The sequence below is a fragment of the Protopterus annectens genome, chromosome 4.part0, assembly GCF_019279795.1.
Source record: "Protopterus annectens isolate FY-2018-M chromosome 4.part0, PAN1.0, whole genome shotgun sequence".
NCBI lineage: Eukaryota > Metazoa > Chordata > Ceratodontiformes > Protopteridae > Protopterus > Protopterus annectens.
The window spans coordinates 1,518,056,168-1,518,128,256 of record NC_056733.1 but is presented as its reverse complement, the minus strand read 5'-3'; positions in this window follow the sequence as shown (position 1 = coordinate 1,518,128,256).

Genomic DNA, 72,089 nt, shown 5'->3' with positions numbered 1-72,089 from the left:
GTGCGCAGTCACGCAGTCTGTTACCATCCCAAGGTCGCCATACACTAACACGTTAGTGCTGCAGTCCAGAATAACAAGTAACTACTGATCAGTACATCACTGCATACTGGGCATGCTCAGACACTTAGACTCGGCACAGGGCAGACATGCATACACATGTTGCGACGGCATGGGTGGCGAATGTGGACCGTCGGGTGTGTCCAGCCCCACAACAGAAACCGGGCCCTGCCACAGACGTGGCCGCTGCGAGGGGATAGAGGCATGCACCCGGGGTATTACTGCAGACGGCTGCGGTGTGCACTGTGCTGTGTGTCTATCTACACAGCTGCCTACTGGGCATGCTCAGACACTTAGAGTCGGCACAGATCAGACATGCATACACATGGTGCGACGGCATGGGTGGCGGAATGCGGACCATCCTGTGTTTCCGGCCACACAACAGTAACCCGGTCATGCCACAGACGTTGTTGTTGCTGCGGGAATATGTAGGTACAATTAACCATGTGTAGGACTGGTCTACAGTTTGTTGCATGCTACAGACAACCCTCACATACACAGGATACCTTCACAGATGTCCTGAGGACACTGGTGAGTGGGCATGCTCTCACAACAGCACCGTTTGTGTGACATGAACCACCCATGCATAGCCTGGGAACATTACCCATGGCGCAACACAGTACGCCAGCAGTCCCAGGTGTTCACACACCTGGCCACTGTTAAACAGCCATGCACCATACATACCAGGGGGGGGGATGTCTGACAGTTCTGCCCATCACGCATGGTGAGGATAGGCCCCACACAGGATGTACAGCCCTCAATGGTGATGCAAGAACGATAGTGGATCCACTGGTCATCCACTCACTGTAACCAACACCAGCATGGGGACCCCAGTGATGACCACTCCACAGAAAACCACACACATGATATGAGCCGTGTGGTACCCTACATGTCCTCCATGCCAATGTTGAACAGAGGCCAGACCGGAAAACACCTACCGAATGCCTTCCCCGACCACCCACATGCATGTCTGCAACAGGCAAACATGATGACATCAGGACCTTGTCCACCACAGGTAGGCACATGGTGTGGTGGACCGCAGCCACTGACTACCTGTACATCAACAGTTGGAGCTACTACATGGCAGGGCAATGACAGTACCAGGGAAACCATCACCCATTCATACCGCCGTCACCATACGGCCCCACATACCAACATCCAGGTCCGCTCGTGGGAGTGGTACTGCAGAGGGCACATGAGACAACCACAGGGCCTTCCCTAACTGTGGTAAGGACATGGTTGGGGCACACTGACATGGCTGGAAATGGTCCAGAATGGTACAACAGTCACTGCACCCACAGACATTGTCTGCATACCACAGGACATGTTCCATGCATACATCCCCCCCCCCCAACAGGGAACATATCCATCCCACCAAAGTGTATCCTCCAAAACATGTCATATGGCCTGGGGTGATCCCATATCTCTATGGCGCTTGACACGTCAGCAATGGGCACCGATGGTTTCCCTGGCTGTGTGCTACCCATCCTCTTTGAGGCCCTCGGCCCACACATGCGGCCACTGTGTCATGTTAGCCTTACTATGGGCTATGTCCCCAATGGATGCCATATGGCATCTGTGGTCCCACTATGCCAGGGTAGTGCTCCTATGGACTGTCAACAGCCACACCCTATACGCTTGACAAATGTTGTCTGCAAAGCTGTGTGGAGGTCCATACAGGTGGTCATGGTTACAGATAGCAGTGTACAGCCAATACCGAACATACCCACAACTACATAGTCAAAGACGGATCCTGCCGACCCAACCTGCTCGTCCAGTCTGGAGTGTTCACCAAGGCCATTGATGGGGATATGTGGGTTTGCACACAGTACCATGACCTGGTGGGAGCGTTCAGAGCACACTACACATGGGACCCATGTAAAGGCTCGCCAGCATACATGTGGGGACATATGTCACCCGATGCTTCTCACACAGGTTGGAGGTCACACCACACAGGGTTGGTGCTGAAGGTGCTTTGTCACACTCATATCTGGACCCAGTGGAGGCGCACAGGGCTCACTCCTGTGCACCCTGCCAGATAGCATCCGATGTTCCAATGTCCATGCAATCATAGGGGATTGTAGCAGACAAGGTATGCAGATGACTACGCACCAGCCGACATACCCAGCACCCCATGTTACACGTACATCCACCTAGGGCGTCATAGACATGGCTGACTGGTGCCAGAGCCATGGCCTGCTAACAAATGCCAGAGAAGGTGCAGCCCTACCCAGTGTGAAGAACATGTTCGTCCCAATTTCACATGTAGGTGGTACGCCATTAAAGATGGTGGACATGTTCAGGGTAATGGCTACCACACCTGTTGGCAACCTCTGTCAACACACACAATGGCAATGTGGGTGTGAAGACATTCCATTGTGGCCTCCTGGTCTGGATGGAATGGCAACCACATCAGGGGTGTTCATTGTACCCCTGTACACATCACACACCAGTGCAATGACTGCGTACAATGGCACATGTGGCCTGTAGCTAACCTGATGCCTGCAGCACTCGGAAGGACCGCAAACGTTCCACAAGACGGGGATGACGCTGCTAGGACATGTGTCACAAGGTGCACGCCCAAGGGGACACTGGCTGTGGATCTCCACAGCACAGCTGCACCGTGGTGATCTGTGCCCGACATACACGGCCATGTCTGACCTGGGTGACATGGGCACATTCCACCTCCCAGGCCCCATGCGAACACGGGCACAGAAGCGACTGTCAGACACCTCAACCCAACGATGAGTGGGACGTGCTGGGGGAACAGGTAACGGCCAGACACACACTACAACACGGGAGGGTGCCAGGCGATGTGAGGGAAAGGCCCTGACTGCCTTTGTGCAGGACTGCTACTGACGTGTGGATGTGTGACTATAGTTGGCGCCAGTCAACCTCTGTGTGTCACTGCTAGACCAGGGACTGGGGACTGATGGATATGGCATCACCATCCTGAGGGGTGTTAGATGCCACACACAGTCATGCTAGGTCCACACATGTCGTAGGGCACATATCCTGTCACGCTCATGTGTGCCTATGTACCTATGTAGGGGTCCATGCCAGATGTGGGTAACTGTGCTATGCTGATTTTGCCAGACATGCCTGTCGGTACACCACCACTACGTGGGGAACTAATTACAGTGCTCTCGGTAGGCACGCAAGTACACCATCAGTATCATACGGGTTAACTGCACCGACATGGTGCTACACATGTAACCGCCACACATACTGTGTACACATATCAATGAATGCTGCACCTGTCCTGCATGGTATGTCTGCTGCATGATGTCCGCAGAACACACATCACATACACACCTGTCACCAGCCATACACACACACCACAACATACACAGCACGCACTATACGGACACAGGTATCACATACACCTCTCACTATCGTGTCCACCCTGTGCATCATAATATGTCAGCTTAACCGCACATTTATGGTGTGGCTCACAGTTATGCGGCAGAGAATTAATCATTTGCACAGGGTGATATAAAAGCCACAGGCATGGGCTGTACCAATGGATGACATCATGTGTGTGTGTAAGGGCCAGTGCATTGAGTGGGCATGACTATGTAGATTGCATGTGAGTGTGGTGGAGCCCTACAGTTGTGTCTGCTGTGTGTGGGTGTGTGTGTACACAGTTCAGTCATCTGTGATGCCTACACGGGTATGTGGCAGCCCCTGACTGTACAGTGCAGGTGTTATGGCTCACTGTGTCTGCCGGCGGCGAAGTGACCGGGGCCTGCCTGGGGTGGCAGGGGCACGACCGGGTGGAGGTACAGACTGTCCACTCTCCGATGTCACATGTCCGCTGGAAACGTGCCCACGACGGGCCGTCCAGGGCCACGCCCACGTGGCCTGCTCTGTCCAGGTGTGGATGGTGTGGTAGCAGCTGCGGTGCTACTGCTACCATCACTGTCTGTGTGGGCATGGGGTAACGCGCACACGCTGACCTGCAGCAGGTGGTGTTGCTGGCACACGCCACGTGCCCTATGCCTCACCCCTACCTGGTGTTCCTGCAGAGTGCGCTCAAGGATGGCCAAGCCTCGGTCGATGAGACCAGCCATATCGCCCAATCTCTATCCAGAACATCGGCAAGATGCTGTTGTGCATTCGCCAATGCCTGGATGCTGTCATTTAAGTGCGGATTGCAGACCTCTGCAGCCTCTGCCCCTCCTGGTTCTGCCGTTCGCACGTGCCTGCCCGCCATTACAGTCTGGAACATGCGTCTGGTTATACCAGCTGCTGCACCCTGGGCGGCAGGTGTATGTCTAGCGGTGCTCCCCACGGGCAGCACCTGCCACATGCACCTGCGTGGCACTGCACCAGTCCTTACACTGGCAACATCGTGTGTCCCACACCTTCTGCAGCCACCACACATTCCTGCTTCGGGGACAACAGGCGCTGACTGACCATCATCTATGGGCAATGGTGTTGGGGTATGTGTTGGCATCTGAACTGTGTGCAGGGATGAAAGGACGTATGTGTGATGTTCTCCAGTGGCACAGTCTCTGCCTGTGGCGACTCCTGCCTGTGCCTCATGCACATGCTCATCACCACCAGTATCTGTGGGGACACTAGCATCAGATTGACCGCAGGAGGGTAAGGCACCAACAGCACCTGTCAATACAAAGACATACCATCGGTTACAATACAGACACACACACACACACACACACACACACACACACACACACACACACACACACACACACACACACACACACACACACACACACACACAGACACACAGACACACACACACACACAGCATGCATGTGATTATGCAGGTGGCATGCAGCATTCACACAACACAGACCAGTGAATGCAGACCAGACATTCTTAGTGGCAGTATGTACACTGCCCTGGTGGGGACAGTACAACAGGCAGGTGTCATTTAGTAGGCATGCAGTACATTCATGGTAGTTTGCATGCCATCAGCGTCGATACGCGAGGTGTGGCCATGGGCAAGTTGGGAGTACACATGGCTGGCAACAGTATGTAATGTACAGCGCAAACATGTGCGTATCATGTGGACGTGTGAAGATGGTGTCCCACGCATGCACCACATCATGATGGCTGTCATGGTGCAGTGTTATGTGTACAGTGTACAGATACAATGTATGTGTAACAGTGATGTCTGTGTAGGCACGTTTGCTGTGAGCTGTGTGCATAGCTGTCACGGTGTGTGGTGCGGGCTCTGTGCCACTGCACAGTAGCAGGACACAGCTATGTGTCTGTGCGATCGCGTGACCTGGACGCGTACATTGCCATGTCTGTAAAGCCAGTTCAGCTGCTCAGCAGCACATATATGGTGAACATTGGAGCACCTGTAGTAGCTGTGGAGAGATGTCATGTCACTGGTGTACTACATCAGATGTCCAGGGTCCACTACATTGATGAACCCACTATGTGTGTACAGGGTGCAATGGTGAGTACCCACTGTGGATGTGCTGTGTCGCAACATGCCTGTAGGTAGCAACCATGGCCTTGTCTGTCTGACTCATTGACAATTGTGTGGTAGACATTGTGCACCGGCCCTGTGGTGGCCATGTGACATACACCCATACTAGTGTGGCGTGTCACATTTCACATTGGTAAAATGTGTCTGGGAGGTTTTAAGGTCATTTGGTTTTGCCCAATGCCCGGGAACCAAGCATCCACTGCAGGGGATTTTGGCATCCCATTTTACAACTGTGCACCCACCAAGGGGTGGGTCAACCCCTTGGTAACCCTGTTCTCTGGCCCGGGGGGGTTATTTTGGGGGGTACTGTTCCTACGGGCCCCCTGGCATTACCCAATGGGGTACTACACAGCAGCCTTGTGGAAAAAACCTAAAAACCCTTGGTTGCAAGCCGAAGCACCGTAAACAACCAAAGGTTTTCCCTTTCCATTACTAACGGGTGTATCACTTCATGGGTGGTTGATGTGGGGGGTTTCCAAGCTTAAAAAACCGGTTTTACGGGGCCAAATGGCATGTATTTCCCAACATGGGGTACAAAACACCCCCAAACCCCCGCCTTTAAAAATGGGAACAGACTTACCGGCCCGCCCGGCCTTGGGAGCCCCCCACCTTAAAAATTACCAAAAGGGGTTTTCCTTGCCTTTTTCCCGGGGGCCCCGACTGGCCCGGGGCCCTCCTGCTGTGGTGGGGCTGTGTTTGGCCCCCCATGTCCCGCTTTCCCATTAGCCAAAAATGGGTTTTCATCCTTGGGGTTTTGGCCCTTCCTGGGATTTTTTGGGGTTTTTCCCCCCGTGTTTACCCCCCTTTACAACCCCCCCACCCCGCCGCCTTTCCTCCAAAAATGGGGAACACCTTTTATTACCGGAGGTAGGTATGTGGGGCCCCCCTTTCCAAAAATGGAACCCCAAGGGGGTTTCTGGGGGTGGGGGGTTTTCCCTGGTGTCCCCAACTTTTTGGGGCCAGGAGCTCCCCCGTACTGTGGGGGTGGGGGGCCGTGTTGGGGGCCCACCAACCTTTTCCCAATTTGTTGCCCCCCCCATTGCACGGGACCGTGTTTGCCTGCCGGACAGGTCCCGGTGCAATTTTCCTATCGTTGGTAGCCCTTTCGGTTTTTTCCCCCCCTGTTCACCCTTCCTTTTAAATTTTCCCCATCCCGCCGTTCCTTGTGGGCCGCGGGCACTGGCCTAACAGGGCCCTTTTAATGGAGGTTGGATGTACCTTTCCCCCCTGTCCGGGCTAAATTGGAAAACCCCCGGAAAGTGGATTTTCTGGGAAGGAACCCTAAATTTGGGGAAAAGGTCAATTCACACCTTTTGCGGCATAAAAGTTTTAAATACATTTCATGAAAATTACACATTTGAAGTGGGGTCCTTTTTTTGAAGGGGACCTGGTGCCCCAGCCTTGTGGCTTCCAATTGGCAGGGTTTTCCCCATCATAAAGGGGGTGACCCCTCACACTTTGGGACGCCCCCATGTGTGTGAAAAGGAAAAATGTTTTACCTGGGTTTACCTTTTCCTTCCCGGGATTGTCCCCTTTTTGAGGGGGTTGGGGCTCGGGTTCCCCCCTGTACACTGTGTATTTTGTCAGTTACACACAGTCTTTTATTTTGAAAACCCCCACCCTTCCCATCACATGGAACCCGCCTGAATGTGTTGGGGGCCAATTTTTACTTCCCCCCACCCCCTGTCCGGTGCTGGACAACCCCCATCCCTCCCCCTTTTGAAAATTGGGGTTCCTCACAGAGGTTCCCTGATGGGAAAATTGTTCCCAAACACCCACAGGCCCCTTAACCCTAAAAAGGGGGGGATCCCAACCCCCCTTATATTGTTGGGTTAAAAAGGGGAAGGCCCTTTTGCCATTTCCACCATTGGGGCTTAAAGGGCCCTGCAGCCCTTCTGGTCATTCCGGATATTGGGGGTTTGGCCCCCTAATGGGAATGGGTGGGGACCCCACCCAGGGGCCCGACGGTAAATTTTGGAGGGTGGCCCCCCTTCCATTTTCTTTTGTCCCCTTAAGGCCTGGGGGGAATAAGGGGGTTTCAACAAAGTTTAAACACCCTGGTTTTGGGCCTGTCCTCCAGGCGGGATGCACCCCTCCCCTTGGGTTTTGGGGTTTTGTGGGTTTCATCATTCCCCCACATCCTTTTAAATGTAGCCCCGGGAGGGCTATGTGGGGTTTTTGATCAAAAAAGTGCCTTTTTAAGTTTTACACAAAACCGCACCCCTCACATGGATTTTGCCTGAAAATGTGGGGAACACCTAACAAAATTCCCGCTGGACCCACATGTCCGTGTGCAAAACACACCCCCATCCCTTCCTGTTTTGAATTTGTTTCCCAAACAAGAGGAAACCATGGTTTTGGGGAATGGTGTTCACCCTGCAGGCCCCCTGATGGTAAACTTAAATTTAACCCTACCCATTTGATGGGACCCTTTTAACATTTTTTCCCTTTTCATATTGTTGTTCAAATGGTGACAAGGTTATTGCTATTCCGGACCATTCACCCGCATTTTCATTTTTTTCAGACATTCCCCGCCCCTCTGTGCATTGGGGACATTGGGGGTGTTTGGCACCTAATGTTTTCCGGTGGGGAAAATACTTTACACACATTGGGGGCCCGGGGTTTTACGGTGGATTGTGAGGGGTTGACAACCATACCCGCACCCTTTTGGTTTTTTCCATTGGGTTTCCAAAAAACCCCCCTTACATACAGGGGGGTTTTTTAACAAAATTTTACATTCCGCCCCGAAAACTGTGGAGGTTTTTGCCCTCAATTCATGGTGGACCGTGGCCCACAACACATGTGGGTTTGGGCCGGGCCCATAAACCCATTCCACCCCCGTGGGGTTTCATCATTCCCCCCATCCTTTTAAAAGTATTTCAGGCCCTATTTTCAGCATGTGGGGCTTGTTCCCTACAAAAGAAAAACCTTAATGTTTCCTTTTCCCCCCATTTCCCCCCAGACATTGTCCCCCCAGGGTACAGGAGGGCCAATTAAAACCCCCCAGGTTGTTTTCAGCCCTGTCCAGTGGCCACCCCCTTTTCCTGCGGGACATTTGGTACTCTGTATGGGCTGTTATAGGCATACCCGGTTTTCCCCCATGGCGGTTTGCCCGGAAGTCTGTTTTAACCCCCTACCGGGAAAATATACACGGGAATTTCCCCCACCGACATTTTTCCCTGGTACTCCTGTGGAGGGTTTTTGTCTGCCTCCTGGGAGGGGGCCCCAAAATGGGGCAATTTTCATTATTGTGCAACAACCCCCCATGGGGGTTTTCATAGCACTGCCCAGTGCCCCAAAGCATTTTTGGGGCCCGGGACATTTTTTCCCTGGTTTTCAGGCCCCGCCCTAGTTTTACCGGTCTATTCCCCGGGACTTCCTTTGGGCAAAACCCCCATTGGTTAAAAATTTTACAACCAAAATTTTTCCCGCCCATCATGGGAGCCAGTTAGATACCCCGTTTTTGGGAAATTTTTCCGCCAAGTGCAAATGTCACCCCGGTTTTCCCCGGGGTTTCTGCCAAAATTGCCCCGGGGCGGGGTTCTACTGCTTGGATTGGGAAAAGGTTTTTTGGGCCCCAGACTCCCCCAGTTTGGTGCTTCGGATGTGGGGGAAAATTCACAACAAAACCCAATTCCCTAGCAGCACCAAAAATCCAGGTTTGAATTCCCGGGCCCAACACCTTTTTTGTTTGTAAACCATGCTTTTAAACCCTGGTGGCCCACCCAAAAAACCCCCTGGCTGCCTACAACACAGGGTATTCCCGTCCCCAAAAAAGGGGTTAACCCCGGCACCCCACCTGGCCCGCTTTTGGGCCCTTTTAAAATGGGGGGGCAGTGCATTCCTTCACATTTAACAGGGAACCCTCATCCCCCAGAAAGGGGGTTTCGGCATTTAAACGGCCCCTGGTACCTTTTAACATTTTGGGCCCCATGGCACTTTTACCTGGTTCACCGTGTTTGTTGCCCCCTTTCTATTGTGCCCCCTGGGGATGACATTCCCCGGCCCCACATGGGCTGGACATTGGGGTGGGCCCCCAATTTGGGGGTTAAGTCCGGTGTTTGTCTACCAAGGTGGGCCAGGTTAGCCAACTGGTCCCGCCTGCCAAGGGGTATCCAAAAATTCCACTCTTCACTGGGAACCTTGGTTGGGCATTGGGATTAACCCCGTTTTTAACCCCATGTCTGTTTGCCAGTTATGTCTGGGAACCCCATCCCTGGCACCTAACCCTGTTTTTGGACCCCCCCTGGCTTTTAAGGTTTGCAGCCCACCCCTGACTCTTCCCTTTATGTAAAGCGTTTTGCACCCTGCCCCCAACCCCCCTCTTCAACCCCACAGGTGGACGCATTTCAGTATGGGGTGCAAACTTACACCCTACTGGGCCTTGTATGGGACTGGGGACACACATACAGCCCCACATTTAATTTTTTTTCCTGGGGATGCCTTTCCCCCCGGCACCCTTTTTGGGGGCCGTTTTACCCCAGCAACCCCCATCCCATCCCGGACCCGCAAACAAAGGGGGGGGGGTGGGGGTTTCCCCCAACCCCAACCGTTTTTTTACACCATTACTTTATTTTCCCCTGACACATTGCATCAATATCCATGTTTCCCGTTTCCCATGTTTTGACCCGTTCACACATTGGGGCAGGGGAACATGCGACACTTTCAACGGGTTACATTCCCAGCGGGGGGCCCCTGCTGTACATTCCACCTGGGAAAAGTTGTACTGCCCCAAAATTAATTCACAACCGGACCTTCCCTATATTTTTGGGCCCCATTTCAATGCTTGGCCAAAAACAGTAGATACTTGCACATTACACCAAAAACATACCATACCTTTTCAAAACCCCCAGCATGCACCAAACCTTCCCATGGTTCCTTTTAAAGGTTAGGTACACACCTCCCCTTCTGTTTGCCTAACACCATGCTTTCCATTGCAGGCCACACCCTAAGCACCAAACCTTGGGGCCCCGCCTGGCCCTACACACTTTCAGCCGGTTTACTGAAAATTTTTTTCCCCTGGAAAAAGAAGGTTAGTTGAGGGCTGGCACCCACCAGGGCAGTTCTATGTGCCTATGCCAACGTGTCACCGTGCCCCTTCCTGTAATTTACCTGGGAGGGCCATGTTTCCACAAATGAGCATGGTTTCTGGCCTTTTCAAGACGCCCAGTGGAACCTGCCCATTTTCCCCCCGGGCCCGTAAAAAGGGCACAACCCCGGGTGTTGGGGGGTAGGGTTTTTTTCCCCGGGGTGTGTCACTTAAATCATGGTGTGCCTTTCTGGGGGGCAAACCCCTTTCCCCACAGGGGTAGTATAACATGACTTTCCCCCATTTGCCGTGTGGGCCCTACCATGGGGTGGTATGTTCTTTCCTGTTTTACACACCCCTTCTGGCACATTTCCCCACATTTCAGGGATTTGGGAAAAGTTTGGCTGGCATTCCCGCCTCCAATTTTTGGGACCTACCCTACACATTTCCCATACAGGGTTCCCAAACCCTTGGTGGAATTTTATTAAAACCCTGTCCCCATCATGTACCCGTATACTGTTATGTTTGGGAACAATCCCAAAGCCCCCTTTTAACCTAATTGGTTTTTCCCCCAACCCGGTGGGAAGGGGCCGCCGGGGGCACACCCATGACTGCTTTTGCCCATTCCCTGTGTGCCCTTTACCCCCAACTAAATTCCCATCCCCCTTCACTTGGTTTGGTATCCCCTTTCCAAAATGGGGGGTGGGATTTTTTTTCAAACCCCCCATGGGCCTTGGGGAGGGCCCCCTGGGCCCTTTGAAACAGTTTCCCCCTTCAATTGGTTCCTGCAAAGTTTCCTGGCAAATTTTTGGGTTTGGGACCCCACAACCCATTTTTATGTGGGCCCCCTTCATATTATTTATGGGTTTTTGTTTCAAGGGAACACAAAAAGAAAATGAATCCGCTTTTCCCTTTCAAAAAAATTCCAACCTTTTATGCCATTGGGAAGTGTCCACCGTAAAATCAATGTTTCCCGGGATTTCCCATTTGGGCCCTTTTTTAAAGGGGGGCAACCGGTGGGGGGCGGGGCATTTTCCCCCTGCTTTAACTTTCCAAAATTTTGGGAGTGGGCTTTGCAAAATTCCCAACCTTGGCCCCCTATGGCCCGGGATTTTCCTACACACACCGCTTCCCCATACTGTACAAACCTACATTTTAAACCAAAATTCTTACATACCTTTGGCCGCATTCGCCCCATTTCCCTTGTTTTCCTTTTTCCCCCTTCGTTTGGGATTATTGTAGAACATTACGGTTTAATACCAAGTCTTCCAATTTCCCTTTTTTCCCGAAGCATGGGGTTAAACACCCAAAACTGTTTCCCTTTACAGGCATATCACGGTTTTCCCCCCTTTTGTACCCCACACCCTGGCCCCTGGGGGTTGGTTTTTCCCAATTTCCCTAGGTGGGTAACATGTTTTTGGGACTACCCATTTTTCGGGACCGTTGGGGTTTTGCCTGGGTTTGGGTTTTTGGGATTTTGCCATTTCCCCTGTCCGGGGGGCCCGTGTTCTTTTACAAATGTGTTTTGGTGTTTTTTCCTTACAACAAATGGATCAACCCCTTCATGTTTTTCCCCGGATTGTTGTGGGTTGGGTGTCTTACCCAGGTTTGACGTTTTTCTTTTTCCCTTTTAAGTCAAAGGGGAACCATTGGTTTCCACCTGGTTGGCCATTTTTAAAAACCCGGGGTGTTGTCCTCCTGCCAGGGAGCCCCGGGGACCCGTGTGTTGTTCCAAATTTTTTTTTGTTTTGGGCGGGGGGCGCCTGCATGTGTGCCCTGCCCCATTCCCCCCCCGGGGTTTAATCCCAAGCTGGCCACCACCATTGGGTTTTTGGGAATTTGGTTTGTGGCCATACGGGGCCAAATGTTCACCTAGTCCTATTGTGCCCTTGCTTGGGGGTGGAAAACACCCGGTAAACCGGACCCTATTTTTAGACTGCCGGTTGGACATTCCCGTTTTTTGCCGCCAGTGGAACCCCCACCTGGGGGTGTAAGTATGGGCCCCTTCCACTGTGGTTTTACAACCCCCCTTTTTTCCCCGGCATCCCTTTTGGCACACATTTTCCCTTTTCTATTTAAAGCCCCCACCCTGGCCCCTTGGGGGTTACCCCCTTTTGGGTACCTTTTTTTTACTACCCCTTGGTTTCCCTTTTGTTTCCAGGGCCATTTTTAAATCTTTTGAAAGTATTATAACATTTTCCCCTGGGCCCACATTCACAACCCGGAAACCGCAATATTTTAAAATACCATATTTCCGCCTTTTTTTAAAACCTTTAAATTTCCAAATGGGCCACCGTGAATGTGAAAAACCTGGGCAAATTGGAAACATGAAGGATATGCCCATGACATGGTTTTTTGTTTTGAACTTACATAAAGCCTTTTTCCCCCCTTGGCAATTTCCCGGTGTTTTATATCCCCTTCCAACAAAGGTTTTTTGGGGCATTTTCTGTGGAACCCCTTTGGAGGGCCCGGGGTAGGGTTTTTCCCCCGTGGGTCTTTCAAAGGGGGTTCCCTTTCCTTGGGAGTTTGCCGACCAAAGGGTTACAAATCCAAAAGTCCTGGGGTGGGACTCCCCCTATTCCCAAAATTCCCCATGTAGGGTTGCCCCCTTTAAACCAATACTTTTTAGTAGACCCAATTTTCAAGCCAAAACAAAAACCCCCCGGCCGTACAAAAACACATTTTATTTTTTCAAAGGAGTTTAAATTCTTTTTCCCTTTTATTACCCTTTTAAAGTTTCCACCTGTTTTTAAAATCTTTGGGGAAGGTTTTTTCCCAAATTTTAAAATTTGGGCCTTTTGAAAGGGGCAAACCGCCCGGGGTTTCCCGGGACATGGTTTTCCCACCTTCCCGTTGTACCGTTGGTTTGGGGAAACCCCCCCGCTGGTTTAGGGATTAAAATTTCCAACCCCGCCTTCTGCCCCGATCCCGGTATCTTTCCTCACCAAGTTTTTAAAATGTTGGGGTTTTGCCTTTCATCGTAAAACCTTCATTCCCCCGGGGTTTAATTTCCCCTTTGCCTTTTTTCTGGTTGCCTTATTTTTCCCCGTTTCTTTGTTTTCTTTCTGTTTGGAAAAATTTTGTTTGGTAGGGCCCCTAGGTTTTTAATATCCAGGGGTCTTTTAACCCGGGGGCCGGCTGGGGTTTCGGGCCCCCGCTTTTTGGTGTATTTGGCATTTTGGCCCGGGGCCCCCTTTTTGGGGCCCTACGCCCGGGACTAGGCCATTGGGGCTTTTGTGTGGGCCCTTTTATTTGTCCTTTGGAGGTGGGAGTATTGGGTACATGTTTGTGTATGCCTCCGCCAGGGGGGGTTTGGGTACCCCCTTTCCCTGGGGGGTGTTGCCGTGGGGGGTTTTGTGTGTTGGGTTTGGATTGTGGCGGCTTGGGGGGCCCCCGTTTTTCCCCGGCGCCCGTTTTGAGGCTTTTTTGCATTCAAAATTGTTTTTGGGATTTTCCTGGAATAGCAATCCCCCGGATGATAAACCCGGCCGTGTTTTCCCAAAAGCCCTTTTTTTTGCCGGTGTCATTATGGGGCCTTTTTTGTGTTTGCTTTTTTTTTTTAAAGGGTGTTAAACCCCCTTTGGTTATGTCCCCCTGGGGGGAAAACCCGCGGTGTGGGTGGAAGGGACGGGGGTTAGGGGGTTTCCCCCAAAAAATCCAGATAAAGCCCGGTTGGCCCCCACCGGGTTTAGGGGACCCCCCCGGGGGATGTGGTTGTTCCCCCGGTGGTTTTTTGTTTTTTATGTGCCCGCTGTCTATCGCCCCAGGGCCTTTCCGGTATTTCCCACACGGTTTAAACGGGGGATTTGCCCCGCCAAACCCCCCCTTTGGATTTTTGGGAATTTTTGGTATTTTGGGCCTAACTTTGGGGGAAATGGGGTTGTACCCGGTGCCCCCATTCCGTGGTGCCCTTTTTCCCCCGGGGGGTTTTTAAAACCGGCCGGGATTTCCGGACCTACCTTTTTTCCCCGGGGTGGGTCCCGGTTTTCCTTGTTTTCCCCCCGCAATCCCTATTTGTGTAACGGCCCCGCCACCCTGGAGGTACTTTTCCCCATCCCCGGCCCCCGGGGGTCACCCCTTTTGCATCTCCTTTTGTAGGCCCCCGGGGAATTTGGGACCCCCCTTTGCAATCCTTTTCCCCCAGCATAGCCACGGGGAAGCTATACTTTGTTCCCCCCCCGTTTAACCCCCTCGGGGCCCTTTTGGTTTCCCGTTGTTGTCGCCTTTATTAAATGTTTTGCTGTTAACCCTTTCATTTGGGGGTTTCCCGGGCCCACCCCAAATTTTTCCACCCAGCGGAACACCCAGGAAAAAACCTCACCTTCCCCACATTTCCATTTGCCGCCCTGGCTTTTCAATTTTATTGGGGCCCCAGTTTGGGCACAACCTGTAATTGGCCTGGGCTAAATTTTGGCCTTTTTTTTGGGATTTTACAAAATTTCCCCCAATTTTTTTCATAGGTTTTGTTTAGGGGTTGATGAACTTACAGTGGGGCCTTTTTGATTATTTGAAGTCCTTGGTAAATTTTCCGGATTTCATTTATTACCTTCCTAACCCTGGTTGTTTGAGGAAGACTTTTCAATGTGGAACTTTTTAGGGCTGGAGGCAGCACTTTTTAAAACCCCAGATGAGGTAAAGTCATTGTCGAACTTCCTTATCCCTTTCCCCGGGGAACCCCGGGGTTTGGGAAAAATTTTCCCCGGGGACCCCGGTGGCCCCCGGGGTATCCTTCCCGCACTTTTTTTCCTATTTTATAATTTACACCAATATGGTTTGGGGCCCCCCCTTTTCAAATTGGGGCCGGGGGCATTTTTTTACAACCCCCGGTTTTGGGGTTTCCAACAATCCCCGGCCCTTTTCAAACAGCTTTCAAATTTTGACAATCCCGGGGTGTGCTTTTTCAGGTTTCCTTTTTTCTTTTTAATTTTTCATATTTTTTAAGGTGTTTCCCCTTCTACAAAATAACCCGTTTTTTCAACCTTTGGTAAATTTTTGGGAAATTGTTTTTGGGTTTTCAATTTCCGGACCTTTGGGCCCCTTTTGGGGGCCATTGTTTTGCAGGGCAAACCGCCCAAAGGTGGTTTTTCCTACCGGGGGAAGGTGGGACCCTACACTAAATTTTTTTCCTACCTGAATCCCGCAGCCATATTTTGGGTATTTAAAATTTCCATGGCCCGGGCGGGTTCCTGCCCGGGAACCCCCCCCGGAAAGATGGGGGGTTGGGGGCAACCCCAATTTTTAAATGTTTTATTTTGCTCCCAAAATTACGTGAATTTTGGGATTTTGGGTTTTATTTAAAATTAAATGTTTTCCTTTCTATTTTAAGGTTAATATTTTTTTTTAAATTGTTTGAATTTATTTATCCTTTTTTTTGCAAAAAATATTTTCACCATATTGGCCCCATATGGCCAAGCCTTTCGGTCGTTTTAAACCGGGCTCTTTTAGGTTTGGCCCCAAAAGCTCTGCGGCCATTGGGGGTTTCCCCTGGGCCCTGCCTTTTTGGAGCACACATTTTTCCGAATTTCGGGAAATTTAACCGGGCGGCAGTTTTTGTGGGGCCTTTTTTTGTGGTTTTCCCGGGTTTTGGAAAAGGTTTCAAAATCCCTCCTAACTTGTCAAAATATGTGAATGGTTTTTTTGCCGGGCCGTTTTGGGAATTGGCCGGCCCTTCTAAAAACCCACTCTGGCTCAAAAAAAGCCGGTGGGAAAACCCCTTTTCCTTTTTGCCCTTTTCCCCCGGGATTTTGGGCGGGTTTTGGCCCTTTTTCCCCTTTTGCCCTGCAGCCCGGTTTCCGCCCGAATTCAATTTGTGCTTTTTCAAAATTTTTTGAATTTTGTGGGCCCCTTTGCCTGGGGGGTCTGAAGGCCCACCAACCCAAAACCGGCCTTGATTTCAACTAACCCCTTTTTGTTATTTTTGGCCCCAAAGGGTTCCCTTCATTGGTTGTGCATTTTTAGGGTGATAACCACGGTAAAACCACACCCCAAAAAAGGGACCGGGGGTTCCCCCCTGGCAATTAAACCTGAACAACTTTGGGGCATGGCCCGGTATTGGGAAGTCGGTAGCTTAGGGGGAGAAAAAAGGATAATGGCCCCGCATTGCAAGAAAAAAAAAAAAAAAAAAAAAAAAAAAAAAAAAAAAAAAAAAAAAAAAAAAAAAAAAAAAAAAAAAAAAAAAAAAAAAAAAAAAAAAAAAAAAAAAAAAAAAAAAAAAAAAAAAAAAAAAAAAAAAAAAAAAAAAAAAAAAAAAAAAAAAAAAAAAAAAAAAAAAAAAAAAAAAAAAAAAAAAAAAAAAAAAAAAAAAAAAAAAAAAAAAAAAAAAAAAAAAAAAAAAAAAAAAAAAAAAAAAAAAAAAAAAAAAAAAAAAAAAAAAAAAAAAAAAAAAAAAAAAAAAAAAAAAAACCCCCCCCCCCCCCCCCCCCCCCCCCCCCCCCCCCCCCCCCCCCCCCCCCCCCCCCCCCCCCCCCCCCCCCCCCCCCCCCCCCCCCCCCCCCCCCCCCCCCCCCCCCCCCCCCCCCCCCCCCCCCCCCCCCCCCCCCCCCCCCCCCCCCCCCCCCCCCCCCCCCCCCCCCCCCCCCCCCCCCCCCCCCCCCCCCCCCCCCCCCCCCCCCCCCCCCCCCCCCCCCCCCCCCCCCCCCCCCCCCCCCCCCCCCCCCCCCCCCCCCCCCCCCCCCCCCCCCCCCCCCCCCCCCCCCCCCCCCCCCCCCCCCCCCCCCCCCCCCCCCCCCCCCCTGAAACCTAGGAAGTGTTTTTTAGGGGGCCTTGGGTTTTTGAGGTTTTTCCAAACCCAAAGGGGTGGGGTTGCCCCCAAAAATTGGCTGAAAGTGGAAAAAAGGAACCCAAAATCAAAAAAGGGTTCGGCCATGTCAAAACTCCAAAATTGCAATCATAATAACTATACAGATGAATTTTAGGCTAGTGTTATGTGAGTTTTAGTGTTAAGATTGGGAGAGGAAATAAAGTTTTGCTCTGTCAATATTTTTAAGTTCAATATTGTAATTTTAAATAAATAAATGTTTGAATTTATTTATGCCTTTTTTTGTTCAACATTAAATATATTTAATCATTCATAATAGAACCACATAGTGACCAATGTTATTGCTTTGGTAACAAAGGTTTGAACACACTCCCCGGGATTCAATAAAATCCTTGTAGGCTCTGTGTAGAGCCTACATGGAATGTATCAGTGTACATGGCCATGGTTGCCCATCGGCAGTGCTCCATGCATATTAACCGTGATGCACAGCTGATTAGATCAGAGTTACACGTATACTGAATCCATGTAGGCAGCAGTGTAGTGTCTTGTGGTTGTGGATTGTCCAGGGAATTCCTGGACAGATGTTATGTGCAGGGTAATGTACATACCTGTAATGTACGCTGGTAGTCTAGAAATATGTGTGAAGTGATTTTTTTTATGCCTGTTTGCACGGTGTGATGCGGAGTGCAGCAATGCTGAGCTGTGCTTACACATACACAACTACATCTGTCAGACATCTAAATATAGAAACTGGATGTAATTAATTATTTCTTTGCTTTCTTTGAATGCCCATTTGCATGGCATGGAGCGCAGCAATGCTGAGCTGTTCTTACATATGCACAGGTGACATTTGCCAGAGATCTAAAAACAGAAACCAGATGTACTCAATTATGTGCTGTTATCTACTGTGTTTTTGTATTATGAATGACCATTTGCGTGGCGTGTAGTGGTGCTGCGGTAGCGTTGTCACCTCACAGCAAGACGTCCCATTCGATTCTCAGCTAGAGCGTCTTCTGTGTGGAGTCATGCGTGAATGGGTGTGCCTTCATTGACAGTTGTGCATCAGGGCTGATAACTCGGCACGTAAAAATCCACTACCAAACATTAGCGGACCGGAGTTCCACTGTTGCGACCCCTAACCGGGATAAGCCGAAAGACACAACATTTGCGTGGCATGGCATGGTACTTAGCAATGCTAACAGGTACCTTAGTAGTATATATGAAGGTATACTGGTTTTCATCATAGCTGAGTAGCAAGAGTCATGACCTAGAGTGTTGTAGGTCCTGGGTTTGAGTCCCCACAAGATGGGTTGCAAACTGGCTGAGTGACAGAACCCACAGGGTCAGAGTTGCTGGCGCCATGTCAGACTCAAAGCCTGTCACAAGTGGTGTACCACAGGGCTCAGTCCTGGGCCCACTCTTGTTTGGCATCTACTTTTCTGAAGTACAAGCAAACACAGGAGGGTTATGGCTGACAAAGTTTGCAGATGACTGCAAACTGGGCGCCATAGTAGAAAACACATCTGACACAGATATCCTTCAGAAGGGTCTCACAGAAACGGATAACTGGTGCCAGAGCCATGGCCTAAAGTTAAATGCCAAAATGCATAGTCATACCCTTGGGAAAAACAAGGTTACCTAGCTACCAAATAGGTGGCAATCCACTGAGCACAGAAGAAGTTATCAGGGACCTGGGAACCCAGGTTGATAGTAGTCTGTCATTCGACACCCATGTAGCTAAAGTAGTTAGGAAGACCTTCTACATTGCCCACCTTATCATGAAGGATTCTCATCTAGATCAAGGAGGTCATAGTCTCCCTATACTCATCACTCATCAGACCAATGATAGAGTACAATGCCCCATTTGGTATGTATCTGACCCGACACTTGCAGCAGCTGGAGAGGCCACAAAAGTTCCTCACCAAAAGGATAAAGGGTCTCAAACATCTGTCCTATGCTGCCCGCCTGAAAGAACTCCAGCTCTATTCAGTCGCTTACCGCTTGCTCAGAGGTGACCTTTGCCTAACATACAAGGCCATGTCAAACCCAGATTTGATGAATATGCTTCACCTCAAAAAATCTAGATCCGTCAGAGCCACAAGGGCGGGAGACTTAAACCCCGACACGGCTATTAATAGGACGTGCTGGAGGGATAGATTCATCACCCAAAGACTCCCTATGCTGTGAATAAAAATCCATATGTGAGGCAGAGCACTCGCTGGCCTTGTTCAAGAGAAATCTTGACCAATGGATGGGAGATCATAGATATACCCCAGGGATTACCTCAGTGTCACTGCTCGACAGAGGCACAGCAAAATAATGGGTATAGTTCCCCATACTAAAGGGGTGGCGTAAGCCACAAAACTATGGGCTAGGCTTGTAAATGACCCCTCGGGCAGATAGCCTAGTATGAACCTATGAACCTATGAACCTATAGCTTTTTATATATTTATGTGCCAGGTGAGCTAAAGGATGGTTTCATGTAAAAACATATTTGTTATTTTTGAAAAAGCTGCTTGGTGCTAAGCACTGCTTAAATATGGTTAACAGCCACTCCTGTTTGCGCATTGCTAAGCTTCACTAAAACATGGTTGTGTGAGTTTAGGAGATGCAAATCAGGCTTGCTCGATGCTAAGCAATGCAATGCATATTTGAATGTTGCAGTATGATGTGTAAAGGTGGTAAAACAACCTATTTTAAGGGCACTAGGTGGGAATTCTGCAGCATTCATTAGAGTCTCATTAACCTGTCAGTATGCCTGGTGGTGTTGGTGAGGGAGCATACTTTCGGGTGCAGATGTGGGGTGTGCAGGAGTACAGGCCAACACTAAGGGACTCTGGCTAACAAAGTTCGCAGATGACTGCAAACTTGGAGCCATTACTGAATCCCCAAATGATGTGGATATTCTACAAAAGGGCCTTACAGAAACAGATGCTTGGTGCCAGAGCCATGGGCTCAAGCTCAATGCCAAGAAATGTATAGTTATCCCCTTTGGGAAAAAACATGCACCCATGAATTACCACACAGTTGGCAGTGCACTAAACACCAAAAGTGTGATAAGAAACTTAAAGATAGGTGGACAGTGGTCTTAGCTTCCATAACTACATCACCACAACAGTCAGGAAATCCTTCTATGTGGCACACCTCATCACTAAGGGCTTTTCATCCAGAAAAAAAGGAGGTCATTGCCCCACTGCACTCATCCCTCATTAGACCCATTATGTGCCTCTCAAGATATCTGCAACAACTGGAAAGGCCGCAGAAATACCTCAATAAAAGAATCATAAGCCTAAAGCAGATGCCCTATGCTGACTGTCTAAAAAAAAAAAAACTCCACCTATACCCTGTCGCATATCGTCTACTCATAGGTGATCTCTGCTTAACATACAAGGCCATGTCAAACCCAGAGCTGCTGGACATGCTACACTTAAAGAAATCCCAATCCCTGAGAGACACATGCTCCAGGGATCTAAACCTTGTCATCACAATGGACAAAACAGGCTGGAGGGATAGGTTCCTGACCCAGAGACTTCCCAAACTCTGGAATAGACTGCCCATACATGTCAAGCAGAGCCCTCTTTGGCCCTCTTCAAAAGGACCTTGATGATTGGATGGGATATAGGAAATTCACCCCGGGGATCATGTCAGTCACTCTGCTAGACAAGGGTCCAGGGAAGTAAATACTGTGGGAGAAATAGCGAGGGAATTGTTATGGCTAGGCTTGTATAGGCCATAGGGCTGATAGCCTAGTACCAACCTATGAACATATGAACCTATGCCACACAGCTGTTAATTAAAACAGGTGGTATAAGCAAAACATAGTAATTGCAAGTTACCTTAATTAATGTAAGCACATCGTGCCACATCACACAAACTTGTTGAACAAGTAATGGAAAAACTGGGAGTGGAATTTCCAGTCTTTTCTAGGAGTACACCACTAGAAAGCCAGAACCGAGGTCTCTAATAACAGGTAAATGGGCAGTTTTAACAGCAACATGTACAAGTACAACTGCTACAACAATAATGGCAAAAGACATGTTCAACTGGGACTCTGGTGGAGAAATACTTCCCTATAAAGCCAGGCACATAATAATGGATATAATGGAGGTATGTCACAGACTGTATGTGTGCACTTATACCATCACAAATACACATGCTGTAACACTGACTCAGTAGCTCAGTCTGTGAAATGCTTTGCAAACAGTAACTTTTGCCACACATAGTCCTGGGTTCAAATCCAGTGCTGTGTAGCATTTAAATTACATTATTGTGAAGCCATCAATGAATGAATGAGTTATGCAATCTTTATCCACACAATGCATTTCAAATGAAATATTTGCTTTTCACTGATGGAAGTCACAGCCCTGCAGATAGGAACACTCTTGCCTTATCCCTATAGCAGTACTATAAGTGAATAAAGTGTCAGGTCATGCATTAATATACATTCACACAGGAATTTAACTTAGGTAATGCAAATGAGGCCCAATGATATCATAGTGCACCACAAAATAAATTCATAATGATGTTATAGACTAGCACAGCTGTACAACTAACACACACATTTGGAGGTCCTGCTAGTAACAAGGACTGAAAACACTCATATTCCAAATGACTACCATAATGTAACACATGGCCTGGCAGTTGCCCACATGGTTGACAAAATGGTATATTTACCCCCTCTGTTGCTCAGGGACACAACAAACATTTTGCCTACTACTCTGTTAGTGTTTCTGCTGCCTAACATACTTACCTTAAACACATGCCTTGATTTTCAGTGGAATGGCCTCCTGACCTCAGACTACAGAAATGTACATCCACTTTCAAAAACCTTCTAAAATCTTATCTATATACCAACCATTTATGTAACTGCAATGGACGCCCCTGATGTTGCACCATGCTAAAGGAAGTTTGCTATTGATGCTTTAGTCAAACAAATGATACTGTGTTCCATTCATTCTCACTGTACATATTGTAAATATTGTCTATAAGCCTATACTATACTAATGCTCTGTAATGTAATAACACTGTACCTACACTTGACTATAAAGTGTATAATCATATATCTGTACTTCATCTCTGTATTAATACCCTGTTAACCTTTCTACTCTGAGGTGATCTCTGCCTAACATATAAAGCTATGTCAAACGCAGAGCTGTTGGACATGCCACACCTAAAGAAATCCCAATTCCTCCAAGCTATACCCTCTAGGGACCTAAACCTTGTCACCACAATAAACAGGACATGCTGGAGGGATAGATTCCTGTCCCAGAGACTTCCTATACCCTGGAACAAGCTACCCATCTATGTCAAGCAAAGTTCTTCATTAGCACTCTTCAAGAAAAATCTTGATGAGTGGATGGGAAATAGGAAATACACCCCGGGGATCACTTCTGTGTCTCTGCTGGACAGTGGCACAGGAAAATAACTTTCTTTGGTGGCGTAAGCTATGGTACCTTGCTGGCTAGGCTTACGTAGGCCCTTGGGCCGATAGCCTAGTACCTACCTATGAACCTATGCATGTGTTTCCTAAAAATTTGTCACCTTGATTGTTATTATTAATTGCTCTCTACTCTGTAACTAATAATAACAATCAAGGTGTCAAAGTTTAGGAAACACATGCATTAATTGCTCTCTACTTTGTAACTAACTGAGGTGGTGGTGCTGCGGTAGCGCTGTCGCCTGACAGTAAGACGTTGTCCAGTTCGATTCTCAGCTAGAGTGTCTTCTGTCTAGAGACATGGGTGAATGGGCGTACCTTCGTTGAAGGTTGTGCATCAGGGCTGGCAACTCGGCATGTAAAAATCTACTGCCAATCATTAGCAGACTGGAGTTCCGCTGTGGCGACCCCTAACCGGGAAAAGCCGAAAGACACAACAACAAGCTCTCTACTCTGTAACTGTTTGGAGCTTTTCTCCCCAGCACTTGGCTGAAAATGGACACCTGCTGTCCAGCCGGACTATCCTGGTAAACAAATGTTAATTAAATAAATAATAAAAATAAAATGGGTACCCTACCTCTGGCCCTGCCTCCACAACAAGGCTGATACATTTCCCACAGTTACTCTTACAGCTTCTTGTCATCCAAAGTGCTCACACTCTCTGCCTATGCCTATTGCCTGCAGCATCAGCTGCAGCCTATAGCACACGCATCTGTACGTAAAAGTAGCTACTACAGACATACCCTCTGTGATAACATAGTATCTTGACCCTAGGAATGTCCAGCACAACATATCAAAAAGGGCTTCTAATCTACATGAAGGACTTATATCTTGTTCAGTGGTTGTATGTCATTGTCTGATTATACTGCAAATCAGCTGTGTTGGCTGCAATTTGCAGTTTAGAATCACAGATTGGTTAAGAGCCAATCACCTGGTAATGAGAACCATGTTAAAAAGGTAAACAGCTTGCCAGGGGAAGCAGTCTGTATGAGAATTTCTTCAGACAGTAACCACATTGCCAAACACTTTATATATCTTCATATGTCAACAGAGGAGTATTGTACCCTATCAGGTATGTAACTTTTTTGTTTACAAAATGATGCATATGTGTGAATATACATAAGGGAAATGGGGATTACAGCATTAAGCCTTTCTTAGAACTGTAATGATGGCATGTTCTTGATCTCCAGATTTGTTATACCCACAGAGGATGGACTGTACATCAAGTGCGGAATGATTTTGTCAATGTGGCACACTGAGCTCATGGGAATGTCCCTGTATAGTGGTTGTGATACCATACTGCTATTTGTTTGGCACTGTCATTTTAACATATTATCAGGGGGGGTGCTCCTAGGGGACACACTGCAGTGGATTCCTGTGTTGGGTGTGTGATCACACAGCAGTATTTGTCTTGGCACATGTGGGAATAGCTGCCTATTGCTAGTATCTGAGTTATGGTTAGTATGTATGCACACTGAGGAATATGACAGGTGTGATCAAGCAGTAGATAATGCCAGCCATTCTGCTCTTGCTGTATCTCTACATAGTGTACTTCTACATATGTCACCCTGACATGTGTTCCCATTTTGTTGTCTTTCAGGAAACATGTATGCTAGACAATGTGCCCCTTTTATGGATGCTGAGAATGATATCATCCTGGAAGGTCTCCATCAACACCATGAACTCCTACTGTCCAGGTGGAGGAACAACAGGGAACAGCGGGCTGCACTGTAGGCTGACCTTGTCCGTGATGTGAATGCCATAGATCACCAGAACAGGACATGAGCAGGTTCGACACCATACAATGTATATGATTAATGCTGCATGCAGAAGAGCAGCAGATGTGGCCAGGGATCAAGGTTTCACTGGATGAGGGCCTGCAGCAGAACAGCCACTATCAGCCACAGAAGAATTCCTGTCAAACCTAGTAACACATAACAGCTTCGAGGCATCCATCACACCATATACTGTGGATGTGGGTGGCACAGTTTCCACGGCAGAGGAGCGTCCATATAGACTTCATTTGATCAACATTGGGATACTATAGCATTCAGTGTGACAGGGTGTAGATACATTTACATGGATGTCAAGTGTTTGTTTTTTTGTGAGGGGGGGGTTAACTGCAGTTTGAATCTCATGCTCAGATTGTAGCCAACATATCAATTAACATAGTAACTACTGTATATGTCAGTTATATGGATGTATTACCCACTTATAGTGCAACATGCGGTGGTGTTTACATTACCTCGTCCTCAACTTTCCACAGGTCCCTCAGGAATCAGACAAGGCTGTTGCCCTGCTCCTGGTAAGCACAACATTGTTTTGTTATAGATGTAGATTTGCTACAATGTATTTCCTAAAATGTCATCCCAGGCCTGATGGCTGGATTGCTGTACTGTTAGCATGACTGCCAACTGCACAGATATTTTTTCACTGTTCACACTTGAAAGTCATACCTATGCCTTGTAGCTATGACAACACTGATAGATGTGACAGTATTGTCAGGACATTACTGATTGCCATATGTGTCAATTGTGCAGAGTCTTCACAAATGTCAACAGTGTACCTCATTGTTGCTGATGAGATTGCAGTGTAAAGAGCTTTTATTTACAAGTAACTACAGATGTTTGTGGGAAAAGTAATGTCCTTATGTCCTACTATATGAGGTTGTGGGTTTTTAATGTACTGCTTTTCACTTTCTTAACACAGGTGACCAGAGGGGTTCATCTCTGTCCCATACAGAACCTGATGTCAGTGTATCTTCAGACTCTGATGATGATGGTGGCCAACGTGAGGCACAGGTGGGGGTTTCAGGGGCTGAATCTGTCCCAGAGGTTTACATCCCTCTTTTGCTCTCATTATCACTGCACACAGTCAGTATGCCTACACATATCCAATCCCTGGAGGCAACAGATATTGAACAGTCAGAGGGTGGGGACAAAGAACAGAAAAGTATGGCAACTATGGTGCCAGTGAGTGTAGACATTGGGAATAGTCACATACCTACCTGCCTTTCACTATGTTTTCCCCCAGCTTCCACTCTATTTCACCACCATCCTATCTCCCTATTTTTCTTTTCTTTAAAGGTTTTTTGATCAACACTGAGCAACATGGTGTGTCTTGCAACATTGCTAAGTTCAGCTATATGGAGCTATATTAATATGTGTTTTAAATGATAATAAACACATTCAAAATAAAAACTGTTCCCTATTTCAAACCCAAGACCATTGCATCTGCAGACCACTGCATTAACCTGCCATGCCACATAGCTGTTAAATAGAACAGGTGGTTTAAGCCAGACATAGTAATTGCAAGTTACCTTAATTAATGTAAGCAGAGCTGCACATTGCACCACCTCGCACAAATTTGTTGAAAAAGTAATGGAAAAACTGGGAGTGGAATTTCCAATTTTTTACAGGAGTACACCACTAGAAAGCCAGAACTGAGGTCTCTAATAACTGGTAAATGGGCACTTTTAACAGCAACATGTACAAGTACACCTGCTACAACAGTAATGGCAAAATACATATTCAACTCGGACTCTGGTGGAGAAATACATCCCTATAAAGCCAGGCACATAATAATGGATCTAATGGAGGTATGTCACAGGCTGTATATGTGCACTTATACCATCACAAATACACATGCTCTAATGCTGACTCAGTAGCTCATTCTGTGAAATGCTTTGCAAACAGTAACTTTTGCCACATGTAGTCCTGGGTTCAAATCCAGTGCTGTGAAGCATTTAAATTACATTATTGTGAAGCCATCAAGGAGTGAATGAGTTATGCACTCTTTATCCACACAATGCATTTTAAATGAAATGTTTGCTTTTCACTGATGGAAGTCACAGCCTTGCAGATAGGAACACACTTGCCATAGCCCTATAGCAATACTATAAGTGAATAAAGTGTCAGGTCATGCATTAATATACATTCACATTGGAATTTAATTTAGGTAATGCAAATGAGGCCCACTGATATCAGAGTGCACCACACAATAAATTCATAGCACAGCTGCACAACTAACAAACACATATGGAGGTCCTGCTAGTAACAAGGACTGCAAGCACACACATTCCAAATTACTACCATAATGTAACACATGGCCTGGCAGTTGCCCACATAGTTGACATAATGGTATATTTACCCCATCTGTTGCTGAGGGACACAAGAAACATGTTACCTAGTACTCTGTTAGTGATACTGCTGCCTAACATACTTAGCTTAAACACATTTGCCATGGAATGGCCTCCTGATATCAGACTACAGAAATGTACATCCATTTTAAAAACCTTCTAAAATCTTAATCTATATACCAACCATTTATGTATGTATGTAATGGACCCCCTGAAGTCACACCATGCTGAAGGAAGTTTGCTATTGATGCTTTAGTCAAACAAATGATACTATGTTCCATTCATTCTCACTGTACATATTGTAAAATATTGTCTATAAGCCTATACTGTACTAATGCTCTGTAATGTAATAACACTGTACCTACACTTGACTATAAAGTGTATAATCATATATCTGTACCTCATCTCTGTATTAATACCCTGTTAACCTTTCTACATTTTTTCCCTGGCATCCATCACACCATATATCGTTGATGTGGGTGGCCCAGTTTCCACGGCAGAGGAGCATCCATGTAGACTTCATTTGATCAACATTGGGATACTATAGCATTCAGTGTGACAGGGTGTAGATACATTTACATGGATGTCAAGTGTTTGATTTTTTTCTTGGGGGAGGACTTTAACTGCAGATTGAATCTCATGCTCAGATTGTGGCCAACATCTCAATTAACATAGTAACTACTGTAAATGTGAGATATATGGATGTATTAGCCTTTTATAGTGCAACACGCCATGGTGTTTACATTATAGGTTCATAGGTTGGTACTAGGCTAACTGCCCATTTTAAGCCTGAGACTCAAACCCTGCACCTTGTGTTTGTAAGGCAAACACCTTAACCATTAAGCCACACTCCCAACCTCTCCCTCAACTTTCCACAGATCCCTCAGGAATCAGACAAGGCTGTTGTCCTGCTCCTGGTAAGCACAACATTGTTTTGTTACAGATGTAGATTTGCTGCAATGTATTTCCTAAAATGTCATCTGAGGCCTGATGGCTGGATTGCTGTACTGTTGGCATGATTGCCAACTGCACAGATATTTTCTGACTGTTCACATTTGAAAGTCATACCTATGCCTTGTAGGTGTAACAGCACTGACAAATGTGACAGTATTGTCAGGACATTACAGATTGCCATATGTGTCAACTGTGCAGAGTCTTCACAAATGTCAAAAGTGCACCTCATTGTTGCTGATAAGATTGCAATGTCTTCTTCTTCTTCTTTCGGCTTTTCCCGGCTAGGGGTTGCCACAGCGGAACTCCGGTCCGCTAATGATTGGCATTAGATTTGTACAGTGTTGAGGTGCCAGCCCAACGCCCAACCTTCAACAAAGGCATGCCCATTCACGCATGTCTTTCGAACGCCACTCGACCGCAGGAAGGACATGCAGACTCCACACAGAAGGTGCTCCACCCGAGAATCAAACAGGAGAACCTCTTGCTGTGAGGCAACGCAATGTAAAGAGCTTTTATTCGCAAGTAACTACAGATGTTTGTGGGAAAAGTAATGTCCTCATGTCCTACTATACGAGGTTGTGGGTTATTAATGTACTGCTTTTCGCTTTCTTAACACAGGTGACCGGGGCGTGGGTTCATCTCTGTTCTCTACACAACCTGATGTCAGTGTCTCTTCAGAGTCTGATGATGATGGTTGCCAAAGTGAGGCACAGGTGAGGGTTTCAGGGGCTGAATCTGTCCCAGAGGCTTACTTTCCTCTTCTGCCCTCATTATCACTGCACACAGTCAGTATGCCTACACATAACCAATCCTTGGAGGCCACAAATATTGGACAGTCAGAGAGTATGGACATTGAACAAGAAAGTGTGGCAACTATGGTTCCAGTGAGTGTAGACACTGACCATAGTCAGACAGCTGGTGAGGTTCCACACCGGCAGAATGAGAGGGGTACTTGTAGGGGGTCGGCTGACCTTCCACCACCTGTTACAGATGTCTCATCATTGGTCACATGGCCTATGTTTCAGGCCATTATGGAGGCACAGGCACATTCCAAAAGGAATTTCAGTTGAATGCTCTGGGTTATGGATGTAGCTCAGTCTGACATCCATGAATGCCACCACCATATCAGTGATACTGTGGATCGGTTTACTGATGCAGTGGAAAGAAGGTGGTCTGAGACAGATCACAGAATATCTGTCTGGGAAGACACATTGTCTGTGATGGAACATCTGGTTGGAGTCAAGCATTGGACCCATGTATGTAGTTCAACAACTACACCTGCTGAGAGTCCATGTGGCTATGCTTAATCATGCTCCCGTAGTGGCAGTACATCCAGTGCTCCAGATGGGAGTGTGCTGTCTACAACAAGACATGGCAGGCCATGGGCTCATGGTCCTGGGCATTCCTGTGGAGTACATGGTCCCAGCAGACAGCAGTCACCATCAGGTACTAGCACTACTTTTGACCTTGGGCATGGAGGTGCCTGTGCAACTCCTGGCAGAGCCAGTTCCCATGTCTGGGGGTGGAGACAGTGAACTGTCAGCTCTACCATGCACAGTTCACAGCTGTCCATGATACACACATGTAAGGCTAGCACTGAGCCTGACTGTGTTCACCCACACACTCACACACCACTGTCAAGATCAGATCACCTACAGACACACAGCACATTTCCATGATCCATCTTGCCTGCTTCCCTCCTTAACTCATACACATGCTTTCAACCTATTATATCAGCCTAGGCCTCCTGCATTCCCACACAACAGCCTGTGCAAGTGATGATACCTGTGTCACTTTTTATGGTTCAGTTGCAGGAGTCTGTAGGGGACACCTATTGGTACACAGTGGCAATAAACCCATAAACATCACAGCACAAGATGGTACATCAGCACAGAAGATAGTATATCTCTCCAGCAAGGTACAGTGGTATAGGTGCATGGCTCTATAGGGTCATATGTGTATAACAGGCTAACAAGGACAATGGCAACATGCAGCCTACTCATGCATTCCTCATCTGTGACAATGTCTGATAACCTTGATAAGTGTCACCAGGGTTTCTGCACCTAATACATCTACAATCTGTGGGGATAGATATGACACATCTACAAATTTCCTGTGTCCATTACAGACATTTGTCCTACACCAGTTATAATTGTCCTGCTTTGCATCCTATTGTGTAACTTGCACATGATGTGCATTTCAGCAGATGTGTGCTTCACATGCATGGAGCCTGTTACATACAGGGCTTAGTGTCTGTGTTACATACCTGTCTCTCCAGCATGTACTATGTATACCACAGTGACTATGCAGATGTGTAGAACAGGTAATAATATGTTAGTTCTGTCTCGGATAAGCAAGAAGTATACATTGGGATCTGACACCTCCCTACATCGCACCCATATATATCCCCTCCAAAGCATGTACAGTAGGAGACAGACTATAAATGTATACTCTTGACACAGACTGCATCAGACATGTTATCTGCATTGTGTATTGGTTTACCATGGAACCTGTGTGGCTGCTACAGTTGTAAGATAAGCCTGTGTAGTGACATAGCAAAGGTGCCATTGCACTCAATGATAGGTGTGATGAGTACCAAATATGGTATGACAATGACAGCCTGGGATTTATACATCAAACCTGTCTGCACAGGTTGTATGAAATTGAATGGATCTCCACATCTTACTGGCCAGTGAAAGTCAAAGGCTACATTCCTCTCTGTGTCCACATGTTCAAGGATATTGGTTCAACTGTGTGCGGTGTGCAGAAACTGCTATATTTTCCAGGGGTGCATGACTTGCAAATGGATAGTATTGTGCTGTCCATGGCATTTACTATTTGACAGTGGCTCTGACAACAACTGAACATGTGTCTCAGGCCATCCTGGCTAACTGTTGGTTCTATGTGGGATTCAATGGCAGCTACTAATATGCAATCACCTGATAATGTAGTCAGTCAAAGGTCACTGGCAGTGGCCGTGACTGCAGAGAAGGGAATAACTACAATGAGTACTCTATTAATGATGTCTCAGGGAAGTCCACTGTTGACTGGCAGCATTGTAGCATAGGTCTACCCAATGCTATCTTCACAATTATGACTATCAGACACTTGGGTATCCACCTGCTTACATACCACTCTGTAAACAACCTACACAGTTTCCAGCAAGGCCTTCTGGTCTAATATTGTCAAACCCCTTGTCAGGTCATGGTAGGTTGAGTGAGTTATATTCCTGTCATCCATTGCATACTGTAAAACTCAATGAGGTCCACCAGTTAAGGTAGGTAGGCATGATCTGCCTTTGAGCAATACAAACTGTGTTTGTTCCAGTGTCAGTAGGTGTGCAACATTTTACTGATTGTATCCATGCTAACTCATTTCATGGCTTTACATATTAGATGACTGAGAGATCTGGGGACACTGCTTGGCATTGCATGCTAGTTGGCCTGTGTGCAACTAAGTATTGCAGTTGCTTCCATCATATTCCAAGAAAAGAGTCATCCAAGGTGTCTGTACAGAGCACAGACAAACAATGGAGGGAAGCGTAATACGTATACAATGTGAATGTAAGGTGGGAGGTTTTACACAGGTATTCTGCAGTTGGACACTACACAAGTGGTCTGTACTGCAAGGACACAATTACCTTGTGAAGAATGCAGAAATCAAGAGAGCCCCTTGAATTGCTGGTGCCTGACTACTACTACTACTACTACTGCTGGTCTCACCACAACCACTCTATCATGGCATACCATGTTCCAATACTTTTCCTGTCATCACATGCAAAATGTTACTATGAAGCTCATGATGAGTAGCAGGTCACAGCCTGTTTGCTCATCCACATAGTTGTCCCACATCACATATCCTCCTCCAAGTAGATGCCTTGATTAGCAACCTGAGCAATCAGCTGGCTTGTGCATGTATTATGCCTTTAGTAGGTGGTATGTCACTAGGGAACTGATCAGATGGTGATTAGGAGCACTGCTGCAGCATCACACTATAATATGCAATATCCAGTGACATAAATATCCATGTTTTCTGAAACAAGCAGCACAGTGGTGGTGATCCATCTTAGGTGACAACATTGCAGCAGTTCGTGCATCCTGCTCTTCCACAGGGTAATGGTGGATATCTGCATGACATGGCTGTGAGGCCTACTGCAGAGAACTGGCCAACTTTGCCCAAAGTGTGTCTACCAGCCACATGTCTTAAGTATGTAATATTGTACAGTTATGTACCTAGAACACATGTTTCTGTTCCCACATCATGTCACGCCACAACCAGTTTACTGTGTGGTTGCTTGACAGGCATTGAACACTTACAAGGGCAACATAATGTCAAAGCTGAACAAGTCCTCTGTGCATGCATGGGCATCCACATCTTCACTGCAAGGCATGCCTACAAACACTTTTTTTCATGCTGTCAACCCAAAGGTGTGGCAGCATGACCCTAACTTTGCAGGACTTGCAGAGTGTCACATTTGTAGGTATCCCATTGTGACCATGCCTAATGAAAGGATTATGGTCAATCCAAGGTCCACATGGCTGGCAAAGCATTATATGGCACACTGTCACATGCTATGTTACCTTAGGGAACCTACATAAAGGTGACATGTTACATTTCACCGTCTGTCATAACACTATCTAACGATGGCGTGCTGTGACATACAGGTATGACTGTATTGCTAATGGCACTATCAATGACTGTTGATCACATGTGGAAAGTGTACTCACTCCTCTACTCCTATGCCAACAAACACAACATGTGACAAATGTGACTGTACTTCAAACCTTAATTGCATGGTGTCTCACACAGCAGTCAGTACATATGGCAATGAGCATTTTGCCAACATGCACAGCTCACCTCATGCTCCACCCACACCCACAACACACACACCTGCATGTGTACAGCTCCTTACCAAGTACATTCCCATACAGACACCTCAAAAAACTTACCTCTGGAGAGGACAGTACACATGATAATGCATGCACCACTGGTCTCACCAGTCACACACCTGAGGCACAACACAAAAGTAGACCTATTTTTCATAGGTGAGTACATTTTGAGACACACTGATGTCCATGTCACCAGGCTACATATGGGAAACATTACAATTAGCTGTGTGTGGGTTGACATGATACACCGGATCACCTACAAAATACCGACAGCCCAAAACACCGCCACCCATATGGCCGACACCATATGGTAGACACTCACAATATCGATAGCGCCAGAACTTCACAAAAAAGGAAAATAAAATTTCCTTTTTTGTGCTAGCAGGGGGGCTATGCATTCCTGCACCCCCCTGTGGGGGGCTACTCCCCCTACACCCACTGTACCTTTAATATACCAACTCTGAGATCACACTACAATGCAAGAATGGAAATTTTTCCATTCTGCACTATTGGGAGATCAGTACTGTCAATTGTCTGAAAGTCAACCATATGACATTTAGGGCCATACATTGGGAGATAGCGTTTCTGCATTGTCAATAATCTGAAAGTCAACCATATGACGTTGGCCATATGGGTGTCAGCGTTGTGAGCTGTCAGCATTCTGTATGGGATCCGATACACCATACCACACATTTCCACAACTCAAGGAATATCAGTTGACATAACAATGACATCATATTTCCTGGAGGTGTGTATGACTAGGGACATACGTTACCGGACAGTATGCAGACACATGACTGAGCGAGTATGCCTATAGTTTTCAGCTGCATTTGACCCTCTCTTAGGACGATGGCTCAATATACACAGAACATGAAGGACTTGAATAATTGCCTTAGTGTGTGATGTCATTGTAAAGGGATCTACTACATGTCTGCCTGGGATGACTTCCTCAATAGATGTCAATGTTTTGGGAGAGATGGTCTTCACCTCTCACCCCTGAAAATTTGAGTATTGGCCAAAGCTGCTGACATCCGCACAGTGCATCTTATAGGCACTATGGTACTATATATACTATAGTACTATAGTACTAGGATATTGGCAAAGGTATAGTACTATAGTACTAGGATACTGGCAAAGGCTCTTGCCACCCCCATAGTGCCTTTTTTAGGCAAGGCTCAAAAGCCAAACCCACCTCCATAGACAGCACAAGGAACAAGAAACTAAGGGTGATGCTGCTAAACATCAGAAGTCTTAACCTCAAGATGCATGCACTCGAAGCTCTCCTCAGTATGGAGAACATTGATATCTGTGCAGTAACAGAAACCTGGTTCAAGGCTCCAGAGAGCACCCCAGCACTACCAGGTTATACCTCATATCATGCTTTTCGGCCCCAAAACCCGGACCGAACCACAAAAGGAGGGGGAGTTTCCATATTTATCAAGGATATCCACTCCTCCAGGTTAGTGGCATTGCACAAAGTATCGGAGACCATCCATGTGCAACTGACAGTGGGCAAGACTGCTTTTCAGTTTATAGCATCCTTCTCAAAGTCAGGAATCCCACTCGGCTTTCCTGAAAACATTGGAGAACATGAAGATCTCTCCGAATACCATTATATTGGGTGACTTCAACTACCCAAACATAGACTGGGAGCATTACTCAAGCCCCAGCACCTTGCAAAGTTCCTGGAATTTATAAACTCAAATGCTATGGAACAACTAGTCATCACTCCCACAAGAGGGGAAAACATACTAGACCTGATCATTACCAACATGGGGACTCTATGCTCCATACCAAGTATATCCCTCATTGGTAAGATCAGACCATAAATTAATTTCACTGGATATCCACATCCCGACCCACCCCCAACCCAGAAAACCACAATGAAAAACTTCTCAAAAGTGAACTTCACACTTCTCAAAACTGAAGTGGAATCCTTCAAGGCCCCACAGCCAGTGGAAACTACGGCCCAACCAGCAGCAGAATCCTATATGAGCGCATTCTAGGACATCTCCAGGAATGCATGGATCATGCTATCCCAAACAAAATCAAGACCCAATCATCCAAAGAGGCGCCCAGTCTGGTGGACCCCAGCCATAAATAAACTGTCCAGGAGGGACTTTTTGTGGGATTCATGGCAGCTACTAATATGCAACTCACCTGATAATGTAGTTAGTCAAAAGGTGCACTGGCAGTGGTCAGTGGACTGCAGAGAAGGAATAACTCACAATGAGTACTCTATTAATGATGTCTCAGGGAAGTCCACTGTTGACTGGCAGCATTGTAGCATAGGTCTACCCAATGCTATCTTCCCGATTATGACTATCAGACACTTGGGTATCCACCTGCTTACATACCACTCTGTAAACAACCTACACAGTTTCCAGCAAGGTATCCTGGTCTAATATTGTCAACCCCCTTGTCAGGTCATGGTAGGTTGAGTGAGTTATATTCCTGTCATCCATTGCATACTGTAAAACTCAATGAGGTCCACCAGTTAGGGTAGGTAGGCATGATCTGCCTTTGAGCAATGCAAACTGTGTTTGTTCCAGTGTCAGTAGGTGTGCAACATTTTACTGATTGCATCCATGCTAACTCATTTTATGGCTTTACATATCAGATGACTGAGAGATCTGGGGACGCTGCTTGGCACTGCATGCTAGTTGTCATGTGTGCAACTAAGTATTGCGGTTACTTCCATCATATTCCAAGAAAAGAGTCATCCAAGGTGTCTGTACAGAGCACAGTCAAACAATGGAGTGGAGCATAATATGTATACCCTGTGAATGTAAGGTGGGAGGTTTTACACAGGTATTCTGCAGTTGGACACTACTCAAGTGGTCTCATGCTGCAAGGACACACCACCTTGTGAATGAATTCAGAAAACAAGGAGCCTTGAATTGCTGGTGCCTGACCACGCCACTACTACTACTGCCACTGCAGATCTCACCAATAACCCACTCTATCATGGCACTACCACCCAATGTCTTTTCCTGTCATCACATGCAAACAAGTTACTATGAAGCTCATGATGAGTAGCAGGACACAACCTGTTTGCCTCATCCACATAGTTGTCCCACATCACATATCCTCCCTCCAGTGAGATGCCTTGATTAGCAACCTGAGCAATCACGCTGGCTTGTGCATGTATTATGCCTTTATTAGGTGGTATGTCACTAGGGAACTGATCAGATGGTGATTAGGAGCACTGCTGCAGCATCCCACTCTAATATGCAATATCCAGTGACATAGATGTCCAGGTTTGCTGAAACAAGCAGCAAAGTGGTGGTGATCCATCTTAGGTTACACCTTTGCAGCACTTCATGCATCCTGCTCTTCCACAGGGTAATGGTGGATATCTGCATGACATGGCTGTAAGGCCTACTGCAGAGAACTGGCCAACTTTGCCCAAAGTGTGTCCACCAGCCACATGTTTTAAGTATGTCATATTCTACAGTTATGTACCTGGAACACATGTTTGTGTTCTCACATCATCTCACGCCACAACCAGTTTACTGTGTGGTTGCTTGACAGGCATTGAACACTGACAAGGGCAACATAATGTCAAAGCTGAACAATTCCTCTGTGCATGCATGGGCATCCACATCTTCACTGCAAGGCATGCCTACAAACACTATGTTTCACGCTGTCAATCCCAAAGGTGTGGCAGCATGTCCCTAACTCTGCAGGACTTGCAGAGTGTCATATTTGTAGGTATCCCGGCTAGCGGCCATGCCTAATGATAGGATTATGATCAATCCAAGGTCCACACGGCTGGCAAAGCATTATATGGCACACTGTCAGGTGCTATGTTACCTTAGGGAACCTACATAAAGGTGACATATTACATTTCACCGTCTGTCATGACACTATCTAATGATGGTGCCAGCGACATAACCCAGGCCTTGACTATTGCTAATGGCACTATCAATGACTGCTGATGACATGTGGAAAGTGTACTCACTCCCTCTACTCCTATGCCAACAAACACAACAGCATGTGACAACATGTGACTGTAGCTTCAAACCTTAATTGACATAGGAAATTGTCTCACACACAGCAGTCAGTACATATGGCAACAGAGCATTTTGTAACATGCAGCTCACCTCATGCATCACCACCCACACTCCATAACATACACACCTGCATGTAGCTCCTTACCAGGTACAAGGCCAAATAGACACCTCAGAAAAACTTATCTCTGGAGAGGACAGTACACATGATAATGCATAATGTGGTCTCAATGAAGTCACACACCTTGAGGCACAACACAAAAGTAGACCTATTTTTCAGAGGTGAGTACATTTTGAGACACACTATTGTCCATGTCACTTAGGCTACATATGGGAAACATTACAATTAGCTGTGTGTGGGTTGACATGACACACCGGATCACCTGGCAAAATACAATGAGCCCAAACACCGCCACGCCACCCATATAGCCGACACCATATGGTAGACACCTCACAATATCGATAGTGCTAAGAACTTCACAAAAAAGGAAAATAAAATTTCCTTTTTTGTGCTAGCAGGGGGACTCATGCACTGCCATGTTCTGTGGGGCTACGTCAGAAACCCGTTCGCCGCCCCACCCACCGTACCTTTAATATACCAACTCTGAGATCACACTACAATGCAAGAATGGAAATTTTTCCATTCTGCACTATTGGGAGATAGCATTTCTCCATTGTTGATAATCTGAAAGTCGACCATATGACATTGGCCATATGGGTGTCAGTGTTGTGAGCTGTCAGCATTCTGCATGGTATCCAATACATCATACCACACATTTCCACAACTCATGGAATATCAGCTGACATAACAATGACATCATATTTCCTGGAGGTGTGTATGACTAGGGACATACGTCACCGGACTGTATGCAGACACATGACTGAGCTTACACACTCTGTGTCTCTTGTGAGTATGCCCACAGTTTTCAGCTGCATTTGACCCTCACCTAGGATGATGGCTCAATATACACAGAACATGAAGGACTTGAATAATTGCCTTAGTGTGTGGTGTCATTGTAAAGGGATCTACTACATGTCTGCCTGGGATGACTTCCTCAACAGACGTCAATGATTTGCGAGAGATGGTCTTCATCTCTCACCCCTGAAAATTTGAGTATTGGCCAAGGCTGCTGACATCCACACAGTGCATCTTATAGGCACTATCTAGAGGGAAAGCTTTCCAATGAGAACACCATCTTCATACATCACAGTTATACTGCTACACTGGGAATGGCAACACTAAACATCACACTGTGGAAGGTGTCTCACCCTGGAATATGCAGACAAAGACACCTGGTTCATGGCTATGAACAGCACCACAGCCATACTAGACTACACATCCTTCCAAATGTTCAGACCTCAGACTGACAGTGTGCAAGGTAATGCAGGCAGTGTATACATATTCATTAAGGATAGATACACATTCAGATTTAGTGAAACATTATGCTTTCCTGGGGACACTGCAGGTGCTATTTGCTGCTGGAAGGGCACATAATTAAGTCATTACCAGCTACAGGAGCAGCTCCAGGAATCCAGACACTTGTTGTGCTTATTTGCTTCTACTTATATCTATCAAGCTATATCAGTACACCATGGTTTTCCATGACATTAAGTAACCACCAATGGTGTTGGTTAGTCATGCTGAAGTTCACTTGCCCAAAGGTTAGTCCATGTCCTTAACTACAATGCCCTGGTCCAGTGGTGTGACATCCTTACAAGGGGAATCAACAGAGTGCTTCATGTATATTGCAGTATGGATGACTGCGGCCCACCACTGTATTGTCCTCCCTGATGAGATCTGAACACAGATAAGTCTCATTAAGACTATCAGACCTAACCCCCCTTTCCAGACAATACAGAAATATACTTCAACAAAGCAATGTATTACCCCCTATGGGATGGTTTACATAGCTTGACTGCAACTCTCCCTCAGATGGGATGGGCAAGTATGCAGAGCTCTGCACCCATGCATTATGTAAGCAGCAGTACAACTGCATAGACTTGGCAGTACCTGACAGGAGGAACACAAGCTCATCATGGTATAGTAAATCTGTGTGGTGGACAACTGCCATTAGCAGGCTGACAATTAAGAGATGGACATTGCTTTGTGACAGTTGGGGTGAGCGTGCCTCCTAAAATGGAGGCACAACCTCCTCAGCTAAAGCAAACACATAGTGTTTGTGTGACATTGTGTAGAAACAGTATGTGAAAAAAATCAGACTCCCCCACAAAGCAAACCACAATGCACAGTGTAGTTACATGTGTAACCTCAGAGGACAGGCCCAGATTGTTGGTGAACTTGTACATAATGATACCACATATACTGGGTCTGTACTCACAGTTAACCTGTTGTCCCACAGGTTCTGCGTCAACTTCACTCCCCTTTCCCCACCACATGTGCCACATGACATTCCTACAGCATGTCCCATACCTTCCATATCTACAGAGCAGGTTGTAGGTGTCCTCTCTATAGGGTATACACATCATCTATTGGACATTCTAGCATTCCAGACTGCATCTTACATGGAATCAACCAAGGATTACTAACATCATTGGGAACTCCTTGCAATCATACTGTAACCACTGGCTACATCCCAGCTGACTGAACAATGGCAACTGTTATTCCCCTGCACAGAGGTGGTGTTTCCTCCAACCACCAGAACTATAGACTTGTTTACCTGAGTAAGCATATATGTATGTCAATGGGGCAAATCATTATGGAGATGATCAGCAAACATATGTGATCTACAAACAGTTGACTGTACACAGTTTGGATGTCTGACAGGGAGATCATGGCTGTTAAATGTGGTGGACATGTCCGAGGCAGTCACCAAGGACCTGGGTGAGGGGACATCAGGGATACAACCCTTTGTATGTAGCCAAGCAATGTGACTCTATCCCCCCACTCAGGCATCATTGACAAAAGCACCCACATAGGCATCCACGGTAATATCATTACAGGGGTCACTAAGTGCCTCATTGATGGCACACATACTCAAAATAGGAAAATCTGCCTGCAATAGCTGATCTGTAGGCAGCAGTGTTCAACAGGGCTAAGTCCTGGGTCCTGTACTGCTTGGGATCCATTTCACCATGATACAAGCGAATACTGACTGTCTGAGGCTGACAATGTTGGTTGATGCCTGAAAACTGTGAGCAATCATAGACTCTGTGAGTGATGTCAATATCCTACAAGATGGTATTGCTGAACAAATGCCTTTTGACATACTACTGGCTGCAAAGTCCATGCAAATATATATGTAGTATCCATTCCATTGGTAACACCTATATTCCTGGTAAGTAGCACATCATTCGCAACATGTGATGTACATAGTCAGGGATGATAGACCTGGGCACACAGACCTGGCCATACAAGTTTACACCTAATGTACTTCAGATCACCATGTCTCCTCAGTGGTAAGATGAGAATCATATGTCCAAACTGAGGACGCAGTCACCCAAAATTGACATACTCATAACCTCCATGTACTCTTCCCTCAGCATTGGCAATATGTGAGTGCAATGGCCATTTGGTACTGTACCTTTCTAAGCACTAGTGGCAATTGCACACAACACAATGATCCCTTACAAGGGAACTTCCCGTCTTCAGTATCTGTCCAAGGGCTTCATCTGACATCAGTGGTTATTGCAGCCTTTGGCATATAGACTACTCAGTGGAGATCTTGTCCTTGTATACAGGGCAATGTATGACCCTGCTTGATTGGATATGCTGCATACCTGTAGGTGGCATGGTACATGGATTACTCACTGTAAGGACATTAACCTGGTATGTGACCTTAGTAATATATGCTGGTGGGAGAGATCTGTCTAGCAGACTTTAACACACTTTTGGAACAGAATCCTGCCTAATGGCAAACAGAGCACTTCAGTGGATCTCTTCAGATGCCATCTGTATGATTGGCTGGGTGACCATCATTTCCCCACAGGGCTTCTGCCTTTGTCCCTCATGGACAGGAACAATATGTGCTGATCATGTAAATAAGTGTATAAACTTGGCTAGGATTGTGAGGGCTGTAGGGCCATTATGCTACTAAAGTTCAAAGATCCTATGATTCCATAAGCTGATGTAAAATGCGATAACAGCCAAACAGACAAACCTGGCTACATTGAGGATAACACCACTTCCACTTACTGTTAACAGGACACAGCACAGCACATACACACACACATTGCAGTTGACTGCATGTAGATTAGAACATGTACCTATCTGCTGGTACACACTACAGATCACAGTACATGACACGTGCTACACTTCAAGTATGCTATTACTGTCTCTTTAGGAGATCTTATGCTTGATGACATCAGCAGGCCTAGTTGTGCTCAGGCATTTGGAGGCCCACATCACCTGCTACAACCAAAACACTGCAAAACCCTGTCTTTTCTAAAAGTATTGAGGTAATTATATTTATCTCGTACAAAGATACACATACACTGAGTGGCCTGGAACAGGACTAAAACCCCTACCTAACTACTCCTACATATTATAGATGACAGTGCTTATCACATGCACCACAACTTAAGTCTGACATTACAATGGCAGCTGGTAGTCTTAAGGCTGATGACATCAGCAGACCTTGTAGAAGGGGGCAGGTTGGACACCGGCAGCAACTTACAAGGCCACAAAGTGCAGAACTATTGCAGTTTCATAGTCAATGAGGGTTCTTAGCTGTTTTGCAGGGGGGTATACACACACACACACACACACACACACACACACACACACACACACACCATGTGGCCTGCAATGAGATGAGAACTCCTACTTGACTACTCTTAGACACTAGAGATCACAGTACTTATCACTTGTGCCACGGCTTATGTCTGGCATTTCATGACAGCTGGTAGTCTTAAAATTGATGACATCAGCAGATCTTGTAGAAGAGGGCAGTTTGGACACCACCAACAACTTACAGGGCCAAAAAGTGCAGAACTATTGAAGTTTCATAGTTAATGAGGGATTCGTAGTTGTTTTGCAGGGGTATACATGCATATAAACACATCACATGGGCTGCAGGGAGATTAGAACCCCTAGATCACAGCACTTATCACATTCAAAACAGCTGATGTTATTTTAGACATGACTGCAGGCAAACTACTTGTGGATTACACAAACTAGGCTTGTGTTGAACAGCATCTGTGGCATGCAGAGTGAAATTGCTTCGCACTGTTATCTGCATCTAGTAGCCTAACAGTCAGAAAAGTGTTATTTATCCTAGCTATGTGGCTACAGTTACCAGTTTGGCCATATGTGGTTGTTTGCATTTGGATGGGTATGCCTGTGGACAGGAACAATATGCCCTGTCCATGCGTGCATAGGCAACATTATATATTACACCACCTGCTCACCTGTTGCTGTATGTGTGGTGACATCCAGTAGGCACATGGGTCTCTACGTAAATGTATTATGTACTGTTGAGCCCTTAATTTGGATCCTTTCAGCAACATTATAGATGTGTGATAGTGAAGCATTATTCATCATTATCAGGGTATGTAGGACAATACAGACATCCACACACATATTTATGTATATAACAGGGATGTATATAAAAATGTGGCTGTGTGTGTGTGTGTGTGTGTGTGTGTGTGTGTATACAATATACAATATATGTATGTGATACATAGATACATGGGGAAAGACTTGAAATGTATGTTTTATATATACCTATATAAAGGTATATATATAGGAATATCTCTATTTGTATATTCATAGAGATAGAAATAGTATCTATGGGAGAGAGAGATAGTGACAGACATATATGTATACATATATGTATATATGTATAGACATATCTATACATAACAGGTCATTTTGGGCAAAGGGCAACAGAACTGCTCTGTCTATAACTAAGTGTATGAGCATGCCCAGTGGGATTGTCAGTAGTTATAAACTGACTCTAGGCCACACCTACCTGTACTCTAGTCCAGGATTTTGTGTGTTACAGACAATGACATATACCCCTGTGTCTACTGTACTGCACTTCACTGAAATTGTCCATGACATTCTTCAGCTGTCTTATGTAAATAATATGTGAAACAGGTTAGTAATGTTACACCAAGCAAAGACCGTTTGCCAGAAAACCAACATAATACTACTTCACACCCAAAAAAAGTGGATACTTCCAGATTAGAATCATCAACACCATTACCCATGCTAATTTCCTTAGTCCACTGAGCCACACAAGCTGCCAGACAGAGAGTAGTCATGCCTCACACAATCAATAGCATGAATATGTGCATTGTTATTCCTGCGTTAAGTGAGACTTACAATGTATGACTAATTTCTATGTTACTGCCCTAAGATTGCCTGTACTGCTGATATACCACTGATAAGTTACTGTTACCACAGTTATATGGGAACACTGATGTGTTCTGAGTTGGGGGACAACACTGCATATTCTGCTGGGATACACGGTAGTCCAAATATCATGTAACCCTCTGTTTAACATCTCCCTTGGATGTAGTGAGTATACAGTGCATGCAGCCTTATGGCTGTGGTGACCTATGCACTGATGAAGGACTATGTATTCCTTCCCTTTGTTGATCCTGCTGCAGCTGTTTCTGCAGGATTAGATTGTGTAACATAGCACATACTGTGAACACATGCACATATGGCTGGAGAGGACTGCAGGACTCTAACAGATATATCGAGGCACTGGAATCATGACTTCAGAAGCCCAAGTACATGGTCTATGATGTTCCTAGTTTGTGAGTGTGCCTGATTATGATGTCCTTCCATGGGTGTGTGTGCATTTCTGATGGGTGTCATCATCCAAGGATCCAGAGCATAGCCAGCATTCCATAGTAAATAACCATGTGGGATGTCCCCCCCTAGCAAACATCTGGGACAGCTGTGATTCATGTCAGATATGGGAGTCATGATAACTGCCAGGGCTGCCAGCACAAACATTCAGGATAATCCCCTGGGCATTGCACACGAACTGAAAGTTAATGGAGTGGTACCCCTTGTGGTTAGCGCAGATTCTACCCCACTCATTGGGTTGTGCCTTGATGTGTACATGACTGCAATCTATGACATCCAGTACTTCAGGGTAATGTGTCACATGGTAGAACTGTTGCATATTGTTGGCCATTGCTTCAGCAGTGAGGGGAAAAGATATATGCTCACTGGCAAGTGGTAGCATGGCATCTAGGAACTGGTGGAACATCCTGGATGTAGATGTCTGTGACACCCCCAGCATGTCCCCAGTTGGTGTTTGGAAAGTACCTGTAGCTTGTACCCTAAGGGCTACGCACACTTTTTTTTCACTGGGATGAGTTCCCCCTCTGTTGGCTCTGGGTCTGAGTTGAAGCCAGCAGAGCTCAGTGAGTTCCTGTAGTGTGTCCCTGTCTACCCTACTCTGCTCTACAATCTCCAACTCATGTAGCTCCTGGAAGATTACCCTGAACCTGAACACTCTTCTCCTCTTCCTGGGCCTATTGTCAGCAGCACCAGCAGCACTGACTTCACCATCTAGCACATACAGATATAGCAGATTTGCAGCAGCCCCTAGCATTATCTCAGTTAAAATTCTCAAGGTTGTACTCCAATGGTCCAGAGTATTGGGGAAAATCAGAATGTAGGGTGTATGTATACTTTATACAGTTCTGCTGTAGGTGCAGAATGTGTGATTGGCTAACTATGATGCATTCCACATGCCTACAATATAATCAACATCATTTAATGGCCCTATTTCAGTGTGCGACACCGTGCACAGCACCACGCCATGCAGCATAGCTTATACAAAGGCCAAATTGTCTAATTGATTACATCTGGTTTTGAGAACACACTCAGCAAGGCAGTGCACCATGCAAACAAGTGCACCTGAGCTTAAAAGAGCTTATAAGTAATGAGACACACACCCCTGATGCCAGCCACATCCTATGTAAGCATCAACATGGTGTAAGACCTTGCACGAAGGGAATATGTGGTCACGATTACTCCTTTCTGCTATTCAGTAACCCCACCTCATTTGCATATTTATCTGTGCTGACAACCTAGAAACTACATGCTTCATAGCCTATCACCTTAGCAACAGCAGCAATGCACCACTGTAGGGAGCCCACACAAGCTCCTATAATACAGTTCTGTCACATTATAAACTTTTTTTTCCTATTTTTCTTTTTCGATTAAGCTTGTTTGTACACTGTAGCATGTAGCATAAACATGCCAAGTTTATTAAAAAAATTATTAATTTAACGTATTCTTTTTAATCTTTATGACATACAGACTAATAGTTTTGCTCATATGTGTATGTGGTCTTACATTTTCAGAGGGTTTATGTCCACATTTCTATACTTTTACACCACATTTTGTCTGTCTAGACTTCTATACATGGAATTTTTCTGCATGCAGTACAGACACTGACATTGGGTCTAAACAGACAGCTTTCTGCATGTTGGATCACTCTACCTGCCTCATTTGCATCAGATTCACCTGCTTATGAGGTCATCTGCATGCCACAGAAGTTTCTGTGTTTGCCCATGCATGTGCACCCCTAAGCAGCACTTTCTGAATCTAAAAATGATTGTGCATATGTTGGCATCAGGGAGCGATGTCTACATAAAAAGAAAATGTGTATGTTTTATTGAATTCCCCCCAGTGTACCGCTCCAACACTAATTTAGTTTGAATCAAAATGTCGGTGTTGTAAATATTCTCTTGTAATAACAATTTATTTTTTTACTTAACAATTTTTTCACCTGTAGGCTAATTCCAGCTGTTTCACAGCTTCTGCATTTACTGTAAATGCTTTCTTAAACTAAAAATGTCTTTTCTTTCTTATTCCTAGTATCAATACCACCCTCACACTGTTACCTCTAAGACATTACAGCTTTCACACTCCTCTCACTAAATCTGTCAGTATGTTCATGCTTACATCCATATTCTGAATAGACATCTGTTTTAACAGTTACTTTTATAAATATATTGTGACACTATTGCTGAATGTTTTATATCACTACCATAGATGTGTCTTAACAATCCGCGGTGGTGCAGCGGTAGCGTTGTTGCCTCACAGCAAGAGGTTCTCCCATTCAATTCTCAGCTAGTGTGTGAGGAGTGCCTTCTGTGTGGAGTCTGCATGCCCTCCCCATGGGTCGAGTGGTGTTCCGAAAGACATGCGTGAATGGGCGTGCCTTCGTTGAAGGTTGGGCGTCGAGCTGGCAACTCGGTACCGTGAAAATCTACTGCCAATCATTAGCGGACCGGAATTCCACTGTGGCAACCCCTAACCGGGAAAAAGACAACAACAACAACCATAGATGTGTCTTGATGGACTGTATAGATGATATCAGACCTTTAACTCCTGTTTTTCCTCTATGTTCACTCCATTATAAGCATTATTAGTCATTTATTGAATACAGTTTCCTTTTCAGAGAATGTTATTTATTATCATTTATAATTTATTATTGGCTATAACCCTAATTTTCATAATCATTGTATGACTTTTGACACAGGTCATACCTGAAAAGAGTCCAAGGATTAGTGTACTTACCCAGTTAACAAATATTAAAGTAGGCTATATAAGGCAAATAAATAAATTGTCTGATGGATTTTTAGATGACGTACAACTTTTAAGTTCATAGCAAGATATAAGATTCTGAGGGAAACAAGTTTCAGTAACTGCTAAGGTAAAACAAAATTCATGTTACTGGTAGTAGTACAGTTTAGGTACACAACAGGAATTTCAGAATTAGAAAAGTGTAGTAAACAAGGATGTTAATTCTGTTAATGTTAAGAATTGAAAGGTAAGTGAAGCTTTGAATGACCATACTAAGTAGATTAAGCTGTGTTCCACTTATGTGCATTTCATGTCTGGCTAAAATGCAATAACATCTATACAGGTAAGGTGTTAACAATGTGGGTTGTCCAGATTATAGACTTCTAGCAAAAGCAAAAATGCTGGTTAAATAGGTTTGATTGTATTGACTTTTAGAAACATTGTACATGGATATTGTTTATAATATGTGATAGTATGAAACACAACTAGAATCTTAGTTATTTGAACAAAATGTTCTTTGTTATTGGTTCATAGGTATATGCTAGGCTAATGACCACCAGGGACTTTATAAGCTTAACTGCTCAACCTAAACTAGTTGTCTCCCCATGTAACTTGGGCCTCTTTTTGGAGAGGTATGTTAGTTGGGCACTAAAGGTTTAGTGGTGGTATATGTTTTTTAGGGAATATTTACTGCCACCCTCTGTCTATCATGGACTTGGTGGCCAGAACAGGGGTTCATTTTTGATTTCCCACCCAATGGTCAAGGATATGTTTGAATAGGGTTAGGGACGGCTGTCACCCTCTGTCTATCATGGACTTGGTGGCCAGACCGGGGATTAATTTTTGATTTCCCATCCAATGGTCAAGGTTATGTTTGAATAGGGTTAGGGATGGACTCTGCTTCATGTGGACAGAGAACTTGTTCCAGAATTTGGGGATCTTTTGAGACACATATCTGTCTCACTAGCATGTTCTATTTATGTCTCAAGCAAAGTTTAAATCATTGAATATAATGTTTCTAGTGTTATTTGTTTTGAGGATGTGCAAAAGGTCCATCAGGGCTGGATCTGAGGATGCCTTATATTCCAGATATAGATAGCCTGTCACTAACCTGTAGGAAACTAAGCATAGAGATACGGCTTTAAGGTGATCTGTGTATGACAATGTGTTAATACTCTGGTTTCTCTTGGTGAAGAACCTCTGTGAGCATTCCAACTGTTGCATATGCCTGGACAGGTACATGCCAAAGAGGACATCATACTCAAAGATAGCTCTAATAAGGTTTGAGTAAAGTGGTACTATAACTTCCTTGGACCTGGATGCAATATCCTTACTTATAAGGTGGTGACATAGAATGATTGCTTCCTACTTTGGCTATGTCTTGGTCAAAGGCTAGATTACTGTCAAGGTATGTTCCCAAATCCAGGAACTACTTGGTCAAGTCTTCAGGGTGTCTGATGGAGTAATTAACCTGGTTAGAGTTTCCCAGAAGGATCTATAATGAACTGTTTGGCATGGAGTTTTAATCTGTGACTTTGGCAGCAATAATTTCTCTATTAGTTTCTTTTGCAGAAAAGCAGATGGCCCTGACAACATTTGAGAGAGAGTGCTCAGAGACTGCTCTGCTCAACTGTCAACAGTAGTTGTAGACATTTTCAACATATCTCTGAGCCAGGCCCAAGTACATGGGTGCTTCAAGAATACTACTATAATTCCCCTTCCAAAGAAATCGCTGGCAGCTGGCATAATTGTCTACTTTCCAGTTGTTCTAACCTCAACAGTGATGAAATGCTTCGAGTGGCTGATCAAGGGCCACCTATCTGCAAACCTACCAGCATCACTAGGCCCACTTCAATTTGCCTACAGGGTGAACCACTCTACAACTGCTCTTCATAAATCCTTGGCACATCTTGACAGTAAAAACTGTTATGTAAGGATGCTATTCATTGATTTTAGCTCCACCTTTAATACAGTCAGGGATGTGTCCTGAGCTCTCTACTGTTTACCTTACTAATTTATGATTGCATCGCCAAACATAATTCAAATAAGATTACCAAGTTCACAGGTGACAACACTGTAGTGGTTCTTATCAGGAGTGGAGACAGGACTGTCTACAGAGATGAGGTGAACCACCTCATTAACTAGTGCGATATTAATAACCTGGCACTAAACATGAATAAAACCAAGGAGATAGTAATGGACTTAAGAAAGAAGCAGGACTCACACCACTCACTCATAATTAAAGGGGAAACAGTGGAGAGAGTGAGTAGCACCAAATTTCTGGGTGTGTATATTTCCAAGGACTTAGCATCAACAAATACTAACCACATTGTAAAGAAAGCACATCAACACCTGCACATCTTACAGAAGCTGAGGAGAGCTAGTCTCCATTTCTCTGTCCTGAAAACCTCTTATCATTGAAATCACCTTGACTAGTAATCTCCCAGTCTGGTTCGGGAACTGCAAAGCCTTGGACAGAAAGGTCCTACAGAAGGTGGTGAAGGTAGCGTAGAAGATCATTGGATCCCCACTTCCAGCTCTGCATGATGTATTGGCAGAGCCAGGAAAATAATCAGAGATCACACACACTCTGCACATGGACTGTTCTCCTGCTTATCTTCAGGAAGAGGATACCTTAGTATGTGTTGTAAGTCCTCCAGGTTTAATAGGAGCTTCTTCCCACATGCTATGAGACTGTTGAACTCTACAACATATCAATAGCTGGTAACCGTACCATACCAATCAGCAGTACAGCTATCTTCTTGTGCAATACCTACATCAAGCTGCTTTCAAAGTGCAATCAGTAGTAAATAAACATTCCATACAAGATACTTGTGCTATTCAGTATATTCTGTATACTCTGTGCAATAATTGCTTTTCCACATGTGCAATATTTGATGAAGGCTGCTACCAGTGTTATAGAGGTATCTCAAATCTTGTCAGTCTTCTTTAGTATATGTATATGTTACTGCACTGTTATATGTCCTTATTATTCTCCATAGTTGTATGTGATATATGCACCTGGAACCAAAGCAATGTAATTTAATTTAACTCGCACTGTGTGTGGGTCTGAAAGACAATAAAGTTTACTTTTACTTTGACTTTGACTTGAGAATGTTAGTGTCATGGGGGAAGCCATGACCTTATGTCACTAGATGGGTCACTAATTTGCTCACTGATTGAACACATATAGTCAAAATAGGGGAACCCACCTCCAGCAGCAGACCTGTAACCAGTGGTGTTCCACAGGGATCAGTCCTGGGACCTCTACTTTTTGGAATCTATTTCTCCGAAGTACAAATTCTTAAGGTCTGTGGCTGTCAAAGTTTGCTGATTGCAAACTGGGAGCAGTCGTAGAATCTCCAAATGATGTCAACATCCTACAAGAGAGTCTTACACAAACAAATTATTAGTGCCAAACTCATGGCGTTAAACGTAATGCAAAAAAATGTATTATCATCCTTTTCAGTAAATGCGATGTTCCTGCTAACTACAACATCAATAGCAATACCCTAAGTATGCAGTTAGTGGTGAGAGACCTGGGCAAACAGGTTGACAGCAATCTTACCTTTGATCACCATGTCTCTACAGTAGTAAGAAGGGCATTCTTTATTGCTCATCTCATAAGTAAGGGCATTGCCTCCAGAAAAAAAAAGTTAGAACCTCCCTGTATTCTTCCCTCATCAGGCCAATAGTTGAATACAATGTCCCTTTTGGTATGTACCTTTCCAGGCACCTGCAGCAATTAGAGAAACCACAATGGTTCCTCACAAGGAAAATTCAAGGTCTTCAGCATCTGTACTATGTGGATCATCTGAAATCACTGTCACTTTATTCTCTTTGATACAGACTACTCAGAGGCAATCTCTGTCTTGCATATAAGGCAATATCTGACCCTGCTTTATTGGAAATGCTGCATATCCGCAAGTCAAATGTTATAAGAGTTACTCAATCTAAAAACCTTTACCTGGTATGTGACATTAATAGAACCTGCTGGAGAGATAGATTTGTCTTCCAGAAGTTACCACACCTTTGGAACAGACTCCCACTTCATGTCAAACAGAGCACCTCATTGGTCCTCTTCAAATACAATCTGGACGATTGGATGGGTAACCGTAAATTCACCCCAGGGGTTCCACCTGTATCCCTCTTGGACATGGGCATTAGGTGCTAATCATGGAAACAAGGGTAGAACTTGGCTAGGCTTGTAAGGTTCCTAGGGCCATTAGCCTAGTAACTTCCTATCAGCCTATGATAGCTCCTAATTTACAGATGATTGCAAACTTGGTGAGTTACAGACCCTTGACATCAGTCTTGACCTCTGAGAAGTAAATGTCAAACAGGTGCAGGCACAGCAATGACACCTGAGGTATTCCTCTTGTGGCAGTCTTTTGATGGAGGTGGTCCTATCTGTGAGCCAGCTAGCAATCCAGTGAGTTATGTAGGGATTTATGCCTAGTTTGGTGAATTTGTCAACAATATCTGAATGAGGTATTGTATCAAATGCCTTAGTCAGGTCTAGCTAGGTGGTATACACCGTTTTGTCCTTATCCATTGTGTTGGTTACCCTCTCAAAGATATCTTCCAGGCTAAGAAGGCATGACCTTCCTTTAAAAAGAAACAAACTGGGAAGGGTCCAGTGCCTGTAGGTTGCCAATGCCCTTGCTAATCATTTCCATAGGAAATTCATTTCATGGCTCTGCATATTAGACTAGTCAGATAAATGGGACTTTAGTTTCTGGTGTCAGTTGATAGTCCAGCATTGTAAAGAGGGATAAGCATTGCAGTCCTCCATTCTTGTCATACATAACTTGTTTTGAAAAGTAACTCAAGTGGGCCTGATAGGTCATGTTTCAAAATATTTAGGAGGCAACCCACGATACTGTCTTAATTATTGAAGTTGTGTTTTGCGTTTTAGAAATCAATGTGAATACCTGCTCCCTACTAATAGTTGCTAGGGGTTATGCTAGTAGGGATTTCCCAGAAGGTGGTGGGGTAAAGTTAGAATTGAATTTGTTAGCTATATTCTCTGTGTCAGTCTGCTTGGTGAAGGTGGTACCTATTACCACCAGTTAAGCACACTGCTGGGTGTTACCTTAAGGGATTCAACACAGCTGTAAAAGGTCTTGTGGTTGAATTTAGCTGGAGAGGCTATCTGGACCTCATAATTGGCTTTGTTGGATTTAATTAGTCTTCTTACTTAGTTTCCTGTTTAGTTTAATTAGCACAACACTTTTCCTTCTATTATGTACCTTGTTAAGCACAGTACTCCAGCAGTGTGGTTTGTTTTGGGCTTACATCTGATAAGTACAGGAGCTTCTATGCAGACATTTATATGATTGTACACGATTTCTGTGAACAATTCCATATACTACATTGTTGTAAGATTGGGGTTCAGAGGGGCATTGAATTTTGACAGACTCTTGCTTAATAGGATATAGTTTGCTTTAGAATAGTTCCTAACTGTTGCAGGTTTTGCTGAGTTTTGAAAGTTGATTTTTATTTTGAAGGACACAGATTTGTGATCCAACTTCACCAGTGAGAACGTGACACAGGGGAGTGTGCAGCACTCTCCCATATTGTTGAATACTAGGTCTATTATGTTTGAAGCTCTGCTTGGAGTGTGCACTATTTGGTCAAGGGTATATCTGGTAATAAAGTCCAGGAAGCATTGTGCCAGCAAGGTGGAGGCAGTCTATGTTTCCCAGTCTATAGAGGGGTATTTGAGGTCTCACATGGGATGGTGAGTGTCTCCAGTAGGTATAGTTGTAGAATTCAAGTGGCATAGTTGGTAATCTACAGCTTACTAGGATATGGTGAGGGACTTTATCTATGATGATTTGCACATGGGTGACCTCCAGGACATCATCCTGTTCAACCTAAAGGTATACTTGTTGCTAATGTAGATTGAGACACTTTTAACTTTAGTCTCTGTCTGTTTGGATGATGGTCTAAACATGTTGAAAATACTGAAGTCTTGCATGACTAGAGAACTTTCTGTAGCTTTAAACCATGTATTGGTAATAGCATGGATGCCTACAGTTTCCAGAATGAGGACTGCCTGTAGAGTGTGATGTTTCTTGTTCAGGCTCCTAGTGTTGAGAAGTAATATATTTAGGTTCCTTTGGGTTTTATTTGTTAAGCTGGTAGTTTTGTTGATTTGGCATTGCCTAAAAAAGGCTCTAAATGGGTGAATAAAGTTTTAGCCAATATGTGGAAGTCTGGAATGGCAGGTGCAGACATCCTTGGCAAAGCAATGTGGTCTGTTAAGTATGTCCTTCCATGCTGAAAAATATTGAACTCCCTAGAATGACACCAGAAACTAACCAGTTGTTAAAGTCAACATTTTTGTTCATACTGTGGTATCATCATTGGTGAAGGTAGAATACTAATCAATGCAAGGCACATATCTCCAATGAATTTATCACAATTGGCATAAAGACAACCAAAGAAACATCAGTAAAACACAATCATGCCAAAACTCAATGGACCCAACTGATGAATAAAGTAGCACCCACTGATAAAAATGCAATCTTCTTTAATGTATACACAATCAATTAAGAGCTTTCATCCACAGTATTGTAGACTTCATCAGAATTCTTCATTCATATTCTGAAGTCCACAATACTGTGGATGAAAGCACTTAATTGACTGTATCTATATTAAAGAAGATTGAATTTTTATCCGTGGATGCTACTTTATTCATCATTTGGGTCTGTTGACTTTTTGGAGTGATCAAGGTACATATCTGTCTGAGAAACATATTTAGAGAGATCCAGAATTCCTTTCTTCATATAGTCCAGTGAGGTACATCTCAGGTCATTTACACCCACAATGACTATGATAGACTCATATGGATACCTGTGGTGTATTGACTTGAATGCATGTACAACCTGGTAGATCCTAGTTACAGATAAGCAACTAACTGTTATCTTGTCTTTGTCCACTTTGGTGACTGGGGCATATGTATGCTATAAAATGGAGTCGTCTATGACAAGATTCCTGGGTAAAGTGTTTGCTTATCAAAAATGAGGAGACTACAGCACAGAAGTGCAAAATCAATTTATTCCACAAAGAGTAGTGCTTTCATGCCTTATTAATGCTTCTTCAGATCTTAAACCATATTAATAAAACACACCTTTAAATATCATCCAAAAAATACAAAACAGCCAATAAAAACATCAAATAGAATATTAGTTAACTAATTAAATCATTTAAAAAGTATATTCACAATGGGATACAATGAAATCCATATCCCCTACCCCCCTTACAATAAAAACAATGAGAACGCTTTACAGAGTAGATAATAACCTATTAGATCACTTAAAAACAATGAATAAAGACTTCAAGAAATAACAGATAAGCAATAAAATCATTTTAAAAGTGCTCATACTTCAGATTATGTTTTCAAAGAAACCACTTTTTATAATCCATTTGAACAAGTGTCAATACAAGTGTGAAAGAGCTAATCTTTGTGGAATAAATTATTTATTGACATCTATACCATATTGTGGTCTCCTGTTTTTTGATGCACTATTGCTGTGTTTGTGTGTTACAGAATACCTGGGGGTCCATTGGGTGTAGGCATATGTGTGGTGCTTGGTGCTTGGTGTTGCTTTTGGTGTGTGGTTTAGAAATTACTGAGGATAGAAGCTTCTGCCTATAGGCTTAAAAGGTCTTTGAGGTTTGGGGAGAGTCTTAGCATAAGATGATCTATGTGTGCAGTGGGCAGTATGTGTGGCAGATGTACAGCGTGTCTGCTCTTGAAAACATTGTTTGCAAGTGAGACTTTTGCCTTGAACAAAATTGTTTGTGTGCTTTTCTTGTATACTGTATTAGTTTCTTTAAGGATTAAATGGCTGTCTGTGAACATGAGACATTGCTACATTGTCTCGGAATGCCTATATCTACCAAGCTGGCTACCGACACATTTAGAAATTGCATATCTATGTTTCTGGGACCTGTGTTAGGGTAGGCTATTATGGTTGGAGGACTGGGTGCATATAGAGGTCTCCTAGAGTGGTGTCCAGAGGCAGGGACTACTGTTAGATACTGCTGAGATATGGTATTAGTGCTGTAAGGTGTGCAAGCTAGCTGCACTAAGCTTTACCCTGTGCAATAACTCACTAAGTTACAGGTTACAGTTCTAATACTAATTATATAGGTAAACTTTACTGTCTAATTATTTGCATCTGTAGAGGGCACTGCCAACACTTGCTGCACAGAAAGCAACTCTAGGCAATTGCGCCTGATTTAAACAAAAAAAAACTTGAAACTTTTCTGTGCACACTGCAGCTTCTAGCCAATAAACAACTTTGAGCTCTACAGAGTGCTTCACAACTCAGAAAGACCAGGCAAACACCTTCTACCACAAGAATGGACAATGCACAATAGGGTTGTTGCATGGGAAAAATGGTTAAAATGTCAGTCTCCCAGCCAGCTACAAACAATTTCAGAACTTAACAAAAAAAAAACAAGTCAAGAATGACAAAAAAAAAAAAAAAAACTACTATCTTGAACAACAAATTCACACAATTTATTATTATTTATTTATTTATTTAACATTTGTTAACCGGGAAAGTCCGACTTGGAATGAGCCAATGTTCATCGGAGGCTCGGGGAGAAATGCTCCAGATGCATGTCTTTGTAATGTGGTAGGAAACCGGAGCACCCGGAGGAATCCCACACGAACACAGGGAGGACATGCAGACTCCACATAGAAGGCACCCCAGCCGAGAATAAAACCGGAAAAGCTCTTGCTGTGAGATGACAACGCTACCGCTGCACCACTACGCCGTCCAAAAAAAAAAAATCACAAAAGCACAAAAAAAAAAAAAAAATCGCAAAAAATGCTGGGTGACCATTAACAAGATTGTTAACCCTAGTTCTCCAAGCATAGCAAATCCTTGGCCTAATGACTTCTCCTTTGCAATCACCACAACATTCTACTCCTACTTCATAGAATCTATAGTCGCCTTAACTCAAAACCAACACAACTCAAATCAAACTCCACCTGTCTCACCTCCCAACAGCAATGCTACTTTTTCTCTTAAGCTTGCCCGTACCTGGTTCATCAAATCTTTGCTGTCTAAACCTAAGCTCTGTTCCCCGTCAGCAGATGATATACCAACTGAATTCCTAAAATTTGCAGCTAACTCCATAGCCTACCCAATCTCTATACTGATCAACAAGTAAATCCAAGAATCAGTAGTCCCTTCCATCTGGAAACAATTCTAATTTATTCCACTTCATAAAGGTGGAAACTTTACTGAACTCACAAACTATAGTCCTATAGCTATACTATCCCATCTCACAAAAACACTTGAAAATGCACATACAAACAACTTCTAGATTACCTCCTACATGAAAATCTGCTCTCCCCAACTCAGCATGGAGTTTGCCTATACCACAGTACAACCACTGCCTTACTCTCAACAATTACTTAGTATCCTTCCTCTTTCTTGACCTCTCCAAAGCCTTTGACACAGCTTCCCACCCTAGAGTGGTGTCCAGAGGCAGGGACTACTGTTAGATACAGCTGAGATATGTTATTAGTGCTGTAAGGTGTGCAAGCTAGCTGCACTAAGCTTTACCCTGTGCAATAACTCACTAGGTTACAGGTTACAGTTCTAATACTAATTATATAGGTAAACTTTACTGTCTAATTATTTGCATCTGTAGAGGGCACTGCCAACACTTGCTGCACAGAAAGCAACTCTAGGCAATTGCGCCTGATTTAAACAACAAAAAAAACTTGAAACTTTTCTGTGTACACTGCAGCTTCTAGCCAATAAACAACTTTGAGCTCTACAGAGTGCTTCACAACTCAGAAAGACCAGGCAAACACCTTCTACCACAAGAATGGACAATGCACAATAGGGTTGTTGCATGGGAAAAATGGTTAAAATGTCAGTCTCCCAGCCAGCTACAAACAATTTCAGAACTTAACAAAAAAAAAACAAGTCAACAATGACAAAAAAAAAAAAAAAACTACTATCTTGAACAACAAATTCACACAATTTATTATTATTTATTTAACATTTGTTAACCGGGAAAGTCCGACTTGGAATGAGCCAATGTTCATCGGAGGCTCGGGGAGAAATGCTCCAGATGCATGTCTTTGTAATGTGGTAGGAAACCGGAGCACCCGGAGGAAACCCACACGAACACAGGGAGGACATGCAGACTCCACATAGAAGGCACCCCAGCTGAGAATAAAACTGGAAAAGCTCTTGCTGTGAGGTGACAATGCTACCGCTGCACCACTACGCCGTCCAAAAAAAAAAAATCACAAAAGCACAAAAAAAAAAAAATCGCAAAAAATGCTGGGTGACCATTAACAAGATTGTTAACCCTAGTTCTCCAAGCATAGCAAATCCTTGGCCTAATGACTCCTCCTTTGCAATCACCACAACATTCTACTCCTACTTCATAGAATCTATAGTCGCCTTAACTCAAAACCAACACAACTCAAATCAAACTCCACCTGTCTCACCTCCCAACAGCAATGCTACTTTTTCTCTTAAGCTTGCCCGTACCTGGTTCATCAAATCTTTGCTGTCTAAACTTAAGCTCTGTTCCCCGTCAGCAGATAATATACCAACTGAATTCCTAAAACTTGCAGCTAACTCCATAGCCTACCCAATCTCTATACTGATCAACAAGTAAATCCAAGAATCAATAGTCCCTTCCATCTGGAAACAATTCTAATTTATTCCACTTCATAAAGGTGGAAACTTTACTGAACTCACAAACTATAGTCCTATAGCTATACTATCCCATCTCACAAAAACACTTGAAGATGCATATACAAACAACTTCTAGATTACCTCCTACATGAAAATCTGCTCTCCCCAACTCAGCATGGAGTTTGCCTATACCACAGTACAACCACTGCCTTACTCTCAACAATTACTTAGTATCCTTCCTCTTTCTTGACCTCTCCAAAGCCTTTGACACATCTTCCCACCCTAAATTTTTCTACAAAATGTCTGCTCTCAGTTTCTTTACCCCTGCTCTCAACTTGACTTTCCAGCCACCTTTCAAATCATCAGCAATCACTTAAGGCTTTCTTCCTATTCCCAAATCCTCACAATTAACACTGAGGTACCTCAAGGCTCCACCCTTGGATCTATTCTCTTTAACATTTTTATAAACAATCTCCATTCATCCTGCCCTCATTCCACACTTGTACAATGTGCCAATGACTCCACTATCATCTGCTCTTCCTACAATCTGCCACACCTCCAATCCACCTTCCAATAATCCTTTAACTCTGTTGAAAGCTGGCTTAAAGACAACTAACTTCAACTCAATCCCCCTCCCAGAAAAACTAAACTATTGCTATTTCTCCCAAAAAACTAAATCCCACTATAAACCAACCTTTAGTATCACATCTCTTGATAACACCAAGATAGAAGAAATGCCACACATTAATCTGCTTGGTGTTATCATTAAAGATCAACTTAAATATGATCTCCATATCCAAAACTGTATTAAAAACTCACCATAAACTTGGCTTGCTATACAGATCTAAAAAATACTAACTTACAACTCCAGACACTCTCTTGCTAACAATTCTCTGCTTCCCACATTACTCTATGCCTCTCTCATTCTAACCAACATACAATCAACCTTAAAAATCAAAATGGAATTCTGCTATATCAAAATTGCCATATTTGCTGCTAATTAGCCTTTCACCTCACACTGCAGTCTATCACTAAAACCTTATTCTGGCTTCAACTGCCTCACTATCTCCTCCTCTGTCAATTAGTCATTACACACTTCATACCAAATAAATCTACTTCCTGACCATCCATCTCATCTATCATTAGCTATTGTATCCCTAACCGCACCCTCTGGAGCTCTGACCAACCACTCTTTTTTTCCCAATTATACTGTTTATTTCTTTTTCTTGAATGAGAATATAAAATAATAACATGTACAGAAAAGGAAAAAAAACAAATACAACATTTATAAACATTTCATACAATGAAGAAGAAGTTACAATGTAGACAGGATGTGGCATTCCTTTGACAATATCACATTCATCTACAATACCTACTCATTGATACAGAATTTTCTAAGTAAGAGTTTACAAAACTATCTTATGGATAGAATGATATATTGATACAACAATTATCTACAGTTATTTACAGTTAGATGTCATCATGAACACTTTCATCTATTGATAAAAAAGAGCAAAAAAAGGGTGATTATCCCCTTATTTTAGGCCTTCATTTTGATGCTACATGTTTATGGTTTTGTAATTTGAATGCAAATAGAGCAGAGTTCATTGTGATATCTTATGTTCAAAAGTCTTCTTTTTAATTCTTAAGTAAAGCATCCAAAAGAAAACACCAATACTTCTGATAATAAGAGAGGTTTTTTTGTGATTAATTTATGTGAAGATATGTATTTAACAGCCATATTCCTAAAGTTATTCCATGTAACTTTAGATCTATCTAGCCAGTTTTGGAAAATGTAAAGTTTAATTAATGCGCATATTGTGGTCAAAACATGTTTATACAAGTTTTTAAAATTTTGGGGCATTATATAAAGGATTGCAGTTTCCCATGAAAGTGTCGACGTTTCATATCACATTTTGTCTAGTTTGACTTTTAGAGAGCACCACAGTTTATAAACATGTTTACAACTCCAAAAAACATGTAATAAATCTGCCATTTCTGATAGACAGAATGGGCAATATAGTGAGTATTTTGAGTTAAATTTATTAAGAGAGACAGGAGTGAAGTATGCATTGTTGTTAACCATAAGTTGTGTATATATTAAATTTTTGAAGGGAGTGAGTTTAGTCATATTTTCTATTGCTTGAATTTTTTGTTCTGTGGTAATATTACTATTCTTTTCACTCCAATAGTTTGAGTATAGCAGTGAGGATTGAAATTTAATTGCAGATATTAATTTATAAACATTGAATAGCATTTTGTTTTTATATGATAGAACTTTTAGAATTATTTGAGCCAAAGAAATGTCTTGCTCATTAATCTTTAACTTACACATTTTTGCATTGTTAAGTAACTTAATTTGTCTAAGTATACCGTCATATTTTTGATACCCCCAAACTATCTCTAATATCTAAAATCTTGAATTCTTTCAACTGGTAGAATCCCCATAATGTAATATTTTTGATTTAAGAGCTTTTATTTAGGTTTAGCATATTATTGTTTAGTTTCAAATTTGGATTAAGATGTATGGGTGGTAGAAAATCTAGGGTATCTTCTAAATGTCGGGAGGCTAATAGTTTTTGAAATATGTTTATTTTACTTTTAATCATTGCATGAATTTTATTTTTTTATATTTTCCTGCTTAATAAAAGGAATTGCTTTTGGATTTATATTTTGAGAGTTTATATGTTCATAGCATATCTTAACCCACTTAAGGAACCACTCTCAATCAGTTGGATCATAATTGACTACTTGAATTATTCGGTTTGCACAAGTAATGTTATAATAAAGTTTAAAGTTTTGTAATCCATAACCAAAAATATAAATTGTTCATAACCTATGAACCTATTATAGTGTAGCATTATTTGTAAATAGTTGTATCTAGAAGTTGTTTTTTTTTTGTGTTTTTTATTTTTTCTTTCTCTGTTGGTTTTTCCTGTATTCTAGAACACTGTATAGTTATCTAATACATTCTGACTATGTGCGAAAAGCTACATTGCACATTAACAATGTTAATATTGTCATATTTCTCATATGTCTGTTCATCTCATTCTGCTGTCCATCTATTTTGCTCTTCATATTGAGAAAATTAACTTTAAAGATACTTGTCTATTACTAGAATGAACAGTTGCTTCATCTAACTTTGTAAATGGTGTACTTTCAATGTATTATCATCTGTTACTGTGCATTGTATTTTACAATTTGTTTAATGTAACAACAAAAAATAAAAACAAAGATTTGAAAAAAAAAATAAATTCACTATTGTTGGAATTAAAGCTGTTAGTATTATTAGTAGAGGAATACAAGTAAGGCTTAGCTAAGTCTTTTTTTTGACTAATTGCTAATTCTTTAGTACTTTCATTAAATGTATTCTTATAACCTCTACTCAAAAAATAATTTACCATAATGTTCATTTCATACAAAAAATTCTCATCCTTTGTGCTTAGCCTGTAAGCTGTAAAGATTGACTTTTCACCACTCCCTTATATATATGCCTCGGATGCCTACTATCGGAGTGGGCATATCTAACAGCCTGTGCATTTTTCCTATAAATTCCAGTATCAAATTTCATATCCTTAAAAGTAACAACAATATCAAGAAACACAGCTTTATCATATGAATATTTAACAGCAAAAACAAGAAAATTAGCATTCAAATGCAAAAAATCAACAAAACTGTTAAGGCTTCCCACATCTCCTTTCCATAGGAAAAAAAATGTTGTCTACAAAATGTTTAAAAAACATTAAATGCTCATTCTTAAATATTGTTTCTTCATTATTAAAGACAAATCTTTCTTCCCATCTTGCTAACGCTATGTTGGCATATGTGTTATCAACCAGGGTGCCCATAACAACACCCATTCATTGATGGAAAAAGTACTTATCAAATGTAAAACCATTACTATTTAGAATGATGTCTAACATGGAACAAAACAACTCAATTTTTGAGTTAGAAAATTCATTATGAGTATATAAATATTCTCTATTACAATCTATACTATAAGTATTAGGGATCACTGTAAAAAAAGATTTTATGTCCATGGTGACCAATAAAATGTCTTCACATTCATTGGTAAAGGACCATTCCCTTAAAGTAGTTAAAAAATCACTAGTATCTCTGATAAAACTTCTGTTATGTTTCAAAAGAGGAGCAAGTTGTTTCTCAACGTATTTCGAGAGAGACATGAGTTATCAATCTATTAACTGATACAATGGGACTCAGGTTCATAAGTTGGTACTAGACTATCAGCACTAGGCCTGTGCAAGCCTAGCCATAACAATTCCCTAGATATTTCTTCCCACAATATTTACTTCTCTGGACCCTTGTCTAGCAGGGTGACTGACATGATCCCCGGGGTGAATTTCCTATCTCCCATCTAATCATCAAGGTTCCTTTAGAAGAGGGCCAATGAGGCGCTTTGCTTGACATGTATGGGCAATCTATTTCAGAGTATGGGGAGTCTCTGGGTCAGGAACCTATCCCTCCAGCATGTTTTGTTTATTGTGATGACAAGGTTTAGTTCCCTGGAGCATGTGGCTCTAAGGGATTGGGGTTTCTTTAAGTAGAGCATGTCCAACAGCTCAGGGTTTGACATGGCCTTGTATGTTAAGCAGAGATCACCTCTGAGTAGAAGATATGCCACAGAGTATAGCTGGAGTTTTTTTAGACGGTCAACATATGGCATCTGCTTTAGGCCTGTGATTCTTTTAGTGAGGTATTTCTGTGGCCTTTCCAGCTGTTGCAGATGTGTTGTGAGGTACATACCAAATGGGGCATTATACTCTATAATGGGTCTAATGAGGGATGAGTACAGTGGGACAATGACCTCCTTTTTTCTGGATGAAAAGCCCTTAGTGATGTGGTGTGCCACATAGAAGAATTTCCTGACTGTAGTGGCGATGTGGTTATCGAAAGTGAGACCACTGTCCACCTGTGTCACTAAGTCTCTCATCACACTTTTGATGTTTAGTGTCCTGCCATCTATGTGGTAATTCATGAGTACATGTTTTTTTCCAAAGGGGATAACTATACATTCCTTGGCATTAAGCTTGAGCCCATGGCTCTGGCACCAGGCATCTGTTTCTGAAAGGCCCTTTTGTAGAATGTCCACATCATTTCGGGATTCAATAATGGCTCCCAGTTTGCATTCATCTGCGAACTTTGTTAGCCAGAGTCCCTTAGTGTTGGCTTGTACTTCAGAGAAGTAGATGCCAAACAAGAGTGGTCCCAGGACTGAACCCTGAGGTACTCCACTTGCCACTTGTCTGGAGCTGGATTTGGAGTCAGCTAATTTTACAGTCTGGGTTCTGTCAGTAAGCCAGTTGGCAACCCATCAAGTGATGTAGGAATTTATGCCCAGCGTAGTAAGTTTATCTATAATTCCAGAGTGGGGGATGATGTTGAAGGCCTTGGTGAGGTCCAGATAGGCTGTGTGGACTGCCTTACCCTTGTCCACAGCTCTGGAGACTGATTTCAAGAAGTCAATCAGATTCAGGAGACAAGATCGGCCCTTCACAAACCCAAACTGAGTGGGGTCCAGTGTTTGAAGGTTGCCAATGTATTTGTTTATAAGTTCCATGATAATGAGTTCCATGCCCTTGCAGATCAGGCTTGTCAGACTGATGGGACGGTAGTTCCTGGGATACAAGGCGGATCCCCCTTGTGGAGTGGGATAACTGTAGCTGTGCACCACTCAGTGGGCACAAAGCCTGAGGTGAGGCTATGATTAAACATGACACTTAGGTGAGGTGCCAGTTCATTTTGTAGTTCATGTAGTACACAGCCTGGGATGTCATCTGTTCCCATGGATGCTGTATTCTTAGCTTTGGAGAGTGTGGTTTCTACTTGTGTGGGCATGATTACCGAAATTTGGTAATATTTTGGTATTGAGATGGGCCCTTTAGGGGGTGAGAGGGGGGTGAAGTTGGCACTAAATTGATCTGCCAGGATATTGACAATATCCTTGGGATCAGTATATTTAATGCCATTCTGTTGTAGCTCAGAGCAGATCCGAGCATTGCCATTTAGATTCTTGACATAACTATAGAATGCCTTGAGGTTGTCTTTGGAATCTTTGTCAATTTTATTTTCATAACTAGCTTTTGAGGATTTTATGAGGGATCTCAGCTTCTTACTGAGGTTGGTGAGGGAGTTTTTTGCATCCTGGGATTTTCATCTTTTCTGCAACAGTTTCTTCCTTCTGTTGTATAGTTTGCTTGTAGCAGGGGACCACCAGATTGGCTTCCTTTTTTTGGAGAAGAGCATCTTGGTTCTATTTGGGATGGCACGATTCATGCACGAGTGGATGTGCTCGTACAGTGCGTTAGTGTAGGATTCTGCAGTCGAACATTCAGATCCCGTCTGCATGGGTGTTGTGAAGTTTGTCACTTCTGACTTCAGTAGCATGAAGTTGGCTTTGGAGAAGTTTTTTAAGGAGGTTTCCTTACTGGGGGATGGGGGTGGGATGTGGATGTCAAGGGTGATTTGCTTATGGTCAGACCTGACCAATGAGGGGGTGACCACTGGTGTGGAGCATCTATGTCCCATGTTGGTAATGACCAGGTCTAGGATATTGGAGCCCCTGGTGGGACAATGGATTAGTTGATCCAGGGCATTGGAATTTATGAATTCCAAGAACCGTTGGGAAAAGGAGTTGGTACCCGAGTAGTTTTCCTAGTTAATGGCAGGGTAGTTGAAATCACCCAGTATTAGGGTGTTTGGTTGAATCTTAATATTTTCCAGTATGTTTAGAAAGGTGTAGTGAGAATCTTGGGGCATGGTGGGGGATCTGTAGCAAGCTACAATTTGGATTGCAGTACTACCTAGTGTTAGTTGCACCTGGAGAATTTCAGATGCATTGTGTTGGGCAACTAGCCTGGAGGTGTGAATATCCTTGGTGAATATGGACACTCCTCCACCTTTAGTGTTTCGGTCTTGGTTTTGTGGCTGAAAAGTGTGGTAAGAGTTGTAGCCTGGTATTGCAGGGGTGCTCTCTGGAGCCTTGAACCAGGTCTCAGTTACTGCACAGATATCAATGTTCTCCATTTTTAGGAGTGCCTCGAGAGAGTGCATTTTGAGGTTTAGACTTCTAGCATTGAGTAGCATTACCTTCAGATTTTGCATGCTTGTATCTGTTATGGTGGTGGTTTTATCCTTTGAACCTTGCCTAAAAAAGGCACTATAGGGGTGGCAAGAGCTTTAGCCAGTAACCTGAATCCCAGGGGTGACAGGTGTAGACCATCTCTGGCAAAGCATTGTAGTTTGTCGATCATGTCTTCCCAGGCAGACAAATACTGAATCCCCTTTGAATGACACCAGAAGCTTAGCCAATTGTTGAAGTCAATCATTTTGTCCTTATACTGTGGTATCATTCTGGGCGAAGGCAGGATGCTACTCAGAGCTAGGGTCATACCTGCCTGGGCCGCATGATCCAAGAGCTCTTCCATGTCTCTTTTCATGTAGTCCAGGGAGGTACGTCTCAAGTCATTCACTCCAGCATGGACAATGATAGAGTCGTATTTGTACTTGTTGTGGAGTGACTTGAGTGCATGCGTTATGTGGCGGATCCTGGCACCCGACAAGCAGCTGACTGTAATTTTCTCTTGTTCAGCCTGGTGAGTGGGACATCAGTGTGCCTGACTATAGAGTCACCTATGACTAAAGTGTTGGGTACATTGTCTTGCCTTAGGGGCTGTTGTTGGGTGGCACACTGGTGTTGTGAGCTATGGGTCACTTTGGTTGTGACTGGTGTTTGTTTGCATTTCAGCTTTGAAGGTCCTTGTTGCTTGGGCAGGTTAATGTTAACGGCCTCCACATATTTGGGTTTAGTGTTGCTATGTGTGGGTGTTGATGGTGTGGGTTTTGAAGGGCTATGAGTTGCTAGAGGTGTAGTGCAGGTGTTAACCTTCTCCTCTTGGCTGTCTAGCACAATCTTGGCCGGAGAGAGCTTTGCTTCCAGTTTGGCTATGTAAGTGCATCTCTCGCAGGTTGTAGTGTTGGGTGGTAGGAGGAGAGGATTGTCTGTATACATGAGGTAGTTGCCGCATTGCCCCAGTATGCCCAGATTCACCAGGTGGACAGGAGAAATCACTGGAAGCTGACCCTTGGTCATGCCTGTTTAGGTGCTTTTTTTTGTAAAGTTTAAGAGCTGTTTTCCCTTACCTTTGCAATGTACTTTGCAATTATAAGCTGTTTACTGCCTACAATTAATTTCTCTTTATTGACAAGGAGAGTTGAGTGCTTGTATCAGTTTCAGGCTTCCTAGTGCTTTCCAGCAGGTTCTAGAGTAAGTGCTAGTCACAGAGGTTCAGATTTTAGTGCTACTACTAAGAAACCAACTAGTTCTAAGGGAAAATTTGAAGAGCAGACTTTCTGGCACCTGGAATAGTTTAACTGTAGCCTCGCAGTGCTGCACAATGTGAAAAATGTGCAAACACACATGTTTTTAAGCCAGAAAGTTGAAAGGGATAGAAATCAGCCCAAAAAGGCTAATAAAGTTACAATTTCAGAGCTGGAAACCACTCCTCTAGTGTTAGATAGGCAGTACAATGCTCACCACACCCACTGGTAAGCAGTAGGACTTCCCTCTACCACAGCAAGGTCTGGATAGCTCTAAACACAGAAAATAAAGTCTGGAGACAAGCAAAGCCTGGGATATGGACTGGCTAGGAAAGGTGGGAAACGAGCAAACAAGATATTTTTTTTGTTGAAACAGGCTAAACAATGCAATAATACAGTAAATAAACACAGAAAAGGCTAACACACTTGATTGTGTAGTCCTAAACAGTAAGTGCAATTAAAACTCTACAAATTTAGCAATTTAAAACTTTTTAAATGAAGCAAGGCAAGTGCACAACTGAAAAACGATTTGAGGCAGTAATACAGCAGAATAAGTAGATAGTCTACAAATACAGAGAAGTCTATATATACAGAAAAGCAGCTAAAACACACAAACAATTCAGATGCAGTGCAACCTAGAGCACTTGAGTTGTAGCAATATTAAGGCAATTACAGTTATAATAAATGCTGTAAAATATAGTCTATATTTCCAAAATGTTTAAGAAGCACAGTCAGAACACAAAGAGATTCAGGCAATTTTTTTTGAAAGGGAAAAAGGAGAAACAGAAGGCCTTCTCAGATGTTCTCTCTGTATTAGGTAGAATGAGCTAATGACACTAGACTGGGAGGAGTGTCCCAGATCAGATTTACAGTAGGGGCGGGCAACTGCAAAGCCACCAAGTATAACAACAAGACACAAACAGGGAGGGTGGGGACCAATACTAAAGCTATTAGCCTACAGACAGTAAAGACTACAGAAAGCCACAAAATGAAAGTTTTTAAACAGATAAAGGAGCAAAGAGACTCTACAGAATACTTTTAACTGCAAACAAATCAGTTACCCGTGCAGATTAGTTAATAGCAATAAAATACACTAAAAACTATGCAGCAGGCAATAAAAAAGTTCTATATATTAATTGCTAGAAACAATGTTGTTGTCTTTCGGCTTTTCCCGGTTAGGGGTCGCCACAGCGGAATGCCGGTCCGCTAATGATTGGCAGTAGATTTTCACGAACGCCAAGGTGCCAGCTCAACATTCAACCTTCAGCGAAGGCACACCCATTTATGCATGTCTTTCGAATGCCCACCCAACCACGGGGAGGACATGCAGACTCCACACAGAAGGCACTCCCTACACTTCAACCGAGAATCGAACGGGAGAACCTCTTGCTGTGAGGCAATAACGCTACCACTGCACCACCACGGCTATAATTGCTAGAAATAATCAGTATAAATAAGCCAAAAAAACAGGATACTTATATATCTCTGCTGTGAGTTGTAGTCAATGCCCCTCCTCCACTCTGCTCAGTGTGTATAGACATAGGCAGAGCTATTAGGCTCTTATGAATTTCCAGAAGCCCATAGATTGTTGGGATAACAGGATTGGCAGAATAAAGATAATTATGCATTTCAGGTATAATTTGACATTCCATGAATACATCATACAAAAACTTTTAACCTTATTAATAATAGTGTTAAACACAAAACATTGTCTACTTTTTCAAAGATATTAGCATCAGCTAGAAATTGATACATCCAATTGTTATACTGTTCCACATCCATAACAGTCGGCTGCTTCTTTAATGATTATATTAGTATTCTGACACAGGTTCTTCAGTGCTGCACGTTCACTATTATCTAACTTAAAAAACTTTTTACAGGCATCGCCATCTTTAAAAAATATATCATACAACTCTTGCTCACACATAGTGTGAAATGCTTTCGCAGTCAGAGTGCTTCACAGTACAAAGGTATTTAGTCTCTTTAAACAATTATCAATATTCCTAGTAAATAACCTAAGTTCTGTCAAAATTTCACTAAAATCATCTTCACAAGCAGAGATAAAAGACAGGCCTTTAGTAACTTTAACTCTGATGCACTCAGAGTGTATTTAGATAAATTAGCAACATTAGAGATGACATCAATCACGTCTTTTGTCGCTTCCTCCTGGTTATTGGTCCTACCTTGGCTTGCATCTGCACTGTGTCACAATGGTCAGTTATGGTCCCTTCTCTTCCTTCAGCCTTCTTCCGAATTTTACTTCATCCTCTGGATTGTTTTCTGACTTGGATGGGAAACTGTAGATAAAAATTCATATTGGGTAAAAAAACATTGCCAGTAGCCAGTAGGTCATTTTTGTTTTGTACCGCATTCACACATGGAGCCAAAGTATTTGCTTCAGTCTGCAGTATATCATCCATCGAGCTTCTATCTCTTTTGGTACAGTCATTCAAATTTTCTATAGAATTACTGAAGTTATCTAAATCACAGACAGCTTCACTGCATTAAGCGAAAGCTTGAACTGTGGATGTACTTAAGGAATTAATGGCAGAAACAGTTGGATGTACAGCATTCTCAGCCATGGGGGTGGGGGGGTGTCACTTGTGACGTACTTCTCAGTTTGTTTAAAATCATTTAAATCATGAAGAAATTTATGCTTCTTAAGTGACATAGGCTTATCCTCGAACAATTTTAAGTTTTCTAACATATTATGATATTCATTGGAAACAAGTCTAAAATTCATGAGATTCATAAACTTATCTTCTAAATTCTCAAGTCTTGAATCTCAGTTTTGATTCATGCTTTTTAAAAAAAAGTTATTCATTTAACACATATAATCTGTGCTCAGTTTTAGATTTAGTTCCTGCCATTTTAACAAGAGCTCTGAATATTTATTCCCATAGGTTGGCATTTTTGTAATCCTGAGCACTCTATGAACTATACCCAGTTCTAAATAAGCACAGAAGGAGAGTCTTTGCCACTGCAATATCTTAAACATATCAGTCTTACTCTCAAGCAGGCTCATAACATCAATTAATTCACTTAATTCAGACCTATTATTGCCATGTTATATAAAAGGAGGGAAACTGATTCAGTGTTTATATGCATTGAGAAAGAGTCATAGTCTTGAAACTTTCCTGTTGTTTTATACTGTTTTATACCATCTGCCTTTTAAATTTTGCATGTTCGACTTCTGGCTTGTTTTGAATTTATTTATATATCTATAAGAAAATTAAGATTTAGAAACCATTGTATGTAGTATACCTATTGACTCAGTTACCATTCTGCATGCTATAAATTGCTAAAGGAAGCACACTATTAGAAATTTACCAAACAGCCAGTACAAAAGGGGTACTACACTTAATTACTGTTTAGTTAGACCGATCAGGGCAAATCTTTATTTACCAGTAAATGTGAACTATGTGCTTGTAAGGAATGGGCCATGGGATTCATAAACATACTGTAGAGTTGCCTTAATAAATTCTTTCCTACACTTTTCAGTCTGTACACATAATGTACTGGCTAGATACTTGACTCTTTGCCTGACAGGCGGAGATAAATTGCAAACAACAACTGTAAAAAGTTACTGTGGGTTGCCTCTTGAAGTCTCATTCCTTTTGAATCAGACAAACAGATGTTTAACCCAGCTGCTGCTGCTTATACAATGATTCAGTCCAGCTGTGCTAATTGTTCTAGAGTATGTTAGGTAGCAATGTTTACTATGAATCTTCACTAGTTCCATAAAAGACCTGCTGAACTATAATAAAAACTCCAGTCCAGAAGATTGGACTGGCTGCTTATTACTTATTTCTGTCTTACTTTGAAAGGCAGGACCCAATTTCCACAGTGAAATGGACCACTTAGACCAGCCTGTAACAATGGTGGTAACAATGGGCAATGCATTAGAATAACTGGATTACATTACTGTACTACTCTGCTGAATGTTATTATTATGCTAACAGAAAGTTTTGTTGTTAGGGCAAATAGAAACATATAGTGTATTGTGCAATAAAAAAGCAACATAGCATTTTTCTGTGATGCCAAGTATTATTTTTATACATATTCAAGGAACAATGAAAATGGCATGTAGGGAGTACATTAAGGGTGCTATGCTAATAGAAATATGAGATACAATTGCTTTTATATAATAGACAGAGTTATAGTGTTTTGGGCAATATATGACAGTGTACATAAGGAGGCTAACACATTTTTGTCTCAATGATTCTGCGACATTTTTGTTTTGCATTTTATAGTAATAGACATAGTTCCAGAGAGCAAGATTTGGCATTGTATGTTGGAACTTTGTTTCTTGCACTGTAGTGGAAAAACAACATATGATACCAGACTTAGATATAAAAAAAATTGTGTAGCTGTTGAAATAATACCAAGCCAATAGTAGATTGTAAGGAAAACAGTACTATGTTACACCACACATATTAATGCACATGGTTATAGGATATATCATTTTCTGACAGAAGCTGTAATATTTGGAATTCTATGATGAGAAATACAATGAAAAGTATTTGTAAAACTCCCTTAAGTAATATTTGATATTTCAGTGCTGAAATGTATTTTGTAGCATTGTGCAAAGAGAAAGCAACATTGCTAATCTGTAATAACAAGTCCTGCTTGTTGATACCAGATTTTAGATACCTAAAACAGCATGAAGAGGCAGCTGTAAGGGTACTACAACAACACAAGGTTGTTTCTTAATGGAGGTTGCCCAAATAATAGTGAAGCTAGGGCTGATATGTGAAATAGCTGAGGACATATTCATGACTATGGGTCTGATAACATATTTTTCATAATGGAGTTAGCACATTTTGCTTTGTAATTCATGAAGAAAGAGAAACAAAGTGCAACTTTTAAAAATTATTCCAGAAAGCTTAAATATATATATATATATATATATATATATATATATATATATATATATATATATATATATATGTTGAGCAACAATGCTAAATGAAAAAAAAAAATACATGCTTAATGAGGAAGAAAAGTGTGGAAGCTATGCTGTAACAGCACATGATAAGCAATGAAACAGCACTAATAGTTCTAAGACATTAGTGCATGTGTGGAAAAAAAACATATTTTTCAAAGTGAAGATTATATATTTTGCTTTGCATTTTATGTTGACAGGGATGCTAGACATAATATTTTAAAATCATTCAGGAAAGCATCGTTTGGCAGTTCAGTGTTGAATAAAAAAAATAAAAACTGGACAAACACTTCAAGGATGAATAATACCACACAGAAAAGAATATACTACCACATCAGTAACATACAAAACATTAGCCCTGTAGGAATATTACAGATGTTGTAATAGTCCTAGTACACTTATTATGGTGTTACTCCACTTCCGGCTGGCACAGCTACGTGTTAAATGTATTATGTTAAATGGAAGCTATATTGTAGCTGTGTACACACAATTAACAGTGAAAACAGCATCTTTTTATAAAACATGCAACAGTGCACATGAGAGTATGAAATATGTTTTTCCAATCAGAGTTATGACATTTTGCTTTGCCATTTGTGGAGATGAATAAATAAGATAAAGCATTTTAAAATGATTTTGGATAACAGTATTTAGCCTTTTTGCCCTAGAAATGTACTTGTTGCACTAAGTAATAGAAAACAAGTTTGATGAACTGTGGTGATACAACATGAAGCACTTTGTAATGGGAAAATGACATAGACCTATTCCATGACAACAAGTAGTTTTATACTCATACTTGGTTAGCAGGCTATATAATGCAGCATGTAGAGTTTGTAGTAAATGTACAGTATTATTTCAAAGTTATGTTGTAGTGTTTGCTTCCTTGCTTGTGTTTATGCAATAGAGATTGAAAGTAGTACTGTATTGTGCACTATAGATTAATACATATGGGAGGATGAAACATATTTTTTCAAGTGGCATTTTTCACCCCAGATGGACTCATCCATTACAGAATCCTGCCTTTTGTTCTTCACGGAGCACCTGCAACATTCTAGAGGCTGGTAGAAAAAAATGCTCCCATGTCAGATATGCAATAGCCTACATGGGTGATGTAACCACATTCTGTGATGATTGAGAAAGCCATCTCTCTAATGTTCAAGCTATTCTACATTCACCCAGGGCTGCCCAAGCTAAGTCAAACATAGACCTGGCAGCAGCTTATTATTTGGGCTATATAATAAGCCATAAGATAAATAAACAAGTACAGAACTGGCCGACTCCAACCACTAAGAACCAGATTAAGGCTTTTCAGGTGTGTCTAGCTATTTTGTAAATTTATTCCTAATAGTTCTACTGCCAAACCTGACCAAGGGTAAGACTCCCTTAAAGATTAAGTGGAGATTTAAAGCAGGACGAGTATTAAGACAAATAAAAGATATGCTGCATTCACAGCTAATGCTGTACTGAGTGCACATGTCTTTCTTTTTAGTAACCACAGGCATAGTCTTATGTCAGGGTAGTGATTTGAATAAGCATCCTGCTTATTATATAAATAGAAAACTCAGCATATGACAGGAGTTATTCTTCTTTAGAGAAAGACTACCTTATCATATAATTGGACCCTCACTTCCCTAAAATATTACCTGGTGGCAGTGAAAGTATGCTAATTACTGAAAATGCCTCTCTATAATGCCTCTGCAAGGAGAAAATTTGCAACCAATAATTGTCAAAATGGGCTTTCAACCTCTAGTCCTATTACATCAAGCTCCAACTTTGTTGAGTCTGCAGTCACTTAAATGTGGATGGACTGTCTGCATTAGGCTTTAACTGTTATATGAAAATGCTAAAGCCAGTTATT